Below are 71,804 nucleotides of genomic sequence, written 5' to 3'. Positions count from 1 at the left end.
CCTGTAAAAAAGTTGTTTTGAAAGATAAATTCATAGTTGAAGTGAAAAAATGAACAAGAAACCAACAAAGGAATGAAAATATTAAAACAATATTGAGGCATATAGTCGCAAAATAATGAACAAACATAGAAACTATTTGTTATTATCTTTAATTGATGAATATATATATATATTACAAATTGAACCCATTAAAATGGTTTAATTTAGTCTTATTGAGTTTCGGTTATTAGATATAGACTTTATAAGTGTAAAACTTATAGTTCCATATCTATTAATTTTATGGGTCAATAATAGATATCCACTATATATAGGGTTGGTCTCCAAGGGTTTAGGGTTTTAATCTTGACTGAGCTTTTGGTTCCCCATTGACCCAAAGTTTTTCGGCATCGTCACCCTTAAGTCTCTTAGAAGATCTTCCTTTTCTTTTCGCTACATCTTATTCCACAAGGATTATTATGTTAATCAGGTTCTTTGTCATATTTGTTTATGCTTTATATTATTATGTCATATTTTTGTTGAAACTAGATTTTCTAGTGCTTGTATTTTCTATATGCGAGTTCTTTATGTTTTTAGAATTCATGCGGCTTAGGTCTTACAAGAACTATCAATTGGTATCAGAGTCTTGGTTTTGTTTCATCGATTTCATGGTTTAAAGTTAAAATTTTTATTAATTTTTTGGGTTTTATGCTGGATTAGGTTTTACTGGTATAAATTGTATTTGATCGTCAAAATCTTTTATATAGAAAATCTAAGAAAAGATTGATCTTCCATATAGTGATGATTTAATTGATTGATTTAGTTTACTAATCGAATACCCATCTTAAAATATCGAGCAAAATAGATGTGAATTGATTAAGATTTTTTTTAATCGATTCTTGTTGTTAAGCTGATTAAGTCATTTATGTTTGAATAAAGTTCTAGGATTTTCTTGAGTCTATCTACATAATGTGTTATTAAATTGAATTAATATGTCGGCTCAAAGGAAAACACCTTAGGTAGGTTTAGTGTATTTTATGTTGATAGACGTATATCTATGCTAAAAGTAATCAGTCCAAAGGAAGGTTGTTTTTATGCCAAATATATGCATAAGGTAGCTTACAACTATAGAACAAAATATTATTTTGTTCAGATCATGCACAAAATATGTCGGCCCAAGGAAGACATATTATATGGCCGATTAAGGTTGTTATGAGATATGGACTAAAATATAACTCATATAAAGTATTATATTATGCGCACAATGGGTCGGCCCAAAAGAAGATACATTGTGTGGCCAATATAAAGTTTGAGTTATATTAGAGAGTGATAACTAACAAATAATATATCGACCCAAAGGAAAACATATTATGTTGTACTTGGTATCTCATAAAGAGTCCATTTATATGCATTTAAAATTTTATTTTATTTGTATAATTTTATATTACTTATATGTTCTTGGCTTTAATTAAATCATGAGATTAAATAAATTTCTCTCTTTAAATTTCAGTGCAATATGTAACTACCAGTATTAATAACATCTTAACATTAACTGGTTCAAATTTTGCTGAATGAAAAGAATACGTGACTGTAGTCTTAGGCTGCATGGACTTAGACTATGCATTAAGGAATTATCATCCCGTACCTCTGACCAGTGCTAGCACTATAGAGAAGAGGGCTGAATTTTAGTTATGGGAGAAATCAAATCGCATGTGTCTGAGTATCATGAAGCTTTCCATACCGGCACCAATAAAGGGCTCAATAACAGAGGGAGGAGATGATAGGAGTTTCCTGGACCAATTAGCAAACCAATTCATCTCAAATGAAAAGATCAAGACTACTACACTTCTTACGAAGTTGGTAACCATGTGGTACAATGATAAAGGAAACATAAGGGAGTATATTATGGAGATGTCCAATATAGTGACAAGTCTAAAAGTACTAAAACTCGATATGCTTGAGGGTATGTTAGTGCATTTTGTCTTGATGTCTCTGTCAGCACGGTTCACTCCTTTTCAGATATCGTATAATACTCAAAAGGAAAAGTGGACATTGAATGAGCTCGTTGCTCAATGTATGCAAGAGGAAGGGAGACTAATAATGGAGACATCTGAGAGTGCTCACTTAGCATCTGGTTCTCAAAGTGCGAGCAAGAAATGAAAGAGGATCAATAACAAAGGAAAAGGAAAACAAATTGTAGATTCTGGAGGTAATGGCCATAAGGAAGACAAGAAGTAGGATAAGGAATCCACTTGTTTCTTTTCCAAGAAGAAAGATTATATAAAGAAAGACTACCTCAAATACGCTAACTGGCGTGTAAAGAAAGGTAAACTTCTCAACTTTATTAGTTCAGAAGTCAATCTAGCTATTGTACCCACTAACACTTGGTGGATAGATATCAATGCTACTACTCACATAAGTGTCACTATGCAGGGTTGTCTTAGGAGTCGACTTCCGCTTGATGGTGAAAGATAAATCTATACAGGAAATGGAAAGAAAGCTAAAGTTGAGTCGATTGGTGTTTTTAGGCTTTGTTTAGGAACCAATATTTTTCTGGATTTAGAAAATATATTTATTATACCATCTTTTCGATGGAATTTAATTTCAATTTCTTGTTTGGACAAATCAGGTTATTCTTGTTCATTTAGAAATGAAATTTTCAATATTTTCTTTAATTCAGTGTTGGTTGGTAATAGTTCCTTGGTTGATAAATTTTATATATTAAACACCTTTTCTCCTACGGTTGACAACGTAATAATACATAGTATATATATGAAACACAAATTGACAGACAAAAATTCTTCCATGTTGTGGCATTGGTGTTTAGGACATATATCCAAACAACGCCTAGAAAAGTTAATGTCATATAAAATTCTTGATTCCCTTGACATGTCAGGCTTTGATATTTGCATAAAGTGTGTTAAAGGGAAGACCACTAACAAAAAGAACAAGGGGTTAGCCGTTGTAGTGACATTTTGGAGCTAATACATACGGACATTTGTGGACTATTCCTTGAGGCTCTTGGAATGGACACACATATTTTATTAATTTCATAGACGACTATTCAGGATTTGGCTATCTATACCTTATTCATGAGAAATCGTAAACTTTAGACATGTTCAAAATTTTCAAAGCCAAAGTTGAATTTCAACTAAGTAAAAAAAATTAAAGTCGTCTGATCTAACTGTGGAGGTGAATATTACGGTCATTATGATGAATCAGGTGAACAACGTCTAGGACCTTTTACGAACTACCTTCCTGAGTGTGGGATTGTACCTCAATATACCATGCTTGGTATACCTAGTCAAAATGGTGTAGCTGAGCGTCGCAATCGAACCTTAAAAGATATGGTAAGAAGTATGATGACTTTCACTTCTCTACTAGAGTTTTTGTGGGGTGAAACACTTAAAACTGCAATTTACCTACTCAATAGAGTACCTAGTAAGACAGTAACTAAAATCTCATTCGAGATGTGGATGGGTAGAAAGCATAGCATTAGACATTTACACATTTGGGGTTGCCCAACTGAAGCTAGGTCTTACAAGCCTAATGAAAGAAAACTGGACTCAAGAACAGTTGACTACAATTTTATAAATTATTTTGAGAAATCAAGAGGGTATAAATTTTATAATCTCTCTAATAGATCCTTCTTCAAAACAAGAAATGTCAAGTTCATTGAGGACGGTAGAAGTGATAAGGTAAGGGAAATATATTTTGAGAAATGCAGTGACAATCCTCTTGTGGTCACTACTAGTATGATCAATAGTGGCGTGGTTACCATACCACATATATGGGCATTACACATTCAGTGAACCTAGTAAATCAAGATATTTTCATAACATCTCCAATGCACTTGGAGGAGTCTGCCACTGAAATTGAAGTATTGTCTCATATTGATGAGCAAGTACCTCAGCCACCTCAAACACAAATGTCTTTAAGACGATCCACAAGGGAATGAAGAACTACGAATTCTTGTGATTATATTCATCTCTAAGAGTATGACTTTGACATAAAGTTAGAAGGTGATCCTACATCTTTCCAAGAAGTCAAACAATGCTTTAACCTTGAAAAGTAGATTAACGCCATGCAAGAATAGTTGAAGTCTATGACAGACAATGACGTTTGGGAACTTGTCGAATTACCTGAAGGAAAGAAGTCCATTGATTATAAATGGATATTTAAACCAAGAGGGATTCAAGGGGCAATGTTGAAAAATATAAGGATCGTCTTGTTGCCAAGGGATTCACTCAGAAAGAAGATATTGATTACAAGGAGACTTTCTCACCTATGTCGATGAAAGATTCCCTTAGGGTAGTCATGACACTTGTAACTCATTATGATTTAGAGCTACATCAAATGTACGTAAAGACTGCATTCCTCAATGAAGACATAATGGAGTCTATAAATATGGTGCAACCAGAGAACTTTGAGTCTAAGGACTCAAAGCACCTAGTATGTAGATTAAAGAAGTTCATTTATAGTTTAAAGTAGGCGTCCCATCAGTGGTACCAAAAATTTAATCAAGTGTTTACCTCATTTGGATTTAAAGAGAACCCCGTTGATCAATGCATATATATCAAGTTCAATGGGAGCAAGTTGTTGGATCGATAAGAGCTAGAGAGGGGGGGAGTGAATAGCGCTCGTGCTATTTCGTTCAATTTAAAACGTATCGAGTAGATAAACGCAGCGGAAAGGAAAAGAACAAACGCTAACACAAGTTGGTTACTTGGTTCGGAGCCTATGACGACTCCTATTCCAAGGCCCGCGATCGTTGATCGCTTCCGGTGGGCAACAACTATAATATCGAAAGTTTGGTACAATAAAGAATTTACAATTAAGTGTACTAAAAATAAATTATACCGACAACAAAATTAGTAAAATTAACGCTCAGGGTCGTCGGGGTGTTGCTATAGCACTTCTGGGCGTCTCTTGAGCAGTAGGATGTAGAAAGGTTGCTTTGAAATCGAATGATTAACTTGTTGCTCGAGAGCTTCTTTTATACAGTGCTGGAGGCGCCTCCAACACCATCCAAAGCGCCTCCAATAAGCCGAGTCAGCCGCGTGGATCAGCGCTAAAAGCTTCTTCTCTTATCCTGCTTGAGGCGCCTCCATGGCCACTCCAAGCCCTGGTCCAAGGCGCCTCAAGCTTTGTGTGAGGCGCCTCCAAGCCTGCTGCGTAGCTACCTTCAGTCTTGCACTTGAGGCGCCTCCAAGCTCCATGGAGGCGCCTCGGGCACTGTTCATCCGAGGCTTAAGGTTGCTTCTTTGTTCCTGCAAAATATGTTTGTCCCAAATACATACCCTGCAAAATAAAGTTAGCACATAATAGTTATAAATAAGATATTGACAGTCTCTGGACTGTCCGGGTCTGACTTCGGATTTCCTACCTGAAATCCTAGGTCAACCCGATGTCTACTATTCCCTCTGCGGGGAACACGTCCTGACCTACTCCACTCATGAGATTTACTTGTTGTCAGCACGATCCTCCATATCAACTGGACTTTTGCTTGGCGCTCGATGCTTCCGGACTTTCTGTTGGACGCCCGCTCCCCGACCTATCCAGTCTTCCACTTAGTTCGCGACACCAGGACTTTCCACCTAGGGTTACCACCCCTAGAACTTTTGCCTGAAGCCCTCGACCCGCCAAGACTTTCCGCATAGGGTTACCACACCCTATGACCTAGGGTTACCACCCCCTAGGATTTTTCACCTGCCTAACCGCATCTAGAACTTTTGCCTAAGTACACTTAGGACTTTCCTGCAAGCTCATTCAAACTGTTAGATCACAAACCAACTTAACTTTGAACCCTTTGCCATTATCAAAACATGGGTTCGATCGTCGGATGCTTTCCGCACCAACAATCTCCCCCTTTTTAATTATGACAACTGAAATTTAAAGTTAAGTAAAAATAGACATAAGTGAACAGATGCATAAGTAACAATTTTTAAAGTTTTAGTATAAGCAAGCATAAGTAAAAAATTTTAGACGCAAACAAAGCTTAAGCTAAAACTTTAAAGTGTAAGGCTCCCCCTTAATTAGAGCTTTCTTTTGAATTTTATGCTACTCTCCCCCTTTGCCATATATTAAAATACAAGGAGAGTAAAGAGAAAAACCATAGTACTTAGGTATATTTGAAAAGATTTTGAAAAAAAAATGTTTAGTCATACCTTGAAAAATACTTAGCTTTTTAGAAGAAATGTTCTTGTAAGACTTTTAGCTAAGTCATAAATTATTTCAACCTTGAGAAATAACTTAGCTAATTTTGTGATATCAAAACATTAAGTTAAATTTGAAAAAGCTTTTTGCTTTTGAAAAATATTTAGTTAAATTTAGAAGTATTTAAACACAATTACTTAGAAGAAATTTTCTTTGTAAAACATTTAGTTAAGTAAATGTTAAGGATTCAGAGAAGATCTTTTAAGATAGCTTTAAAGGATTAAGTTTGAAAAGTAACTTTAACTAAGGAAGGTTATTTTGAAAAGTAACTTAGCAAAATTTGAAAAATCCTTTTTGAGAAAAGTTAGTTAGATTCGAAAGACTTTATATTTGAAATAGATTTTTTTCTCAAAATTGGCTAAGTTTGAAGGCATTTGCAAAAATTTGAAAACGGCTATAGAAGTCACTTAGCTAAAATTTTAATAAGCCTTTTGAAAAATTGCTTTGAAAAAGTTATTAGAAAATATAGCTAAAGTTGAAAAGTACTTAGCTTGATTTTGAACTGGAAAATATTAAAATTTTAAAAGGTTCTTAAGAAAAGATAAATTTTGAAAGATATTTAGTTTGAAAGACTTAGTTAAATTTTAGCTGTAAAGAGGGAGGAGCTTAACTTGTAAACATTTGAATTAAGGTCATTCATTCAAATTCTAGTAGTCCTAAAGTCCAAGCATGAGTAATTAATCATTTAATCCCCTGGGACGAATGTCTAACCATTAGCTACTAACTGCTTGCCTAGAGGGTAACAGTTTTCGCTTGGTTAGTCAAGTTAAGTTGAAAATCCAGTTAGATTTGACTAAGTCAGGATCACTTAACTTGATTAATGTGTTTTTGGTATTTAACGCCCAGACTTACTGCGATGCATAAGCATACTGAAGTCTAGACTGTAACCTATGCATCTCACGCCGTTCTAAGTTTATTTCAAACACAAGCAAGTTAAGCCTAGTGTGCTTGTGAGATGCTCTAGCTAAAATCTAGGGGAACATGATTTCTAGGGTAAATGCCTAGGCTAAGTCTATAATTTTGAAAGTCTAATAAAATTGGGATTTTGAAATCAACATTTTTCTTAGAATTTTGAAAAATAAAAAAAAATTGAATAAATTTTATTCTACTAAGCACATTCCTATTTGTCTTCTAAGTGCACTGAACTCGAGTTCAGGTAAGGATTTTATGAATATGTTGGCTAGGTTTAATTTGGACTCAACATAGTTAAGTACAATATCTCCCCTAGCTACGTGATCCCTTACAAAGTGATGTTTTACATCTATGTGTTTAGTCCTTGAATGGTAAATTGAGTTTTTGGTTAAATTGATTGAACTTATGTTGTCAATTGAGATTTTAGTATTTTGATATTCTAATTGGTAGTCTTTCAGAATATGCATCATCCATAATAATTGAGATGCACATTCCCCTAAAGCTATATATTCAGCTTCAGTGGTAGATAGGGTAACACAGTGTTGCTTTCTACTTGACCAACTTACTAAGTACTGACTTACAATTTGGCAGCTACCACTTGTGTTTTTTCTATCTAGTTTGCACCCGACATAGTCTGAATCAGAATAGTCATATAGGTCAAAGGTGCAAGTTCTAGGGTACCAGAGTCCTACATTTAGGGTGCCCTTAATGTACCTAAGTATTCTTTTAACATATGTTAGGTGTGATTTTTTTGTACAAGATTGGTATCTTGCGTACATACCTACTGCAAATAATATATCGGGTTGACTTGTAATTAAGTAGAGTAAGCTACCTATTAGACTTCTATAGTACTTTGGGTCTACTGGTTTTCCTTCCGGGTCAGAATCAATGTTGATATTAGTTGGCATTCGGGTATTTATAATTTTTGAATTTTCCATGCCAAATTTTTTAATAAGTTCCTTAGCATATTTAGTTTGATAAATGTAGATTCCATCTCTGGTTTGTTTAATTTGTAAGCCTAAGAAAAAATTAAGTTCCCCCACTAAACTCATTTCAAATTCATTTTTCATTAATTTAACAAATTCTTTTAAAAGTTTAGTGTTGGTTGAGCTAAAAATTATATCATCAACATAGATTTGGGCTATAAAAATATCTTTTTCTAAGGTTTTGGCAAACAGGGTCTGATCTATTTGACCTTGGTTAAAGCCCTTGGATATTAGGTAATTAGATAACCGTTCATATCATGTCCTAGGTTCTTGTTTTAGTCCATATAAGGTTTTTTCAGTTTAAATACATGGTTTGGGTTGTCTAGGTCCTCAAATCCTAGCGGTTGGCTTACATATATCTCTTTTTTTAATAAACTCATATAAGAAGGTTGACTTGACATCCATTTGGTATAACCTAAATCCTTTATGTGCTGCATAGGCCAGCAACATCATAATGGATTTGAGTCTAGCTACTGGTGCATAGGTTTCGTCATAATCTAACCCTTCAACCTGGCTGAACCCTTTGGCTACTAGTCTGACCTTATTTCTTACTATATCACCCTGATCATCCAATTTGTTCCTAAATACCTATTTGGTGTCAATTATGGACTTATCTATGGGTTTAGGTAAAAGTTCCCAGACTTGGTTTCTATCAAATTGGGTTAACTCTTCCTGTATAGCAATGATCCAGTCTGGGTCAGGAAGGACTTCTTCTATAGTCTTCGGCTCAATCTTAGAAATAAGGGCAATCTGACTCAGGTTTCTATAGGAAGATCTAGTTCTAACTCCTAGGTTTGGGTCACCCAGAATTTGGTCAGGTGGGTGAGAAGTACTTATTCTTGTTGGTCTTATACTTGGGTCAGTAATTAGTTCCTCTGGTTTACTAGTGTTAGGTTGAATCTCATCATCTTCTATAATTCTTGGGATAATATCAATATTTTCATTTATATTAGGTAGGTTATTCTCTTCATCAAAGATTACATTAGTTGTTTCTTCAACTTTTAGGGTATTTTGGTTATAAACTCTATAGGCCCTACTAGTTGAGGAGTACCCTAAGAATATTCCTTGGACTGATTTGGGTGTAAATTTTTCTAAGTAATCTTTAGTGTTTAAAATGTGAACTTTACATCCGAATACTTTTAAATAGTTCAAGTTGGGAATTTTATTATAGTATATTTCATAGGGAGTTTTATTGCATAATTTGTTAATTAGAATTCTATTTTGAATGTAGTTTGCTGTATTTATTGCTTCGGCTCAGAATTGATGATTTAAGTTATACTCATTTAACATGATTCTAACAGCCTCTTGTAGGGTTCTATTTTTCCGTTCCGCTAGACCGTTCTATTGGGGGGGTTCTAAGGCATGAAAATTCATGTTTGTATCCATTGATTTTACAAAATTGGGTAAACCTATGATTTTCAAATTCACCCCCATGATCACTTCTTATTCTTTTAATTTTGATATTTTTTCATTTTCTGTTAACTTGCAAAAATTATTAAAGGCTTCAAAGGTTTCATCTTTTATTTTTAGAAACTTTACCCAAGTGAACCTAAAGTAATCATCAATTATGACTAAGCAGTACTGGTTCTTGCTTAATGACTTGGCTCCATGTGAATCAAATGGATCTAAATGTAGGAGCTCAAGTAAGGAGTCAGTTCTATCTAGATTGGTTGACTTGTGGGTTGATTTGGTTTGTTTGCCTTGTTGGCAAGCTTGGCAAATTGTATTTTCTAACTTCCTTAATTTGGGTAGCCCTCTAACTAAGCCATTTCGACTCATTTTTTAAATGAGTTTGACATGAGTGTGACCCAGTTTTCTATGCTATAGGTTGGTTTCCTCTTGTTGTGTCAAGAGGCACTTTGTTGAGGATATGGGCAGGTCAATTGTGTAGATGTTATTTTTCCTAAGCCCCTTAAGTATGATTTCGGGGTTATGAATATTTTTAACTAAGCACCCAGAATTATCAAAAGTAACTAAGTAGCCATTATCACACAATTGACTTATACTCAGTAAATTAAAGTTAAAATTTTCAACTAATAAAATGTTTCAAATAACGAAATCGGAACTAAGTTCGATATTACCCTTTCCGATTACCTTAAGTTTACCATTGTTACCGAATGCAACTGATCATAGGTTCTTGCATTTGAGCTTAGTGAACTTCAACCTGTCTCCAGTCATATGTTTGGAACATCCACTATCCAACATCCATTGATCTAATTCCTACACATAAAGTATTTGAATTGGATTTTTTTTTGATGGATCAAAAGATAGTTTGATTGAAATAAGCTTCCTAATTTTCCATCTCACTCAATGTAGGTTAACACTCAGTTATTCCTGTGGGTGATTGTGAGATAGTTGAGTTTGTTTTAAGTTAAGTACATTTTGAAGAATAATTAAGGTAATTAATTTTGAGAAATTTTAAGTTAAAAAATCCTTTAAGTAAATTAATTTTAATTGAATTAAACTTAATTTTAATTTAATTTAATTTAATTGAATTAAATTTAATTTTAATTTAATTTAACTTAATTGAATTTAACTTTAAATTCTAATTTAATTTAATTGAATTTAACTAGATTTTTAAATAAGTTTTTAAAAGTTTTTTTTTAAATAAGTTTTTAAAAGTTTTTTAAATAAGTTTTTAATAGATTTAAATAAGAATTTTTAAATAAGTTTTTAAAAGTTTTTTTAAAATAAAAGTTTTTTTAAAAAGAATTTTAAATAAGTTTTTAAAACTAAGTTTTTGGTTTAATTATAGAAGTTTGTTTAACTTTGTGTTAGATTCAGGTTTAGTTTTGGGCTCAATAAATAAGTATTTTTTGGATAAACTTCTGAGCTATGGTGAGTCACTTGGACACCATTAGAGTAACCATGCATTCGAGGTTTTCCAAATAGTCCTATCCACTGAACTTAATACAAAATCTTGGTCTAACTGGTTAGGATCCATAAAGGTAGCTTCGGTTAGTTCCACTTAGCTAAATGCACCAGGTCGAAGCCATATCTTCCTAGACATGCATAGATTAAGCTTCCCTTAATATACTATCATCCAAAATTTCACCAGTACCATAGGTCAAGTTAAAATTGTTCCCTTTCTAATTAGTTCTAATTACCCTGCCGGGTAGCTTGGTTTGGATTACCCTGCCGGGTAGGTTAGTTTTGGAGGTGCCAACTATTCTAGAGCCTCTACCTATATTATTAATAATTTTATATTTTTATTTAATTTATAGATTAGATTTAAGTTTCTACTTTTAATTTAATTATATTTTAATTATGTTCTTTTAATGATTTATCTGTTTATTAATAAAGTTTTTCTTTTGGCTCCCCATGGATCATAGCCTCGATATGGTCTATCAAGGTAATGAACTTGATCCTTGGGAACCCAATATTGACCAAGTCCAACTTGATTAACTAAGTTGGACTTGGGTACCCATGCTTGGGTTGTCTTACTATTTGGTCTGTTGACTAAGGTTAGATAGGATTGATATTTCTTTTTGGTCTTAAAACCTAATCCAGATTTGTTATAAACAGCTCTTTGTGTCCCAAGAATTAGGTCAAGATTCTTGGAGCCCAAAGAAAACCGTTCCAATGTCTTCTTCAAATCCTTGACCTGAGTTTTCAGACTAGAATTTTCTTCCTCAAGCTTTTGGACTTGAGTTGAATTTCCAGTCTGAACTGGGTCAGGCAAGGGTTTGGAGTTAGTCACTTCTTTAAGGGCTACTACCTCCTTTAGAAGTGACTTGACCGAATATTGGATTTTGCTAATTTGTGTAATAAATAACTAACCAAATTGTTTAGACACGGAATACTTACAGTGGGGTCAGGCGCTTCGGAAACAGATACGGATCCGTGGCTTCTTTCCGATTCAGCTTCCGATTCGCTCTCACTCTCGCTCTCGGACACATTGATCTGGTCCCGGGCCATCAGTGCAAGGAGACTCGTCTAATCGAGTTCGTCGTCATCGTCTGAGTCAGGTTCTTCATCCGATTTTGGTTCGGTTCTATGCCTTGGTCTTGGTTCGCGTGTTCTACTTGTACCTGCAACCAAAGCAATGCCCTTCTCGGTTGGTTGTGCATTAGTCTGCTCATGTAATTCAAACTCAGAGAATAACTCATCTAATTTTATAGAAGATAAATCCTTGGAGACTTTGTAGGCATCTACCATTGATGCCCACAATGTACTCCTCGGAAACGCGTTGAGAGCGTACCTTATTATATCTTTGTTCTCGACCTTTTGCCCGATCGCGTGGAGGGAGTTGAGAATATCTTGAATACGTGCGTAGAGTTGACTTGCTGTCTCTCCTTCCTGTATTTTGAGATTATATAATTTATTAAACAATAAATCTCTCTTGCTTACCTTGGTGTCGGAGGTGCCCTCGTGCAGTTCGATCAGTTTCTCTCATAGCTCTTTTGAGGTTGAAAACGGACCAACTCTGTTGAGCTCCTCCTTGGTCAGTCCACACTGGAGGGTGCAGCTCGCTCTAGCATTGGCTTCCACCTTCTTGATTAGAGTTGGTTCCCAGTTCTCGCAGGGTGTAGGCTTGCCGTCTCTGTCGGTTGGCGGTTGGAATCCAGTCTTGACGATCATCCACATCTCGAACTGGATCTTTAGGAAATTTTCCATTCGTCCCTTCCAGTACCCAAAATCTTCTCTGGTGAAGAGCGGGGGACAAATGGTGATGTATCCTTCTTGCTGGGCCATTTAGTTAATATGCAAGTACAGAATAGAACGAGATGTCCCAAGACTATGTCTTGGATTAGTAGTGCGGGAATAAAGTTAAAATAACGAGCTCAAGTGGTGTTGCATCAATTTCGAGCAAAAATCGATTCGTAAAAAGAATTAGAATGTAGCTATTAAGCTAATTCTAATTGACTCCGTAAAACTAAAAATAATCACAAAAAAATGCTTGATTGGTGGTTGCACCAAATCGAAGCGACCCCGTTCTGATACTAATTGTTGGATCGAGAAGCGCTAGAGGGGGGGTGAATAGCGCTCGTGGCTATTTTGTTCGATTTAAAATGTATCGAGTAGATAAACGCAACGGAAAGGAAAAGAACAAACGCTAACACAAGTTGGTTACTTGGTTCGGAGCCTGTGGCGACTCCTACTCCAAGGCCCGCGATCGTTGATCGCTTCCGGTGGGCAACAACTATAATATCGAAAGTTTGGTACAATAAAGAATTTACAATTAAGTGTACTAAAAATAAATTATACCGACAACAAAATTAGCAAAATTAACGTTCCGGGTCGTCGGGGTGTTGCTATAGCACTTCTGGGTGTCTCTTGAGCAGTAGGATGTAGAAAGGTTGCTTTGAAATCGAATGATTAACTTGCTGCTTGAGAGCTTCTTTTATACAGTGCTAGAGGCGCCTCCAACACCATCCAAGGCGCCTCCAATAAGCCGAGTCAGCCGCGTGGATCAGCGATAAAAGCTTCTTATCTTATCATGCTTGAGGCGCCTCCATGGCCACTCCAAGGCGCCTCCAAGCCCTGGTCCAAGGCGCCTCAAGCTCCGTCTGAGGCGCCTCCAAGCCTGTTGCATAGCTACCTTCAGTCTTGCACTTGAGGCGCCTCCAAGCTCCATGGAGGCGCCTCGGGCACTGTTCATCCGAGGCTTAAGGTTGCTTCTTTGTTCCTGCAAAATGTGTTTGTCCCGAACACATACCCTGCAAAATAAAGTTAGTACATAATAGTTATAAATAAGATATTGACAGTCTCTGGACTGTCCGGGTCTGACTTCGGATTTCCTACCGAAAATCCTAGGTCGACCCGACGCCTACTGTTCCCTCTGTGGGGAACGCGTCCTCACCTACTCCACTCATGAGATTTACCTGATGCCAGCACGATCCTCCAGATTAACTGGACTTTTGCTTGGCGCTCGATGCTTCCGGACTTTCTGCTGGACGCCTGCTCCCCGACCCGTCCAGTCTTCCACCTGGTTCGCGATACCAGGACTTTCCACCTAGGGTTACCACCCCCTAGGACTTTTGCCTGAAGCCCTCGACCCGCCAAGACTTTCCGCATAGGGTTACCACCCCCTAGGGTTTTCCACCTGCCTAACCGCAGCTAGGACTTTTGCCTAAGTACACTTAGGACTTTCCTGCAAGCTCATTCAAACTGTTAGATCACAAACCAACTTAACTTTGAACCCTTTGCCATTATCAAAACATGGGTTCGATCGTCGGATGTTTCCCGCACCAACACAAGTTTATTATAATTGTTTTGTATGTGAACGATATATTGCTTGCGAGCAATAATAAGGGTATGTTGCATTAAACTAAATCATTCTATTTGGTAACTTTGAAATGAAAGATTTTGGTGAAACATCATTTGTTTTAGGTATACAGATCTATCATGATCGTTCAAGAGGCATTCTCGAACTTTCACAACAGACTTATATTGAAAAGGTGCTTATAAGGTATGATATGTAGAATTGTACATCTAGTGACACACCTGTGTCAAGAGGTGACAAGTTCAGCTTGCAGCAATGTCCACGGCTTAAACTTGAAATAAAGAGATGGAACAATTCTCATATTCATTAGCAGTGGGAAGTCTCATGTATGCACAAGTTTGTACTCAACCAAATATAGCATTTATAGTGGGAATGTTAGGCAAATATGTAAGTAACCTAGGACCATCGCACTGGAAAGAGGTAAAAAGAGTGATGCGTTATTTGCAAAGAACTAAAGGTCATATGCTCACGTATCGGAGATCAGATCATCTGGAGGTGATTGGATATTCAAACTCCGATTTTGCTGGATGCTTTGATAGCATGAGGTCCACTTCGAGCTATATTTTCATGCTTACTGAATTACCTATATCTTGGAAGAGCGTCAAGCAAACGCTAATAGCCACTTCTACTATGGAGGCAAAGTTGGTAGCATGCTACGAAACATCTAATCATATGGAACTTCATCACAACATTATAGATCGTTGATGGTATTAACAGACCACTGAGGATCTACTGTGATAATAAAGTCACAGAACTTTATGCCAAAAACAACCGCAGTTCGTCGAAATTCAAGCACATCGACATCAAGTTTCTAGCTATTAAAGAAAGAGTTCAGAGTAGTCAGATTATGGTAAAGCACATCAGCATAGATTCCATGTTGGTTGATCCACTCACCATAGACTTGGTGCCTAAGGTGTTTCATGCACATGTTGTGGATATGGGAGTCCTTCTTATGGAAGAAGAACTCATCTAGTGAGAGTCTGTATTTATTTTATTGCTTTATATTTGATAATAAAGATAAATATTTTATTTTGAATATTGTACGTATTTAAAGTTCAAAATATTAATGGAAATTTATATATTTGTTTGACACTCTGACTTGGACATCATCATTAACTATTGATGTTTAGCATTTGGTGTTTGTAAATATGATACAGATTACTTTTGTAATTATAAAGTTGATCATGATTTGCTATTGCAGTTTAACATAAAGTATTTCACAAATATGATCTGACCATTTTTGAAGTCATCTTAGGACCAGTTGAAAATTGATATACACTGATCGCATTTCATGTAATTTTCACTCTGCACATCTACATCTTGATCTATGTCATTAATGATATTGGTATTGTGATTACTATTGGGGCTTATTACGATTATATACAGTAGCTATGACCTCTTTAATCTTATACCGATGAAGTTAATGGACCAGATTATTTATAGGGGTATTCTATACCCATAAAGTTTGAGATCAACTAAAGTTTTATTTGTATTTCATATACAACTCACAAATAGACCAAGTGGAAGATTGTTTGTTATTATCTTTAATTGGTGGGCTTAATTGTAAGTTGTGCATATGAGTACAAATCAAACTCATTAAAGTGATCTAACTTCGGCTTATTGGGTTTCGATTATTGGGTGTAGACCTTGCATGTGTAGAACATATAGTCTCGCATCTATTATCATCTATGGGTTGATAATAGATATTCACTATATATAGGATTGATCCTCAAGGGTTTAGGATTTTAATTTTGACAGAACTTTTGGTTCCACATTAACCTAAAGTTTTTTTGACACCATCGCCCCTAAGCCTCTTGAAAGATTTTTCTTTTCGCTATATATTCTTCTACAGTAAACACAAGAATAACTTTCTAATCAGATTTTTTATCATATTTATTTATGTTTTATGTTATTATGTCATGTTCTTTTTTTAAACTAGATGAGTTCTTTGTATTTTTAAAATTTATGCTGCTTAGATTTTAAAGAACTATCACAAACATCATCTTGAAAATTCATTGAATGATGGCTGGCGATCCAAATCTAAGTGCCATGACGAATGAATCCTACACTCTCCTGGACTCATCTGCTGTCAGTATCCACTAAGCACCAGATTCTCAGCCAAATCATAAGCATATCCATCTCCTAAGATCAGTTGGGTGTAGATAAAGGAAAACAACTTCGAAAACCACTTAACCACATTACGAGTAGACAATCAGCCGAGAGGACTGGGTCAAGGTAAGGAATGCGCACCCGTCGAAGTGAAATACTGAAACACCTCCGATTTATTATTTTATTAACAAAATATCACTTTCCATGAGTAATTTAAATAGTGATTTACACGGATAAAATAACTATTTTAGTCTTAACCAAGACCTTTGGGTTATAAATTAAAATAATTATGGCATTTTAATATCGACAAAAACTTAGGTTCATTTTCAAATAAGAATTAATGTATAGGAGTATTTTGATAACTTTCTTATATTTTACTTATTGCATTTTAAAATACACTATTTAAATTTTGTTTATTCTAAAATTTAAATTTCGTGTATAAAATTACTTTGAATTTATTGTCATTTTTATTATTTTCATGGAAACATATTAACATTTTTTTAAAAGATATTTGAATATGGAGAAAGATGAATTAAAAATGAAAATATATTATAAAAGAAAGATAAAACTAACTATTTTGATCGACTATTTTGTGCATATAATTATTACTAATTATTATTATTGAAAGAGAAAGCCATATTATTTCTTTGTTTTGAAAATATTTTTCTTTTGCAGTTTGCCCTGGTTTAAGTTTTTAATTTTCTAAATATATTATCTAAAACTTGAAATATATCATTTAAATAAGTTAATTAATACCAATTCACTTAGATATTTGAGTTGTGTTATAACATAAACAAAGTTTAATTTTCTAATATTTTTAAGTATGATATAAAATTGTCTATCTATAAGATTTTTCCTTCTGATTTTAGTTTCATAAATTAATTAATAGCCCTCTTTTAAATTATTTTATTTGGTAAAAATGCTAATGCTTCGTCTCAATTACTATTCAATTATAATTAACAAATATGATCTAATATCAATTTTTTTTGTTGGTGAAGTCAATGAACTTACATTGCTTATACCATCCAATAAGCTAATATTAATTATCTAATATTATTAAATATATTGTTATTTCATCACGGTTCGAAACCATGATTTCCAGACTACTTAAAACAACTGTTCAAGAGACCAAAACAAGATAATTAACTTAACTTAAACTGTGATTACAAAATTAATTAAGACATCTGTTAGTGTTTGGACTCTTTTACAAAAATTTAAGTTAATTAAGGCACGATTAATTGGTCAAATATTTTTAAATTTATTTATTATTTTTTTAGAAGGAGAATGGGCCAATTCAACGCGGTGGTGGCGGCTACATAAGGTAAGATGGTCCCACGTATGACAATTTTATTAATGAATTAAAGATATTTATTTTAAAAATAATAAATTGAAATAAATTAAAATTTTATTATTTTATCATTTCTATCAAAATCAGGTTGGTGGGTTTTGTATAAAAAAAATCGATATATAAAAAATACACTTTAGTTTTAACTATTGCTCTGCGGCTATAATGCATATGGAAACGATTGCTCTGGGGCTATAGTGCATATGGAAGGAGTAAGTATCTTAAATTAATTTTAATATGATTAATTAAATTTTATTATATTTTTTATCCTTATGTCTAAATGTATAGGAATGTAGAAATACAAGAAGTTGAGTGGAAAATGCGACGGACGAGAAGGATTGCACGGGAATTGAGTCGACGAGCTCAGTGCATCCGAGAAACAAGAAGCTGTAGAAGAATACACCGGTGGAGCAAGAAGGATCCGCGCAACGCTTCCGAGGGACAAGAAGCCAGAGTGGAAGACTGCTCGAAGATAAGACCGGAGTTGGGTTCGTGTGAACTCAACTCTAGATGGCTGGAGAACAAGCAACCGGAGCCAAAGTCGGATAAAGTCAATGTTGAGTTGATCTTGTCCAGGTGCTGGACCAAGTCCAAGCGCCTAGAGTTCGTCCAAGCACCCGGACCCTCTGCACTGCTTGTTGGTCTCTTGCGGCCGGTTAAAGTGGGGTGAATAGCCTGAAATAAAAAAATAAACACCTTTATCGATTTATAGCTTTATCAATATAAACACTTGTAAAAAAAAGAGATAGCAAGTAAATTAATAAGAGAAAGAGGCATAGAGATTTTACTTGGTTTGTAATCAGAAGATTGATAATATAAGACGTTGAAAGCTCACTAAAGTCTCCTTCAGGCGAAGAAGCCTCTTACATAATTTAAAGCACTGAATTATAAAGCTAAACTGAAGGTAGAACGTTTACAAGTGTTATATTTAACTACTGGGATTAGGACTGTATTTATAGCCCTGATCGAGGCGTCTAGAAGGGTTCCAAGCGCCGGGACATGGATAAAACTTTATCCATGTCGCAACGGATCGTGTCGCAACGAATTTGGATAAAATCTCTGGTCCGGGCACCCGGACCGCTTTCGCATAGAGGCGCATCGCCAAAGCGCCCCGGCTGGACCAAGCCAGTTCGGGCACCCGAACTCCAGTCAACCTGAAGTTGACTTTTCATTCGAGTCTTCCTCTCCAGTTCCACTTGCTTGGGTGATTTCACCCATCCGGAATAGGATTCACCCGAATCCATTTTCCGACCTTCTCGAGCAATCTTCCGCTCTGGCTTCTCGTCCCTCGGGAACATCACACGCCTCCTTCTCGTCCACCAGCGTACTCTTCCGTACTGCCTCATCCCTCAAACGCACCGAGCCCGTCAACTCTCTCCCGTGCCATCCTTCTCGCTAGCTGAGTCTTTCGCTCGACCTCCTGTACTCCTAAGTTTCTATACACTCAAACACAGGGCATCAAACCACAATAAGACCTAACTTGACTTGATTGATCACATCAAAACTACCACAGGGTACTTACAATCTCCCCCTTTTTGATGTGAGCAACCCCAAGTTATGTTAGGGTAAACCAAAACCAATTAACAAAAAAAATAGCAAGCACATGATTTTCAAAAAAAAATATACCCTCCCCTAGAGTTAATCTTTAATTCTCTCCCTTTAATCATATTAAAAATAGGGGTATGTCAAGAAAATAACTTGAAAAAAGTTTAAAATAGAATCTAAGGGATAAAAATAAGGTGATTATCATCCAAAAAAAATCATTAAGTTTAATTTTTTGAAAATTTGAATTATTATAATTTATAAATCATTTTTGAAAAAGATAATTTTGAAAATATTTTTAATCATAGAAAAATTCTAAAAAAAAATTATTGCGGTAAAACAAACATAATCAAGGCTTTGAAAAAAAATTTCACTAAATTATCAAACTGATTTAAACAGAAATAAAACATTTTCTACCCAAAGATATATTTTTGAAAAAAAAATAAAATAGTTTTTAAGTTCAAAAACTCTTGAAAAGTTTTTTGAGTATGTATTATTGCAAGTATCTTTGTAGAGAAAATAAAATTTTCAAAAATTAATTTTTAAAAAAATTTTAATATTAAAAGATTACATTTGGATAAATAATTCATAGAAAATTCATTCAAAAATTTTAAAAATATTTTCTTAGATAGAGAGCATGGTAAATTTTAACAAAAAAATAATTTTTTGCAAGAATAACCCTATGAAATAATTTTAAATTAAAAAAATATGATTTTAAAAAAACATAGAAAAAAATAATACAATGGTAAAAAAATTTGAAATTTTTTCTATAGATGAGTAGTGAAATCTTCTTTCTCGAAAAAATTTGGATAAATTTAATTTCTAACCAAAACTATACAAAACAATTACTTGATAATTCTAAGCAAGTAATTAAATCAATTAAAAGTATGACATGCATAAAAATTCAATTAAGGCAAGATTTTAAAATCCAATATAGGTTCCTTCCAACTAATTTAATTAAAAATTTTCTAGGGATATATTTTGGTGATAATTTTCTAACTTGACCTTGATGATATTGTAAGTACCAGTTTAGTCCTTTATAGTTCTTAAAATTTAAAGTAGAAAATTTTGAACATGTAGGAGTTTTCAAATTTTGTGTTTGTTCTTTTAAATTCTCATTTTCTATTTTTTTTTGTCGAAATCTTCTAATCGACAAGATGTTACTAAGGTTAGTTTTAGTTCCTAATTTTTTTCTTTAAGTTTTCTATTTTCAATTTCTAATTTACAAGAATTTTTTGACAATATTTTTATAAACTTAAATAATTGGTCAGGAGGTAGAGACCATATCTGACTTATCTTGTCGATTTTTAATGCTCCCCTTGTAGAGTTGCTTTCCTCTGACGTTGCTCCCCCTTCATCAATGCTTTCGATGCTCATTTCGGAAGAGCTTGTTTCATCTTCTTTTTCTTGGTGACTTGCCATCAACGCAAGTCTAGCATAAGCTTTGAATTCTGATTCTAATGAAGTTTCGTCCCATGTCGCCTTTAGGTTTTTGTGCCTTTTCTGGGTTGGTCTCTTATCCTTGCTCTTGTCCTTGTCATTGTCCTTGCTCTTCAATTTTGGACAGTTATCTTTCACGTGCCCTTCTTCATTGCAGTAATAGCATCTTACCTTTCTTTTCCTTCTTTTACCTTGCACTTGACTGAAGTTATTGTTTTAAAGAACTTTTTGAACTTTCTTACCATGAATGCTGCTTCCTCATCATCAAGGGATGTTTCAAACTCTAGTTCATCAATTTGTGTCTTTAAAGTAATGTTGTGCTTGAGCTCCTTCAAATCTGCACATCTAGTTTCATGAACTTCAAGTGTAGAAAATAATTCTTCTAATGTACTTACTTCTAAATTCTTAGAGATGTAATATGCATCTACTAAGGTTGACCATTCGGGAGTTCTAGGAAATACGTTAAGCGTGTACCTTAGTGAATCTCAATTGGTTACCTGTTCTCCAAGATTTGTGAGTCCGGTGATGAGTTCCTTGATCCTTGAGTGGAGGTGTGCGACTGTTTTGCCTTCTTCGAATCGGAGGTTGCTGATTTGGTTCCGGAGCAGGTCCCGTCTCACGAGTTTTGCCTCCAAGGTCCCTTCGTGTAGTTCCAAGAATTTCTCCCAGAGCTCCTTTGCTGACTCATAGGCTCCGATCTGGTTGACTTCTTGTGGCGGTAAAATGCTCAGCAAATGGAACTCTGCCTTGTCGTTTTCCATGAAGTCGGCTTGCTCCTTCTTCGTCCATTGATATTCTTCTTTGTCCTTCAGTGTTGCAAAATCATATTTCATAATAATTAATAATTCAAAATCTGTTTAAAAAAAATACCTCCATCTTCTTTTTCCAGTTCTCGAATTTCGGTGGATAGATACTCGGTCTGGCCATCTCTTATGCTTCGGAAGGCGGTTAGTCCTCTTAAAGCGGTTGGGCTCTGATACCACTTATTGGTCCCTTGCGGCCGGCTAGAGGGGAGTAAATAGTCTAAAATCAAAAAATGAATACTTTTCTCGACTTATAGCTTTATCAACATAAACACTTGTACAAAAAAAGAGATAGCAAACAAATTAACAAGAGAAAGATGCTCAAAGATTTTATTGGTTTGCAATTAGAAGATTGCTAATCCAAGACGTTGAAAGTCCACTAAAGTCTCCTTCAGGTGGAGAAACCTCTTATAGAAGTTAAAGCACTGGATTACAAAGATAAACTGAAGGTAGAACGTTTACAAGTATTTTGTTTAGCTACTGGGATCAAGGCTGTATTTATAACCCTTATTGGGGGGCCTGCAAGGGTTCTAGGCACCAGAACGTGGATAAAACTTTATCCACGTCACAACGGATCACATCGTAATGGATCAGGATAAAATCTCTAGGCGCATAGGGGTGCGTCGCCAAGGCACCCCAGTTGGACCAAGCAGGTCCGGGTGCCTAGACTCCAATCAACCTAAAGTTGACTTTTTGTTTAGGTCTTCTGTTCCGGCTCCGCTCACTTGGGTAATTTTGACCATCCGAAATAGAGCTCACCCGAACTCATTTTTCGACCATCTCGAGCAACCTTCCGTTACGGCTTCTCGTCCCTCAGAAACGTTGTGTTCCTCCTTCTCGTCCGTCATCATAATCTTCTGCAACGCCTCGTCCCTTGGATGCACCGAGCTCGTCAACTCTCTCCTGTATAATCTTCTAGCTAGCTGCATCTTTCGCTCGACCTCCTGTGCTCCTAAGTTTCTATACACTCAGACACAGGACATCAAACCACAACAGGATCTAACTTGACTTGGTTGATCACATCAAAACTACTACGGGTACTTGCACTACATGGGCGCCTCAGCAATCTATTGTTGCGGATGATGTCATATATCCACGTCAGCAACACTCTAGGCGCTCGGACCGAGTCCATGCACCCGGGCGAGGAGAAACTTTTATCCTTAGACTGTTGCATAGCCATTGTGAGCAGATGAGATGCACCACTGGGGGCGCCTGGAGTCACCATGTCAGAAATGGTTATTTTCGACCAGTGGGCTATAAATAGAGTCTCGGTCTCCTTCATTCAAAACAGGACTCAACAACACTTTCTGTACTATAATTTCATTTCCACACTATACTTTCTTTTCTGTTCTTCAATGCGTGTACGAGGCTTCTCCACCTCTGTGGATTCGCTCGTAGAAGAAGATAGTAGTGAGTTTTTATTGTTTTGGAGTAGCAATCTTCTGATTATAAACTAAGTAAACCCGATCGTCTAGTATATTTCCTTTTTATTTCATTCTAATTTAATTAAGTGCTTGTCTAACTTAAGTCGAAAGTTTTTTAGACGGATATTTTTGTAATTTTAGGCAATTCACTCCCTCTTGTCGGTCGCACGGGACTAACAATTGGTATTAGAGTATAAGGTTGCTTCAGAAGGATTGACTACCGTCTAAAGCACAAGAAATGACCGAAGATAGCATCCATCCACCGAAGTTCAAGGGAGATTTTGGATTTAGAAAAAAAAGATGGAGGTATTTTTAAAAATAAATTTTGCAATACTATTAACTATTAAATATGGTTTTGTAAAACTCAAAGATCAATATGGAGAAGTGAAGAAAGAACAACTCTGGAATAAGAAAGAACAGAGTGACTCCGTGGCAAACGAAAAGACAGAATTTCATCCGCTCAATGTTCTTCCACCTCAAGAGGTCAACTACATCGGAAGCTACACCTCAGCCAAAGAACTTTAGAAGAAATTCCTGGAGTTACATAAAGGTACCTCGGAAGCAAATCTAGTGAGAAGGGGCATCCTCAGAAATCAACTAACAAACCTTCTGATGAACAAGGGAGAGAAGGTGGTATAATTCCAAGCGAAGATCAAGGAACTAGTTAAAGGATAAAAAAGAATTTAGATATCTCCACAATTGTATGATATTGTCCACTTTGAGCCAAACTCTCATGATTTTTCTCTTGGGATCTACCCAAAATGCCTCATTCTAATAGAGATATCTTTTTTTTTCTTATAAATTTATGATCTTTCCTATGTGTTTTCAATGTGGGACTATGTTTGCAACATTGCAACCCTAATAATCCCCCCCCCCCCCCCCGTGCCGCCCCTCAAATAAAGGACCACATGGTCCCCCTCAAGAATCGAGTCACTCTTGACCTGCTCAGGACCTCCCCTCGAGAATTGGGTCACTCTTGACCTACTCAGGGTCTCCCCTCAAGCATCAAGTCCCACATAGTTCTATCTTGGATCATGCCTTTGGCATGTGCTTCTTCCGGCGGTTAGTCCGGTGAAGAACAACCTCACTCTGATATCAATTGAAGGATTGAAAAGAATTTAGATATCTCCATAATGGTATGATATTGTTCACTTTAGGCCTAAGCTCTCATGGTGTTGCTCTTGAGCTTTACCCAAATGGTCTCATTCCAATGGAGATATATTTTTTCTTATAAACCCATGATCTTTCCCATGTGTTTTCAATGTGGGACTATATTTGTAACCTTGTAACCCCAACACTAATCACCCAACTCAACAACCTCGGAGAAAAGGTAACAAATCGGGGCACAATCTAGTACGTACTCAACGCCTTCCTGAGAATAATGGAGTGGTCAACCTTAGTAGATGTTTATTGCATCTCAGAGGACTTTGAGGTAAGTACCTTAGAAGATTTTTTTTAACTTTTGAATTACATGAATCTAGATGTACAGGAATGACAAAAGAAGCAGAGATAAGCCATAACTTAGCATTGAGAGCTAACAAGAAAGATGAACTCGAGCCAGACTCATCCCTTGACAAAATCAACAAGTATATATGGTAAGAAAGTTTTTAAAAAATAAATATAATAAATTTAAAGAGATGCAAACTAAGAAAAATCCAAGGAGCAAATGAAAGGTTCGATGCTATAATTGTCAGAAAGAATGACACATCAATGATGATTGTCCAGAGCTCAAGAAGAAGAAAGACAAAGGGCCAAGGCAAACCAAGCACAAGAATCTCAAGAGTACTAGGGATAAAAGCTCTTCAGAATCCGAGATAGAAGTTTACGTTGGACTACCGATGATGAGTCAAGAAGAATCAAGTAACTCAGAAGCAAGTATCGATAAAAGGGGAGCCACATCAGAAGATAGCAAAGATGAAGGGGGAGAATTGAGCGTCAAATCGGATATGGTAAGTAAAGTATGTTTTCTATCTCCTGATCAACTGTATTCAGGTATAAAATCTATATCTAAGGCTCTATGTAAACTTAAAATAAAAAAATTAGAAAAGGAAACTTTAGAATTAAGAGTAATCTTAACAAAATCTTGTCAATGAGAAGATTTTGACAAATTAAAAATTGAAAATAAAAATTTAAAGGATCAAATAGAAAAACTGATCATTTATACACACACATTCAAAATTCAAAGTATCAAGGGCTAAATTGGTATTTTAAATATCACAAGGGTTAAATTAGAAATGTAATAAAAAATTTCTGATTAATCCAGTAGGTAAGAATTTATTGAGTCCTTATATCATATTTAGGTTAAATATTTATGCATGTTTTAATTTTAATTTACTTTAATATTTTCTTTTCTTTACTTGCTTAAAATTATCTAATTTTTCAAATAAATTGTCTCATATCCTTTTTATTTAAAATTAATTAGATTTTAATTTTTACATGAAAAGTAATTTATTATAGAAAAAATTTGAGACTATTAAATAAATTTTTATAAATTTTTTAATGAAAATTATATTTTAATATTAAAAAAAGGTTTCATCAGTTATTTTTATAAAAAAAATTTATGATAAAATATTAAGTTTTTTTCCAAAGAATTTTTTTAATATTTTTTTGTCTATTAATTGATATATTTTAAATTATTACTAAAAATAATATTCTTATATTTAAAAATTATTTAGACATTATCTTTCAAAATTTTAATTCGTTCGGTATAAACATTAGATATTCTATATTCATAAAAATTACTATAATTTTTTAGATATCAGATCTTTTTTAAGCATTTAATTATTAAAATTAGTATCTCTCATTTGATTAAATAATTATCAAAATAAATATTTATTTATCCTCAAATTTTTTATTTTGACCTTTCTGTTGACCATCAATTTTTTTAAAAATATATTTCAAAACTTAAAAATTATTTTTAAATTAGTTTTAACAAAACTAATTGTTTAACTTTTGGAATTTGTATAGTCACAAAATAATTTTTGAAAAAAAAAAATTTTACTTAAAACAAATGTTGTGATCGAAAGAATGACCATATCATTATATAATGATATATTATTATTCACTTTAAGTCTAGGTCTTTATGACTTTGCTCTTGGACTCTCCCCAAAAGGCTTCATACCAAGGAGATATTATGCATCCTTTTAACCTCATGATTTTTACCAAATATTTCTAATGTGGGACTTTGATTGAACCCCAACAATTCTCTTTTCAAACGAAGGACCACAATTACTCTTATGGTCTGGGCCTCTCCGCGAGCATCTAGTCACCTTGACTTACTTTGGGTCTCCCCGCAAGCATCCGCACCCGGTCAGCTTGACCTACTCTGGGCCTCCCCGCGAGCATTCGGTCAACTTGACCTACTCCGGGCCTCCCCGCAAGCATTCGGTCACCTTAACCTGCTTCGGGCATCCCTGCGAGCATCTGGTCACTCTGACCTACTCGCCTTCCCGCAAGCATCCAATCATCCTGACCTGCTCCAGACCTCCCCGTGAGCATCTGGTCACTCTGACCTGCTCCAGGTCTCCCCGCGAGTATCTAGTCACCCTGACCCGCTTCGGGGCCTTTCCCACAAGCATTCGGTCATCCTGATCTGTTCCGGACCTCCCTGTAAGCAGTTGGATTTGGTCAATCTTGACATGTTTGGGCCTATCCGTGAGCATCCGGTCACCCTGACCTGCTTCAGGCCTCCCTGCGAGTATCCAGTCACTCTGACCTACTTCAGGCCTCCCCACAAGCATCTGGTCACCTTGACCTACTCCGGGTTCCCCGTGAACATCCGGTCAACCCCGGGCCTACCCTTAACTTCGTTCAAGGCCTCTCCACATTGTATCTAGTTTGTACCATGACTCTGATATCATTTGTTGTGACCGAAAGGATGCCCATATATCTCCACAATGACATGATATTGCCCACTTTGGGTCTAGGCCCTCATGACTTTACTCTTGGGCTCTCCCCAAAAGGCCTCATGTCAATGGAAATATTATGCATCCTTTTAACCCTATGATCTTTATCAAATCTTTCCAATGTGGGACTTTAATTGAACCCCAACAACAAATATCCTATTTCTAATAATGGCCAAATTATTGAATTATTGTAATAATTGCTTATTTTATGTTTTGATTAACTCTAATTTAACTTGGGTTGATGCACATAAAAAAGGGAAGATTGTAAGTACCCTGAGTTGGTTATGATATAGTCAACTAAGTCAAATGAGATCTTATTGTATTTTTTTTATCTTTATGTCTAAGTGTGTAGGAACTTAGCAACACAAGAAGTCGAGCGAAAAATACGACGAACGAGAATGATGGCATGAGAATCTAGTTGATGGACTCAGTACATCCAAGGGACGAGAAGCTGCAGAAGAGTACACCGGTTGAGCGAGAAGGACATGCGCAGTGCTTCTGAGGAATGAGAAGCCGGAGCGGGAGAATGCTCTAGGATAAGGTCGGAGTTGAATTCAGGTGAGCTCAAATTTGGATGGCTGGAGAATCACCTAAGCAACCAAAGCCAAAGTCAGACAAAGTCAACGATGAGTTGACCTTGTCCAAGCGCCTGGACTAAGTCCAAGTGGCCGAACTACGGGCGCTCGGAGTGGGTCAGGGCGCCTCGGTGAGTCATTGCGCTATGGATGACATCATATATCCACGTCAACAACACTCCAGACGCCCGAGCTAGGATAAAGTTTTATCCTCATATCGTTGCATAGCCGCAACAAGCAGATGAGATGCACCGCTGGGGGCGCCTGGACCAGGTCCAGGTGCCCAAAGTCACCACGTCAGCAAACAGTTATTATCGACTAGTGGAATATAAATAGAACCCCGGTCTTCTTCATTTAGAACAAAACTCAACAACAGTTTATGTACTTTCATTCCACACTTTGTACTTTCTTTTTTGTCTTCAACACATGTACGAGTCTTCTCTACCTCCGAGGGTTCGCTCATAGAAGAAGATAATGGTGAACTTTTATTGTCTTGGAGTAGCAATCTTCTAATTTCAAATTAAGTAAATCCGGTCGTCTTGTACTCTCTTGTTATTTGATTCTAATTTAATTAAATATTTGTCTAACTTAAATCGAAAAATTTGTAGAAGGATATTTTTATAATTTTAGGTAATTCATCTCCTATTATCGGATCGTACAGGACTAACAGAAGGGTATTAAGTTGTTTCTCATATATTCATAATTTAATCCTTAATTATGATATATATATCCTTCAAATGAAATGTATAATCATAAAATATTAAATTTTTGACTGTTCACTACAAATACTTTTTAATTTAGTAATTTTTATAGAGTCAAATGAATCACCTCAAATTCCATCTTACCTTATCAATTTTTTTTATACTATTTCTGAGTCAAATGTTCTAATTTAAATATAATTTATTTAATATTAAAAGTTAAGAAATACACAGTATTTATTTAATTTCTACAGGACAACAATGACATTTATTTTTCGTGTTAACCTGGATGGGCTGACGGACAGACTGTGTGAGTAAATCGTCTTTTCCTGCCACCAACATTTATTTATTTATTTATTTTTTTAAAACATATCCTTCCTTCAGTGGACGTCTTTATTTTAATTTCTTATTAATTTTTTATAGAATTCTTAAATAAAATAACAACTAAAAGCAGTAGAAGTTAAGAAGAAAAATAGAATTTCAGCATCTAATAAATCGACATAATATCTAATCAACAGAGTGAAATATGAACGAAATTATATTAATTAATGACTGACTTCATTTAATTCTTGTTTTACTCCTAAAATACCCCTCTTTCATAAGGTTCCAGCGTGTAACACAACGCCTTTCTGGGAAAGACTGAGGGTATTTTGGGTATTTCAAGTTTTTGGAGACTCAGTTTGCTTGGGCATCAAAGGCAGGATTACTATAAAAGCCAAACGCTTCGGCCAAGGAAGAGAAGCGATCTCCGTATCCACGGCATTGCTTTAGGTGTACGGCAAATGGCGGTTGCGTCAAGGATGATGAGGTGGCTTCAATGGGGGTCAGCGAAGAACAAGAAGTACGAGGTCCGATTGGTGGTGCATCGGATCGAGGGGCTGCCGAAGAAATCGGCGGTCGCGGCAGTGGAGGTGAAGTGGAGGGGGCCGAAGACGGTGCTAAAATCGCTGCGGCGCGACCGGGTGAGGCGGAGCTGGACGCGGGAGGAGGAGGTCCGGGAAGGGGGCGTCGTGGTGTGGGACGAGGAATTCCTCATCGCCTGTACCCTCACCGCCCTCAAGGGCGACGCCGCCGCCTTCCTCCCTTGGGAAATCGCCTTCACCGTCTACTCCGTGAGTTGGATTGCCCTAAAAATTTTCCTTTTTCCTTTTCTTTGTTTCTATTTTCTTCGTTATTCCCAAAGTTTTCGATTCTATAAACCTATTGCTTTTAAGTAATATCATTCGGACATCATCCAGGCTTTGAACAATTAGTTTGAATCAAATTTTAGATTCCTCCTAGTCTTCTCAGAGTGCTTCAAAATGTTTTTCGCTCTATCTTTACCTGCGCAGATTTACTTCACAGTCTTAATTATTAATTGGGAGGTTTCTTTCCACTTTTTACTTAACGTTAGAAGAATAAAAAAAAACCCCTTAAAATGTAGTCTTCCATTGCTCTTGTGGATTGTGTGCATATCTTTGTTTACTGACGAGAACTTGAATGTAAAATTTTTGATATTATGTTTGGAATAGCTGATTTTTCGCATTTGTTGAGAATAACACAATGAGAGTTTCTAAAGTATGAAATTGTAAAGTTTATTCAATGATTAAATTCTTCTTGTTTCTGAAAATAATAGATCTTCCTTTTGTTTTAGTTTCAGAGCATGTTCATAAGAATATCTGATGTGTGATATAGTAGTTTAAATCTGAATAACATAATAAATTAAAGTTTCTTCTATCTATGGTCATGGCACCAAACTTAAAGTTTGCAGTTGACTTTTTGCTATTTTATTTGCAAATGACTTTGCAAGTTACACATTTCTGGAATGACATTATTTCTTATATCATGTCTCTGCAATATGAATATTGCGCCCTTGCTGTGCTGCGTTTCATTTTTTGTTGCTATCTGTCAACAAATTATTCCTCAGTTTGATGAATTTCTCTCTTCGAGTTAAGCTATGCCACGTTCGAGATTTTATAGAAAGTTTAGATCCAAATAACCTTTTTAATGTCCACTCTTAGGGTTTAAATGAAGGTACTAAGAATAAGAACACGGTGATTGGAGAGGCTTCTTTGAACCTTGCAGAGTTTGCTTTGACTACTGAAGGGAAGGAGATTGAGACTGCTGTTCCTTTGTCTCCTGCAAGTGTTGCTTCTGAGTTTCAGCCAACATTAAAAGTATGTACGCCCTCATTGATTTTATCGTGATTTTAGTAATAATCAGACCTTTGACATAAATCTTTTAAGTCAATTGTTGGTTAAGACAATCTAGTTTTTCTTCTCTTAATAAGCTGCATGTTTTACCTTTCGTCATCATTTCTGTTCCATGTTATACTGATAATGTGACATTCTTTTGCCACAGTTGACATGTTGCTTACTAGAGTTAAGGAATGTCTATGAATCAGCAGAGGTTGTGCAGAATCATGTAGTTCCTGTTCTATCTTCACCTCCTATCTCTGATGCTTTCCGTTCTGAAAATAATAAATTTCCTCCTAGTAAACCTGGATATAGAAAAATTGGTATACTAAAAGCTCTAGTTTTGTGTCGAAAACCCAAGAAGACAGTGTGTCAGATTGGTTACATCAGTGATGAGAATTCTTCTCATAGGAACATTTCCACACGGATAAAGTGCTCTTCTGGCATAGAGTCACTCAATGATGACCATGAAGATGTAAAATCTATTACGGGGGATTCCAGTGAAAGGAAATCCTTCAACTATGGAACTTTAGCATATGCAAACTGTATGACGGAATTATTTACTACGGGAATGATGACAAAGGACAATGAGGGGTTGATTTATTATAGTCAGCAGAACTCAGGTACCGGTCAATCACATATTGAAGAGAAAAAGATGTTTGTGTCTGAACAACTTATTTCCAACACATCAAAGAGAACTATCCTTTCATGGAGCCTTAGCTTCAGATATACAAAGAATAAAGAGGAGCCTCTTTTAAAGAAATCAAATGCAGCAGAGGGTGGTGATGACATTGATTTTGTTCGGCGTCAACTAAGCTCTATTGAAAGATCAACATCTCTACAGGTATATTCTGGTTATTCACTAGTTCTTGTGATGGAATTGTGATTCTTCATAGTTATATTTAGTTGCATTCTTGGTAGGCATGCATTAAGCAGGTGTTGAAACTTATTTTTCCATTTATATAATTCCTGTTTTTCATTTATTTTTTTGTTTTTGTTATATTTGATCCGGTGATGATGTGGGTGCCACCAAAGGCGAGTCAAAGTAAGGAAGACCGACTGACGTGAAAGATAAAGTTAAGTGGGGTATCCTAGTCTGCCGAGCGAACCATGCCGTGTTGAGCGGACCAGGTATGGCCGAACGGGCAAGTTGCGGTCGAGTTGATGGTGATAGATGTGTGGACAAGTAAGCTGGGTTCTACCCTGACCGGGTAAAATGACCCTCCGGTAACAAAGAGAAATAAGCAGCAGTTGGCCTCACCGACCGGGCTTTGCGTCCGGTCTGTGCTGGATAATCGCGGACAATCAGGAAACAAGGAAAATGACAAGTCGACAAGTCCTGAGGACACCGCCGAGCGGAGCCAGCCTAGCTGAACGGATCCCGATCGACTGCGCATAACCCCATCAAGTATCTTGTCATATCCTTTTGTGAGTTTGTGTCGCTGACAGCAAGGCATGTCTAGGCAATCATACGTTAGAAGCTTCCAGACTGTCACATAAGATGATTGCATGACTGCTTAAGGTATGATGTCCTGTCTCTTCCTAGGACACCTAGGAAGATGTGCCTACGCCTTGAGATGCATGCATGAGCACCATGTTGACATTATAAAAGGGGGTTCCTAGCTATAGGAAAAGGTATGCGCAACTTTGTCTTCTACATCTACTTGCTACAATTAGGGGTGTAAATGAACCAAGCTGCTCATGAGATATTCAAAGCTCGATTCGATAAAAGCTTGTTTAATTAGGCTCGTTAAGATAAATAAACCAAGCTCAAATTTCACAATACTCGGTTCGTTAGCTCGTGAAGATGTTTGTTAGTAAGTTTATGAATCAATTTTTAATTGAAAAAAATAATAGCTTTGATATTGAATTTATAGAATTTACACTCTACTTATGGAAAATAGACAAATATATTAAATTTATTTATTAGAATAAAATTATAAATTTAATAAGAATATTATAATTTTCTCTAAATATATAATTTAGTTTTTAATGAATATTTAAATTTATAATTTATATTTATTAAACTCATTTAGGCTCGATAAAAATTCGAATAAGCTCGTGAGCCATGAATATATTCGTTAAATAAAGTTCGAGCTAGACTCGATTATAAACTAGTCAAACTCAAACATTCAAGAGTTTGGCTCGGCTCGGCTCGGCTCGATTACACCCTTAGTTATAATTCCCATTTCTTAAGATCATCGGACACTGACTTGAGCATCGGAGGGTCAACGACGGGAACTCCTTCCCGGCTTGGTACTGACGTTTGTTATCTTACAGAGCTACGTGAAGTCTTCGCCACGTCAACTGTATAGCCACATCCCAGCTTGTCATCTTAGCTGGTTTTGGACAGCATCAATATTGAAGGCAAAAATCGATATCTTTTGCCCTGTTTGCTTATATTGACATCCTCGGTTAGTACAACCATTCATATATCTTAATTCATGAATATTACATTTCCTTCACTGTATTCTGGATATATTTGCTTGCCTACTCTGCTCTGTCTATGAGCACCATTTTAATCATATAATAGCTTTCAAATAACTTCAAATGTTATTGCAGGACTGTAATGGCAATTCATCGGAGAACTGCTCACCAGCACATGACTTTGGTGATGACAACTTTGTAGTAGGGAGATGGGAACTGAAAGATATAATAAGCCGTGACGGTCAGTCGAAGCTCCAAACCCGAGTCTTCTTTGCTTCGATCGACCAGAGGAGTGAACAAGCATCCGGTGAGGCTGCTTGTGCTGTTCTTGTTACCATCATCGCCGACTGGTTTTATGCTAACCCCCATGTGATGCCTATCAAATCTCAATTAGACCAACTTATCCGGGAAGGCTCTTCTAATTGGAGGGACCTTTGTGAGAATTGTTCATACAAGGACCGATTCCATGATAGACACTTTGACATTGAAACTGTCCTCGAGGCCAAGATTCGACATCTTTCTCTTGTCCCTGCAAAGTCCTTTGTGGGATTCTTCCATCCTGATGCTGAAGCAGCTGATGATGGTGAAGAATTCAACTTTCTAAAGGAGGCTAAGTCTTTTGACGAGATCTGGGATGAAATCAGCCATGCTGAATTGGAGACCTCAGCCGCCGACGATCCTCATTTGTACATTATCAGTTGGAATGACCATTTTTTCATCCTCAAGGTCGAGCACGATGCTTATTACATAATAGACACACTTGGGGAAAGACTTCATGAAGGGTGCAGCAAGGCTTACATCCTCAAGTTTGATGAAACCACAACAATTAGCAAACAGAGAATGAAAGCCACACAGGAAGAACCCGATATTGTGACCTCCAATTCTGAGGATGAGCTCATATGCCATGGAAAGGAATCCTGCAAAGAATACATCAAGAGCTTCCTGGCAGCCATACCAATCAGGCAACTCCAAGCTGATCTAAGGACCAGATCGACTACCTCCACGCTAATCCATCAGCGCCTCCAGATCGACTTCATTACACTCAAGAGCTTCAAGGAGAGACCGGTGGAGCCTGTATGAGAACTAACCGAGAAGTTTCTGTTCTTTGTTCTCCAGTGCTGCAGAGTCTGAGATTGAACCTCAGGGAGAAGAGAGGCAACAGCATCATCTGAGTTGTCATTGGCCTCCAGAACCAGACCAAGCATTTTTTTGTTAGAACAGCAATCCTACGAAAGTGTAAAATGATTAGAACAAGGATATCTTCCCTTTCCCCATGTTCTTGGAGCAAGTGTAAAATGATTGCAGATTGGAGTATTGAAAGTGATCTCTTACAAAATAGAATAAAGTTGTGCACAATAAATTCTTCTCTTGGACCCAGTAATGCCCTTTCTGTTTCCCATTTGCAATAAAAGTTCATTGCTCCAAGTTTAAATAAATGAGAATTTTAACTTTAATTGAGATTTCTGAGTACATGTAGTTGTGATTTGAATTTATCAAATAGATGAGTCAGGAAGAAATATTTTATATTTTTTAAATTAGTTGGACGAAATCTGAATCATATATAAAAACTAATGAAAAAAGTCAACGGGACGGATCAGTGATTCTAACAGTACAGGAATGAAAAAAAAAAAAGTCTGACAAAAAAAAACAAAAAACGGTTCAAATAATTTATTGATCCGGCCGCCGTGCCATCGCCAGCGGAACGACCTCGGCGAGCGGCGTTGGCATCGGGCTCGGCGCCGGCGACGCCCGGCAGACGGGGCACGTCGACCGCGCCCGCAACCACGGATCCACGCAGTCGACGTGGAACAGGTGTCCACACTCCGGCAGCAGCCGGACCACGTCGGCGTCGCGATAGTCCGCCAGGCAAATCGAGCAGCATGACGCCGTCGTCCTCGTCGCCGACGTGGCTCTCATCGCCTCCGCGTGCGTCACCTTCGGGTAACTCCCCAGCGTCTCCTCGTCGAGCCCTGCCGCCTCCACGTCCGGAACGGCCGCCTCCTCCGGCCGCCGCCGCCGGCGCGACTGCGGCGCCGTGTCCCCGCCGTCATGGGAGGTCCGCAGGCAGAAGAACGACATGAGGGTGATGGTGCCGACGAGGACCAAGATGCCGGCGAAGATGCCAACGCCGAAGCCGAAGCCGGTTATCCGCGCCTGCGAACCGCCGGGAAAGTAGTACGGATCCGAGCTCGTGCCGTTGCCTCCGCTGCTCATGATCGCTATCGCTCGATTTACTTCTTCTTGATCTAAAGAACTATTGAACTCAATCGAAAGGCCGTTTTCTCGATCTATCAATGTCAACGGGTAGTAACCCGGCCTTATCGATCAAGAATCATCTCAAAGTCAACGGTTCTTCGAACCAAATTGCGGCATGCGAGTTGACTTTGCGAATGTAGTCAAATTTGTGAGCTGTGATTTGGATTACGAAAAGACAACAAATTACCAAAAGTAACATTAAGTTAGCTATTCATTATTTTATTTTGTTTTGATAATATAAGTTTTTAAATTGGCCGTAATTCTGAAGATAATTAAGTTAGCTATTCATGTGGTAAAGATGAACGCCCTCATATAGGTGTTAAAGAGAGAAAAATCATAATTCTGAGCGGCCTTTTAGATAAGAGGAACTTATTCCTAATAGCATAGCTAGGAATTTTAACCAGTACAAATTCAATAAATTAAAAAAATAATATAATACAAAATCTTTAGTCATTGATTCTAATTGATCCGTTGATCCTAGAATTTATCTATGACTCAAAATTAAAAAAAAAATAATACAATACAAAAATATTTAGTCATTGATTATTATTGAAATAGTGATCCGTTGATTCCTGAAACTTAAAGCCGATGAATCATTTATAATCTCACTTTAACATAATATTTAACATTGTATATATGAGATCTTTATTTTGATTTAAATAATCATCCTAACTAACAAACTAATAAAATAAAATTTACACTTTACACCTTTCCTTCAATTAATAAAATATGAAAGAAGAAAAGAGCAATTTATTTCTCTTGTTGTTATGATTGGACAAAAGGAAAAAAGAACTACTTATAAAGGGTTGCTTGCTAGAAAAAAATAAAAGGAAGATAGTTACTTTTGAGGAAAATAGAGAAGAGAAGATAAAGAGGAAGAATAAAAAGAGGAGAACTTTATCTTTTTCGTTAGCAACATTGACTAGTGTCGGTGAGCTCGACAACAACACAAAGAGAGCAAGGTAAGGTAAAACAGAGTTATTCTTGCGGTATCAAAAAAACCCCAAGAAAATACAAGAAGAAGAAAAAGATATGAGAGTTGCTCTTGTTGCTAACAGAGGATAGATGCTATGTTTCTTGCTTGCTAGAGAAAAAAGGAGAAAAAAAGAGAACTTTTGTACTTGAAAAGAGGAGAGGAAAAAACTATAGGTTTACTACCGTTGTAGAAGAGAAGGAGAAGAATAAAGGGAAAATAAAAATAAAAGAGAGCGATGGAAGAAGGCACGATAGTGGTGTATGGCAAGGTGTGGGTTGTAGCGTGAGTAGGGAGAAAAGGGAGAGAAAAAGGAAAGAAAATGTTTTCAAAAATACCCTAATTCATTTTAAATCGAGAGAACTTGTTTAAATCTTAAATTTGATTTGATCATAACTTTATCAAATCAACTCTAAATCAATCCCGGTTTGAACCAACATAATTCTTTTCTCCGTGCCTAACTGTTTGATTTAGTTCAAAACTAGATCCAATTTTAATTTAGCTCTCTCACTTTGTGTTCTATAATTAGGTCATTCATTTATTATTATAGATTTTATTTTTAAAATTTAATACTTAACATTCTAAGTCATGATATTTTCTCATAAAAGTGGTACAATGGATAGTTTTGTTAGGACACTCGGGGAGTTAGAGGTGGGTGATTAACTCCAATTGCTTCGTTGATGATGATTTGCAGTAGAAAAACTTGAAGTAATGCTAATACCCTTGATTTTACTTCGTATCCACCTCCTTGAGATGACTAGTTTAAGAGTCCACTATCATTACTCACAGTACACTACAGGGGCGGATCCAGAGATAATTTTTAACGAGGGCTAACAAAATTTATTTTACAACAATAAATATATTTAATAATAAAAAAATTAATTAGACATCATAAAAGGATAAAAATACTAAATTAATAAATTACAAAATTACTATTAAACTATTGCTTATTAAAGTATTGGTTAACAGTTGGTGACATATTAGGTGGTCATTGGATACAAAAATTGAGGTAATTGCATCTTGATTTTTTATCTTTTGAAAACACTGTAATATTTCAATTGTTGAAAAGATATCCTTTTTAATGAATACGACTAGACTGTCATTCATTCACTCATCTTCCATTGTTACGGGGAGAGAAGAGAGACGAAAAATGGAAACGAATCCAACTAACTAGTTTTATTTTGTTTTCTAATAGGTAGTGAAATAAGGAGCACAAATAATATATTATAATACCACCGTCTTAGGTCAGTAAGATATCCTACGTGATCCGAACACGGATCAAATGAGTTGTTGCACACTCAAGTACTGATCATTTGATAAATTTGATGCTATACTAAATTTGATAAACAAATATTAATTATATTAATTTAATAAACCCTAAACTAAATAGATGCTATATAAAAGCCTAACATGTAACTTGATGAGTTGAAACTAGTCTAGATGTGTGACACATTGCCATTTAATGAAACTAGATGAACATTTGACACATTGTGTGTGGAATTTATAATTTCCTTAATGAGGAATTAGGGGTAACGTAAGTTTTAATTCTAATGCGCTGCCACTAACCAAACGAACTCGATGGGGCGGAAGCTGCTTTTCCTCTTCCTTCCTTTGCTGTTTTTTAGTGTCTCGCCGCTACTCTTCTCTTTCGAATCCTACTTCGACGCCTGCGACCCCTGATCCCTTCTAGATCTACCCAGATCGACTCACCGTCCTCATCAACAGCTACTCCGAAGCCCGTCTTCCTCTCCTCAACACTCTCACAGCCTACTACGTCGCCACCTGCTAATCGATGTCGGCCTCATCCTTTGGGGTGACCCCTTCACACCCGCTGCCACCCTGACATCCCTCTCCTCTCAAGGCGGTGGATCCGCCTTCGTCTAACTCCGATAGATCTTGGCGAGGGCTTTAGCCCACTCCAACCCTCGCCTAGATCCGCCCCTGGACTACATTATGAAAACCTCCTTTTAGGAGACGGAGAAATCTTATACAAGCAAATACAAGAAATATAACAAGAAATGTAAAAAAGAATACGGAAATAAATAAACAATGAATGACTTTTGCTCTTGATCTCTTGTTACTATATATTGCCACTTGATACTTGAAAAATACAGCAATACTTGTCTCCAAGAAGTTTCAAGAATTGGCGAAGAGAGTGAAGAAGAAGAATATATTAATTTGAATCTTTGAACGCCTTTATATCCCGCAGATTAGGGTTCCCAATCGATTGGTCTTACCCCCAATTGATTGTCACGTCAGATCCAAGCAAATCTAGTCGTCCAAACGTCACAATGATTTTTTTTTCTTTTTCTCTCAACAGATTAGCCAATCGATTACTAGGTTTCTTAATCGATCACCCATTCGATTCATAAGTCCTATGTTCACTCGCGACCTTCTCCCAAATGATCACCTGATCGATTTAGAATCTCATTGTTTGTCACAAGCTTCTCCCAATCGATTGGACACTTTCCTAATCAATTAAGCATAGAAAAACAAAGTACTTCACGAAAAACCTTACTTTAATCAATTACCCAATCGATTGAAGAGGGTTGAATCGATTTAGCGTCTCTCTATTCTCGCGAGAACAAACCCCAATCAACGTCTCTCTATTCTCACTTGATCGATTAAACTCCTCACGAGGAAGCCACTGTGCTCCGTGAAAAAAAAAACTCCTCTTGATCGATTAGCTCATCGATCAAGTGTTCTCCCAATCGATTACCTAATCGATTAAGACATTTATTGTTTCGCGAAGAAAAACTCCCAATCGATCACCTAATTGATTGGTCTAACCCTTGATCGATTGCATAATCAATTCAGAACCTTTCTGTTTCACGAAGAAAGGCTTTCAATTTACCACCTGATCGATTGACTTTGGCCCAATCAATTACCCAATCGATTGTCAAATCCTAACTTGGTTAACCCAAGTCTAGGTTTCCCTTGCTTAACTTCCGATCAACTATGATCTGTTGGAACTTCCCACCAAGTGTCTGGTCGACCTTTGACTCACTTGGACTTTCTATCGTATGTTAGCTTCTCATTGGACTTCCGATCACGAAGTGCGATCCTCCTTGACCCACTTAATTTTTCTCTTGCCTAACCGCAATTACGAATTTCCTCTTGTCAGTGTGCGGTCCTTCTTGACCCATTTAGACTTTCCTTTGCCAACTTGCGGTGCAGTCCTCCTCGACGCACTTGGATTTCCCTTTGCCAACATGCGGCGCGGTCCTCTTTGACCCATTTGGTTTTCCCTTTGCCAACGTGCGGTTCTCCTTGATCCACTTGGATTTTCCTTTGCCAACGTGCAGTTAGGACTTCCCTTTGCTAACGTGCGGTACTCCTTGACTCGCTTGGACTTTCCCTTACCTAACCATTAAGTTAGAATTTTACCTTGCCTAACTTTCGAGTTAAGATTTTGTTTTGTTTAACCTCCAATTAGGACTTTGTCTTCCCTAACCTCGGGTTAGGATTTTACTCTTATCTAACCCTTGACCTAACCCTCGACTCTGTTAAATATCCAATTTTTCACGACCTATTTGACTTTCCTCTCACATATCGTCATGTATCCAGCCAATCTTAATCTACTTGATCTCTTTCAGATATTTTCCAAATATATTATCTAAACATCAAACCTCAAACTCGAATCTACTCGATCTTAATCAAAATTGATCAGTCTTAACTCAGGATAATTATACTAATAATCTTCCAACAAGTTTAAGTTGAGGGCATTTTAAAGACGTCGTCAATTCCTATTTTTCGATAATAAACGGTGATGAATTAGCTGCTAAAGTGACCATAAAATATAATATTATTTTTTTTAATGTCAAGGATGGTCGCACCTCGGTCTTACTTAGGGGCAGGAATCCTCTGATCCAGGATCTCTGGATCAGTCCTGATCCCCTATTCATTCATTGGTTGGATGAGTTGGATCTCACCTGTTTAATAGGTGGGGTCCAATCCACCCAATCAATGAATAAATAAGACATCTTCTGATCTAGAATAAACAAGTAGAGTCCAATCCACCTAATCAATAAATAAATAAGACCTTATTTTATTTAAAAAATTTAAACCAGAGGATCTGACCTTCCTACTTAACTTCACCCTTCTTATTTCTTAAGGAAATGAATATAATGTGATTTGAATCTTACTCTGTGATACAAGTTTACAATCCTAGCACCACCTAGATTATGATCGTGGAGCTAAGTTAGCTATTCATGCTTTGACAGCAAAAACAAACGCTGACTTTTCTTTTGTTGTTCACTTGTGTAATGCGTTGGCTCTTGCAGTTTTGCTTCAATTTAAAATAGGAAATTAAATTAGATGGTGTTTTAACTAGGAAAAAGATTAAATGAGTATTTTAAATTATGCAAATCATAAAAAAGACGTTCCCTATTAAAAAAATATCAAAAAGACGGTTTTATTTTAATCAAAATTATCTTATATAAAATATCAAAATATTCTTTATTAATTTGGTTAAAATCATTTAAATATCATCAAAATTATTTTAAATGGATCAAAATTACTTTAAAATAGTTATAGAATTTATTAAGTAGCTACTGTATAGCGGTAAAAGCTACTAACTAGCTGGTATGCAGAATATAATTATAGCTAAATTATAAATTTTAAATTTCAAAATTTTAAATTTTAAATTTTAAAATCGAGACACTGTGATATGAAAATATTATTTACCAATTAGTTAAAATTATTTAAATTTCATCAAAATTATTTTAAATTAATCAAAATCATTTTAGGAAGCTACTAAAATAAATCTTAAACTATAAATTCTAAATTTAAAATTTTGAATCCTAAATTCTAAAACTTGAACATTATATATCAAAATATTTTTTATCAATTTCATCAAAATTATTTAAATTGAATTAAAATCACTATAAATTGATCAAAATTATTTTAAAACAATTTAAAAAGATACTATAAGCTATTGTTCAATTATAAAAAAACTACTAAGTCATTGCTATATTATAAAGTATTCTATAAGTTATTAAGTGTTGTAATATGTAGTCATAACTACTATATTAATGTTTAAAGTACAAATATTTCTCGAAAAATTGATGATTTACTAAATTTAAGACACCTGTTTAATTTTTACCCTTTTTATTTTGTTTAATTTTCCAACCACATTCGTTTCGTTAAGTTTTCATCCACTTAAACATAAACACTTTTGGTTTGTTTTTAATTTGATAGTTTGTTAGTGAATCAAATTTTTAAAAGTATATACATCTTTTAAAAAAAACCAAACAAATAAACTTCTGAGAGCAAAATAAAAAATTCCCTAGAAAATATTAAACAATACTTTAAAAAAAACTGCAATCCAGCATCTGTAAAAGTGTATATAGGGCATAAGAAGATATCCAAACCCAATCAATTTATCGCGTGTATAAAATAATAGCCGAGTTGCTGTACAATGAAAATAAAAATAAGACCTATTTCAAAACTAAAAAAGTAAATGTTTTACAAAATCTCAGTACTTAAATTCATTGAAAAAGTCCATCAATTCATGTTTTTGGCTGACCTCTGAACGACCCCTGTTGCCAAAAATGGAGCTATCCAAAACCGAGAATGGTGGGTGCCAATTGTAACAAAGGCTCCAGCGCATTCGGTGCAAACTTCCTGGCGAAGAGGTAACACATTGTTGAAAGTTGATCATTGTATGAACAGTTTTTGCCTGCGATAACTTTCATTAAAAATGCTTCTGTTATGTCTTTCCTGCCAAAGGTTGCTGGGTGAGCACCCCCTCTAGACCAGTCAACCCAAGTGAGACTCCTGTTCGCAAGAAAATTAGGCGATTGGATGTAAAGCATGGTTGGGAAGTAGTGTTCGTCGACGTAGCAATGTGGCCTGCAGTATTTCTCAAACTTCGGGTAATACATGGTGTCCTTAATTATGTAGATGGCCAGTTTGCGGTTCACTTCAAACCATTGAGAACCCTTGCGCCATTGTTCGATGCTCACCTCGGGAGCCATTTCAGGATTGTACCTTCCCCTCCCATATGGACCTGGATCATCAGTCACCCCGATAAAGTTGTATCTTGAACGCATCAAGTATTGGTAGGTTATGTTGAAATCATATAACGGAATGCATGACTCGGACAATAGAAGGAACCATTCATTTGAAATATCAAGTAGAGCATTTGCGAGGAGCCGTCTCTCAGCATCACACATGCTCATCTGCCCCCATTCAGACACCTATTCATGAGATATTTTGTCAATATCACTGTAAAAAGAATGTGACTAGAAGCTAGGAAGATACATAAAGCTTAAACCACGCAATCTAACATAACTAAGTTCAAATTGATGATGTTGTTATTCCAAGTTATTTTCAATTTCATTCAGCAATCTCATCACAAATGTTTTATAATTGCAATTCATCTGTATTATTTTTGGAAGACAAAATCCTAACAATCTTCCATCAGTTCATTTGTCGATTACCCTACAATAGGTCAATCTTTAAACAAATGATGGAAGAAAGAGAATATTGTTATGCACACTAAAATTGGCAATTCATACAAGAAAATATGTTACTATTATAAGAAATTAAATTATATCCAATATAATAGATATTAGACTGAAACCATTATAAAAGAGCAAAGAAATAATGAACATGCATATTATACATGTATAAGGTCGAGGAAAGTGAAATCTCAAAGTCATTGATGGCATTGAAGAAGAAATTTTTGTCAAGTGAAAGTGCAAAGTCAATAGTAGGCAAGGTGGGCTTGGCAACTAATAGATATTAGACTGAAACCATTATAAAAGAGCAAAGAAATAATGAACATGCATATTATACATGTATAAGGTCGAGGAAAGTGAAATCTCAAAGTCATTGATGGCATTGAAGAAGAAATTTTTGTCAAGTGAAAGTGCAAAGTCAATAGTAGGCAAGGTGGGCTTGGCAACTAATAGATATTAGACTGAAACCATTATAAAAGAGCAAAGAAATAATGAACATGCATATTATACATGTATAAGGTCGAGGAAAGTGAAATCTCAAAGTCATTGATGGCATTGAAGAAGAAATTTTTGTCAAGTGAAAGTGCAAAGTCAATAGTAGGCAAGGTGGGCTTGGCACCTAATAGTGACTGAGAAGAGAAATTTGTCCCCTCCATGCACATAGTGGTAAGGAAGTTGAAATTAATAGTGATTTAGACATTATATCATATCATAAGTTATCTTTTATTTGATAACAATAATTATTCTATGCGAAAAAGATTTATTAATCTAAGAGTATGAATGCAAAAGAAATATGTTGTTTGACTAAAATGGCAAATCAATCATCTGTTTGAGATTCTTATCAACCAGATAAAGCATTCTATGTTATAAGATTCAAAGATAATTAGTATATAGCTCGATTGAACTATGAAGTTTAGCAATATGTAACCTTTCAAACAATGATTCGTTTTACAAAACAAGAATATGAAAAACATACTAAAGAAACATTTAAAAGGAATCTACCATTTAGTCATTCCTTCATCTGATTCAGGGTGCTCAGAAGTGAGTCGGGCGCCCCGAGTTCACTCAGTCACCCACGGAGTCGCGCACGGATGGGTGTTGTCTATATATATATATATATATATAAGCTCTCCCTTCAGTTGTTGAAATGACTTGTTCAGATAAGAGAATTAACCCAGTAATTTGTCAAATGAACCCATTAGCCCAAAATATTTAATCTCAAATTAAGAGCAGCACACTCATTTAAGTATGCATCCCTTTTCAATACATCATTATACTTCCAATTGTCATGATTCGCTTGAATGAGAGAACTAACCTATTGATTTATCAATGAAACCATTGACGCAAAATACTTAATCTTAAGTTAATAGAAGCTCACTCATCTAGACTTACAAAGCTTCTTCATTGATGCAATATTTGCCATTTGAAACTAATTTGTGGTGTCATGATTGTGTTGTTGTCCTTCTATCTCCAACATATAACTCTTGAATGCACTTTTGCCTAATAGACCTTTAGAAGATGTCTACTGTGCAGTATCTACTTTCATCAAGTTTATAAAGAAGAAGAAGAAGAAGAAAAAGATATAGATTCAGAAATATGAAACAAGCTAAGCTTTGAAGTAATCATCTCAGAACACATTATGATTAATATGCGTTGTAGATTAAAAAAAAAATGAATTGAACGTTGTTAATGTAGACATAGTCAAATGTATAAAAAAAAGTCATGAAAGTTCATCTTTGAGGAGCAAAGAAAATTATTGTATCCCTTTTAACTGTACAGTGAATTTGGGAATTCAGATTAGGAATTAAATTCACTGAATTTTATCCCATTATTTTGGATCATCTAAAATGTAGAGGAAGCATTCTGCTATTTGTTCATAAATGAAAATGATACCAAAAAGATGTAATTTTTATTAGATAGTGGATAGAATACCTTACTAGGGATCTGCCTCTGGTAAAAGACAGAAGTGGAGGTGAAGTTGGCTTCGTAAGACGGAAGGGAATGAACGTAGATCGAGTAACGGCCTTCATTTCCTCTGAAAAACTTTTCCCAGAGAGGAGACAGCGGCAGCGGTCCCTTCGTCAAGAACATGAACGCAACTTTGGGAATCCTCTTGAAGGGGTACTTACTAACCTGAGGCGCCCAGGACGCGCGCCAAAGCAGCTCCTCGTCGCTCATCGAATGCATCAGGTTGACGGGCGGCCGGATCCAGCGGTCGAGGCCAAGCGATTCCTCGAAGCAGGGGGGACCGCCAGCGCTGCTGGCGGCCGCGGGCAGGGAGCCGATCTGCCAAGTTACGTAGATGCCGAGTGCTGAGAAGCCGACGACGCCGAGGGCGAGGAGAGGGAGGAAGACCCGGAGAAGGAGCGAGGGAAAGGCACGCGGCTGCGCCGCCCTCGACGCCGGTGCCGAGTCCTTGAGATCCTCCAACGAGGGAACCCTCGGCGGCATTGTCGTTAGATCATAACAGGGAGGCCGAAGAGGAAAAGGATCTCGCCATGCACCAAATCGAAGGGCAGAACCCTAATTGAGAAGGAAAGATCTGAATCGGGTCGAAAAAGGATTAGGTGAGTGGTTCATTAAGGGTGGGAGAGTGCGACAGACGGAACTGAACTGAACTGCACTGAATTAGACTAAACAACTGAAAAAAAAAACAAATAAAATAGAGTGAATATTTATCCTATTAAAAAGTAAAGTAAAATAAAATAAAATAAAAAATAATTTGTTTACTTGAAGGTGTGTCATTTGATCAAGACCAAGTATAATAATTTGTTAATTTGTTTACTCCATATGCGACTTTATTTACTTTTTTTTTTTTAAGGAAATGAAGGTATCGATTCATTTTGAGATGATTCATTCAGTCCATGCATATTTTTTTACTTACTACAAAGTAAATTAAAAAAATGTATATATTTTACTATTAAGTTAAATTAGATACTACATGTAACGAATTTTAATAAATTATTTATTAAAAAAAATTCATCCGTTCAATAAATAGAATAGAGACTCAATTTTTAAATATTTAAAAATTAAAAATATTTTATCACTACATCACACGTAAGGTAAATGATCTAGTATATTTGAAAATATATGATGTATTGTATGAGAAACTTAAATTATTGCATGATAGTCCGTCCTACACTGTGATTTACTTACGATCACATAACTAAGGGCATTTGCAATGCCAAGATTTTAACCGGTTTGTAAAATTTAAAAACTCAACAAAAAAAAATTTTAATCGCTGTGTGAAAGTGAAATTTAAGGTTTTTAGTTAAGAGTCGTTGTGAAAAATTAAATTTATTTTTTTCTTTTGGAGATGAAGCGAATGATCATAAAATAATATTATATGTTTGTCCCTTTTAAAATAATTTTTAAAAAAATTATGGCATCTGTGAATTATTTTCCAGAGAAGTTAATTTTATAAATTATTTAATTATAATGTTTGATTTCATGATCCGTAGTAATTTTTTAAGTAAAGATAAATTTTTAATAAAATGATTAGTAAATTATTCTTTTGAAAATAAAGTTAAAATAATCTATAAATCATTATAATTAAATTGAAATTTATGAGTTAATTAAATATTAAATAAAAATTATAAATTAACATAAATTAAAAATAAAAAATTAATTAATAGATTAATTAAAAATTATAAATAAATTAAATTAAAAATCATAATTAATTAAAATATTAAAAATAAAAATTATATAGAGACTAATAAATAAAGATATATGATTTATAAAATAGGTCCAGTATAAAAAAATTATCTAGAAATTATTGGTGATGTGATAAATTATGTGGCATTTTAAAAATTATAAAAAAAATCCTGGGATAGAAATTAACCATTAGATGCCCTATGTTGTCGATCAACAAAAAGATCATATCGAATCCACACCGTCCACGTCACTTCCTTATCCCACAAGTGGTCTAAATCGCTGGTCAAAGATTCTGATCTTTGAGGGAAATATTAAATTTCATAATCAAGACATCTCCTTAAGACATTTCATAAAAATATTATTTTTTATAACGGTAAACAATAAATGTTTGTTTGGTCGAAATAAATAAATTCGGTTTTAAGGGTGAAGATGGAATTTAGAAGATTTGGGCGATGCTCATCGGAAAAAGCTGGAGTGGAGTTTACGGCGACGGGCACAAGACGGTATACACGTGCGGTCTCTGACCGAGACGTCACGCAACCGGCTACTTCCGGTCGTCCCCTCCCGGCCTCCCCTTTCTCTTTTCTGTTCTGCGCTGAAGAAGCCGGAAAGGGAAGCTGGAGAGAGAGAGCGCATCGCCTCTCTTTTCAAAATCGTTCCTTTTTTAAATGCAGATTTCGTTATTCAATAGTTGAATCTCATCGCTCTCCGTGAATCTTATCTCCTTCGTAGTTTACCAGGTTGCATTAGATCTCTTTGCTTCGCCTGCGAGCTGGGAGGCGAGGCACTCTATGAACCCTAAAAAGCTGGCAATTTGCTGGCTTTTTCGTCTTGTTTGAGTTGTTTGGACCAGATTTCCGTCTCTTTCACTCCCTTTTGCTCTTCCTTTTTTTTCCCTCCTGATTTGCGTCTTTGCTCGCTGATGATTTCACCTTTTTCTGAGCGCCGAGCAAGTCCCTGTGCGAATTAGGGCTTTGGGAGAGAGGAAGAAGAGCCCTTTGGGAGAGAACGTGTTCGATTATAAGTTTATCATATTGGCGATGATTACAGGTTGCTTTTTGGCCGGCGTTTCCGAAGCGGAGGTTATCGGAGCTCTCAAGTCCTCCGCTTCCAACAGTTCCTGCTTTCGTCTTGCTTTGGGATGCAAAATTTGGTGATTGCGGTTATCAGCGATGCCACAGTACCAGCATCACGCTTCCTGGAGGACGGCGGGCGGCGGGCAGATCATAGATCTGGAGACCGCCGTCAAAGACGGAATTTTGGGTGGCTCTGGCGCCGGCGGAGGCACCTTGGAAGCCGCTTCCGAGAAGTTTGACCTGCTGAAGATGATCGAGGAGCTCGATTCCGCCGTGGCGGTGGAGGAGATGCCCTCGGTGTTCATCTGCCCGATCTCCCTCGAGCCCATGGTGGATCCCGTCACTCTCATCACCGGCCAGACCTACGAGCGCGCTAACATCCTCAAGTGGTTCTCCACGGGGCACCTCACCTGTCCAACGACGATGCAGGAACTCTGGGACGACGGCGTCACTCCTAACCGGACCCTCCACCACCTCATCAACGCCTGGTTCTCCCAGCGTTACCTCCAGATGAAGAAGCGAGCAGAGGACGTGCAGGGCCGTGCCGCCGATCTCGTCCAAACCCTAAAGAACGCCAAGGGGCAAGCAAGAGTCCAAGCCCTCAAGGACCTGCGCAAAACCATCGCCGCCCACCCATCCGTCGACAAGTCCGTGGTAGATGCCGGCGGGGCGACGCTCCTTTCCTCTCTCCTCGGCCCCTTCACCTCCCACGCCGTCGGCTCCGAGGTGATCGCCATTCTGGTCAATCTCACTTTAGATTCAGTGGCCTTCACCAATTTGATGCAGCCGGCAAAGATCTCCCACATGGTGGACCTTCTCAGCGAAGGCACAATCGATACCAAGATCAATTCCGCGAGGCTCCTCGGAATGCTGATGTGCGAGAAGAGTTTCCGGCCGGAGGTGGTGTCGAGCATGAGCCTCTTGGTGGCATTGCTGAGATTGGTGAAGGACAAGCGGCATCAGAACGGAGTCGCTGCCGGACTCAGCTTGCTCAAGGCCATCTCCTCCTCTCACGAGCAAGTCCGCAGCTTGATGGTGCGCGTCGGGGCGGTGCCGCAGCTGGTGGAGCTATTGTCGAACCCGAAACGGGAGCCGAAGTCGGTAGAACCTGCATTGCAGATCTTGAATGATCTTTCAAGCACACCGGTCGGATTGTCTGCATTGAAGGATTGCCCTCAGGCCATTCCCACGGCAGTGAGGATCTTGATGAATGCCTCTCAAGCTTGTACTCAACATGCATTGTCTATATTACAGTCCGTCTGCCGACTAGCCCCCGACGAGTGCAGTTTCCTCGCCGTCGAGGCCGGGCTGGCCGCGAAGCTACTGCTCGTGATCCAAAGCGGTTGCAATCCGGAGACGAAACAACAGGCTGCCGAGCTACTGAAGCTATGCAGTCACAATTATCCCACAACTGTGTTCATTTCCAAGTGCAATCTAACGAGAACATTCCAATAGCTACCCGAATCATAAATTTATCGTTAACAATCCGCGATCGAAGATGTGAGCATTTGCAAGTTTGGATCAGGATATTGGATCCTCATGACTCAAGAAGGCTCCTGCTTCTTGTGCATAGTTCTATCTATATACATGGAACTCCCATTCTTGATAAAAGAAGAGATCTTCATGTTTAATAAGCTGGTGAGCTTATGAATCTCCTCGCTGTGGTGTTTGAAACTGCAAAGATTCACATTCCTTTCAGAACTGTTAGTTTCAAGTTGATTTCGATTCTCACTTTTATAAATCATTAAAATAGGAACTCCAGTGCTGTAAGGCATAGAAAGCGGAGGCTAGAGACATACTGAACAAGCCTATTCTTAGCATTGATTATCCACAAAGTGGTGATGGAATGAGTGACCTAATTGCACCACAAAATGCTTCTGCTTTTTTGGTTTCGACTTTAACTTTTTAGGTGCGTGAGGACGTGATGACCATTGACCGGTGACCAAGATGGGCGATCGACATCCCAAATTGCTTTCAGGGAATCGAAAGTGACAGGAGATGGGCCATGAAGACATGACACACACTGGGAGACACTCGAGGTCTCGAGCAAGCAAGTCATGACCCTTTTTATTGGCTTCCTTTCTTTGCACTCAACGAGTAGCCGTTGACGCTGGCAGTGAGAGGTGCGGGCCTCCCTGATTCTGCCTCTCTGTGCATGCCACTTCAAGAAGGGAAGACTAGCAAGGTGAGCAGCAGCAGCAGTACAGCTTTGAGATAAGATATCAGCTCCCACAGAGAGGTTGCTTTGCTTGTGAGGAAAAGGAAATATAGTGTGGCTCTTAAGTTATCAGCCTCCCTTATTGCCTCGTGCGAAAGGAGCGTTCCATCGAATTTCTTGGAGGGTTCCTTTCCCATTTGATTGCGTGAACAAATGTTTAGGAGCTTGAGTTAGTGCGCGCTTGACTTAAGATCTGTGCGTGCACACGGAATGTCACACTTTTCTTGCACGGTCAAACATGAATAAGACCTTCATATTGGTTCGGTGCTGATAAAGACGGCTCGTGCATGGATCATTAATCACCACAGATCATTAATCACTTTTGCTAGCTGATCTTGATTTTTTTTGTCCCGGGACACGATAATAAGGGATAAGACCACTGCCATGCAATTCAAATTATTTGTAATATTGGGCTCTTATTTGTACTTTTAAGATTTATTTAATTATCAGTGAGAAATTTTGGTGGGACACCTGTGTAATTAATAGATTTGAAAAGTTGAATAATTGAATTAATAAAAAAAAATTGATCACTACGTTTTGTGCAGAAAACATGTGTTTTTATGTAACACATTACTTCGACATTGATGGCTCATTAACATCATCATTATTGTAATAACACACCATTATTTTCCGTTAAAACGAAGAAGAGATGCCAAATATTGCCCTTGATTTGTTGAGCATGCTCATTTACTTCCCGAATTACTGACCACTGAAAATTTAGACACACTGAGACAAACAATATCATTAACATTAAATGCACCCTTTATTTTTTTTTTAGTGCTTAGTAATGGAAGATTTTTTGAAGAGGTTTGTGAAATATTTTTTTTTTTTTTTAAAAACAACTCTAATCCTATGATGTTTTGAGGTTTTTATTTTAAGAATCATAATCTTGCAAAATTGGGAATGTGGATGGGGTATAGAGATAGTAAATAAAAAATATAATAAATAAAAATTATGATTTACTACTGTACAACTCATAAAAAAAATTATTGGAAGATTTTTTTATAATAAAGAGAATAATATGGGCGATCGTGAAAAAACTCCCTAAGATTTCTTCACAAAATTCAAATCTTAGCAGGTAATTTGAGGTGGCTTGAAATTTTTATATTTTAAAATTTATTTAATTGGTTCATTGACCAGTTTGATATTTAAAGTTTATTAAATTATTTTTAAAGATTTATTTATTTATTTAAATAAATATATTTCCTTAAAAAAAATCACAACTTCTATTTCTAGAACTCATCAGCTGTACATTTTCAAAGATTTGGCATGAAATTTCTAGGATGTTTTAAATTTTCAATAAAGTTACTTCCCTACTAAAAGGTCATTACATTAAGATCTGATCAATAAACACAAAACATACTTTAGATTTTATGCTGAAATCAAAGCAAATCCTCTTCTTCGAACTTGATAAACCTAGCCAACGAACTTTAAAAACAAAATAAAAGTGAGAAAGAAAAGAAGAACTTAACAATCTGGGCAGAAATATAAGAAGCAAAAGCTTATGATTCAATATATCTGCAAACAATTATTTGGTTCTATCAAAGGTTTGATTCAATACAATAAGAGTTTCGAGTAGTGTTCTATACTGTCACTTTTACCCTCGACGAGGAACACAGAAGTGGATCAGAAGAAGAGAAGGACAGAGCAGAAGAAATGTAACATGAACTCAAAAAACAGCATTATTTATTAATATTCTAATGAAAAAAAACATATATTAAAAAGAGGAGAAGAAGAAGGAGGAGAAGAAGAAGGAGAAGAAACTTTGGTAGCAATAACAGCTTAAACTTGAGATTTAATATTCATCAAATAAAGAAGAATAAAAAAAGAACTTCAAAAACAGAGCTTGTCATCCATATCAATGCTTCTTGCCCTTCCCTTGAGTATAAATGTAGTCAGTGTGAGCCTCCAGTGTTCTCCTCATTAGGCACTCATCCTCCCCAACCTGTTCACAGCCTTCCTCTATCTCTTCTGATTCCCCAACCTATCAAAATTTCCAACATCAAATTTATAAATTATCAAAGCATAACCTTTTTCTTTTCAGTAACAATATTGAAAAAAAATGAAGAAGCTAGAGAAAAAAGGTAAATAATAAAACTTACTTGCTGCTGGGCATTTGCGGGATCAGCTGGTTCATGCCTTGCTGCTTCAGCAAGAGAGGCGAAGAGGAGAAGAGCAATGAGGAGGAGGAGGGCGGTTGACTTGGACATTGTCTGATAGAGCGAGTTAATGATGGAGTTGTTTTGGTTGGAAGAGGGAGGAGGTGGCTTTATATAGAGGCAAATAGAATGAACTCGAATTAAATTGCATTTAAAAAAAAAAAACTAGCTAGTTTTGCAGTGTGTACAAGGTTGATTGCCGACTAGGTTATTTGTTCTATTGCTTTTGCCCTTTCTGTTGTTCATACTCTTAACAGAGAAACAAAACAGGAATCTTCTACCTTCTTTCTGAAAATAAAAATATTAATATTTTCTGTAAGAAAAAAAAGAGAGACTGGATATTAGCTGTTATAATACTTAAAAGTTATTAAATAGCTACTATAATGTTGTTCTTTATTTTGAATGTTAATGTAGCAATTATAATTAGTTGGAATAATATATAGAAATTATTATATAGTTGTTACAATGTGTAACATCTAATATATTATTATGTTGTTGTTGTTATAATAACTATTTAGTTGTTTCTATTATTGTTTAAAAGTGATTTTGATGAAATTTAATTAATTTTGATTAGAGTATTTTGATATAATAGTACTTAAAGTTTAGAATTGAAGATTCAAAATTTTAAGATTTAGAATTTACCTAAATATTATAGCGGTTATTCGCTAACTTTTATAGCATAAAAAATCATCAACTTCATACTTAATCAAACAGAATCATAAATTTACTTTAAACATATAATAATTAATTACTGAATAATTTTTATATGTTATATTAGCAACTGAATAATTTCTACATAACGTTACTAAAATATGAGATATTTTTGAAATAAAATCAAAAAGTGTCTTTTTTAAATTATTATTTTTTAACGAGACGTCCTGTAAATATGTAATTTTAAATAAAAACACGGAAGGGAAAAAGGCAACAAGTTGACTTGGTTGAAGGAAAGATTTACATAGATTTTGTTTACACGAAGCATTTGGCAAGGGAGTTGTGTTGGTTGGATCCAGCTTGATGATTTAAAGTGCTTCACCTTTTTCCGCAATTAGAGTTACTTTCTCTTGGGAAGATTGAAAGCTACAAAAGGAAGGATTCGAAGAATGAAGACTTTGAGCAAGTTTATTCCATTATTTGAAAGTGACTTATAGATAAATACTGATTTTTTATTTTCAAATTAAATCTCCTAAAATAGTAAATATCAATTGACAATGATATGGCGCTAACAAACACGGATTTGAAGGTCAAAGAATTCAAAATTCTACGCGGTATTCAAAGTAAAAAAAATCATCAAATGAGTGGATATTAATTTGTCTAATTTTCATTGTGTTCTTATTAGTTTACATTTTTGGATAATGACTCGATATTAGGTTGTTTACTTTTCATTGAGTTCTTATTAATTAGTTTTCTCCGCAACTCAAAATAATAACCATCGAACCTTTTTCCATGTTAAAGTCTTGTTACTAGTACTATATAGATCACCCTAAGTCATTGAACGTTATTCCTTATTATAATTTAATTTATATTTAAATAAATTTTATTATATATTATTATTATTAATTCGTTTTCCTTTGTTATTTCTTTTTCAATTAATTAATGTGTATATTTATTAATATCTTAAACCATCTAATGATGGCACAAATAAACACAAAGCTGATCAGTTTAACCTCTCAACATGAAGATGATGGTGGCTCAATCCATTACTTCTTAAAAACCGGAGAAGAAGAAACTTGATTCTCCTGATCAACTATGGTATGATGTATCCTGGTGGCTACTGCAAAAGCCAAAAGCATGAAAAAGAAAGGAAAACCAGTACCAAAACTGACATGTACAGATTCCCTCACTAGCCTACTCTCCCTATCAGTTTTCTTTCACTTAACTATTCGAACACTTTTACTTCTTCTTCTTCTTCTTCTTCCTCCTCCTCCTCATTCTTGTTTCTTCCACTTGGAAGATGAGAGGCCCTGGAAGACCCCTCTCTGAGCTGTTGCAAGAGCAGCAGGAGCCATTTGTGTTGGACGTTTACCTGGCTGAGAGAGGCCACTACTGCTCGGAGAGGCTTCTTCTCCTTGCATCCAATAAGTCTTCCTCTTGCACCTTTTGCTGCCATGGTAATGCATCAAAGAAGCTGCAGTTCTTTACCAGCCACGGCTTCATCAAGTGTTGGAAGAATGCCTTCACCTCGTGTCACAAAACTCCTAACAACCATCATCATCATCATCATCATCACAGCAATTACAGTGTTGATCACTGTAAGCTAGCTGTTGAGCTCTTCTTTTTCTTTTTCTATTTCTATTCTAAAGATTCTGTCTGCGTGATCAGGTAGTAAGTAATATTTCAGTTTCTTGTTTCAGATGATGCGGAGGTTGTTCTTAGCTTGCCAAGGAAATTTCTCAGCATCTTTAATGAGATTCTTGAGGCTGCTTACACCCCTGCATTTCATCAGCTCATCGGATCTAAAAGAAGAGCTGTAACCGAGAAAAACATTCATGAGAAGATACTCTTAGTGGAGAGGCAGCAGAGACATTTAACGTGCAACAAAAGGCATTTGGTGATCTCTTCAGAGTTTTCATGTCTCAGTAATTTGGAGTGGAGTGGACTGCAATCTGATCTGGTTGGAGAGGTTGGAGTGGAGATAGGAGCTGCACTTTTGGAAGACATCAAAGAGGAAACAATCTTAGACATGATAGGTCCTTATCACTTCAGAACTTTGACGAGTTCATCGCCATTGTTGTAGTAAATTTGAGTTGTCTTGTTCATTGTTATTCAGCTCAGGAAGTATACTGCCTGTCTCATGTAAAAGTCGTAGCAGCTGGCACTGCATCGAGAGTAGAAGGACCGCAACAACTTCCAAAAAAACTTTTCATATTTTGATCACCCAAGTGATCATATTAATTTTCTCTTCCAACATTGAAGACATAAAGAAACAAAAGTGTGGCCAGATTCAGGAAGAAGACAAAGTGAAGACTGTAAGCATCTTGATACAGCTTCCTTTCTATCTCGGTCCAACAGTTCAGTTTCAATTCACGAGTGTACTGTCTTTTTTTGGGTTTCAGTTGGCGCCAATTGTCCAATTTATGCCGATTAATATTGGAATATTGGTCCATAGAATTTTTCACCAATCTATCCGTCTAACATTTTTAATTAAGTCAATCTTTCATTAAGAAAATTTTATTAATTAATTTATCAAAATTGAAACGCAATCCTTAGATATATAAAAAATGAAAAAAGTATCTTGCCGCTGCACCATTGTACCCTAAGGCTTCGCATTGCTCATTTGCTATGTTATTGAGTTGTAGGATAAAAAAAAAATGTTTTATGTGACTTTTACTAATACATATTCTACTTTTATCGAATCATACACCTCTTTTTAAAAATACTCTTTCTCTGGACATGTGTTTAGTATAATGGTCTTGATTGGGGTCGAATTGATAAGTTTAAACTCATCGATGAGTTTTAGCTAAAACTTATTAATGATCTTAAACATATCTGAATCAATCCAAACCAAAATAATATACTCATAGGAGTCTCCTAAGTTTTATCATGCTCTCAAACTTCAAAGCCTAAATAATATGTTGTGGATTTATAAAATTTAGACAACTTAGTATAATTGATACAACTTGGTATTACATTTAGATCTATCATATTTACTCAACAACAATATCAATGTACCCCCGGACAATGGTATAGTGGGAGGATACTTTCTCAGTTTCCCAGACATTTAATGATCGAATCCCAACTTCAGCGTATTAGCGGATGAATTTTACTAATAGACGATTGACCTAAGTATGTTGGGCTCACGACGAGTGCTTCCCAATGTACCCTAATGGTTAGTGGAAAACTTTCATGGGGCCGGAATGATCACCCCAAGATTAGTCGACATAAATTGGATATTTGGTGTCAATTAAAAAAAATAACATTAATATTTTCTTGGGACTCTTACCATGGTAAAAATTTTAAAATATGAACATTATACCATCATCAATGAGTAAGTTTTGACTAAAATTTACCGTAGTCATATAATGTCTAAATTTTAAAATTTTTGATATAGTCAAGAGAGTTCCAGGAACACATTGATGTGGATGTTGAGTGAATATGATATGTGATCCTATCTAAAAGCGAGAAAAATGTCTTGCTAACTAGGTGACTCTGATGTCGACTGCGAGAAGAGTCCAGGCAGTAGGAACCTGGTGCTACGAATAATCCTGTATGGAAAAAACAAGAACTGAGAAAAGAAAGCATTAGTAACCAGGCTAGGGAGGAGTCCCGGGCGCAGACACTCCGACGCTCAAGTCAGGCAAGTGGTGGAAGAAGAAAATGAAGAGCAAGGATGATGAATAGTGAACTCTGATGATGAAGTTTACCTGCGCCTGTAGGTGAAGGCCTCCTTATATAGTGTTACTTTTTCTCTATACACGAATATTAATGCATTACCAAAATATGACTGACTGTTCTGTCAATCTAACAACTTTCCTAAAATAGACCCATCATTTCTATACTTTCTAGGGTAGAAGTTTCCGACGTACAACTCGCGCGAGACATATCCCTTTGCTTCTCTGACAACGGTTATATAAGATGTCAAAAAGGAATATTAGGTCGTTGATCTGATGGACCATTAATATGTTTTGCCAGTAGGTCGATCGAGTCTCCTTTAACGCCCGCTTGGACCTTGTTCTCGAACAAGGTCGGGTCAGCTAAAGAGTGTTGACCATTTTAAGGATTCGACTTCTTTGAAGACTTGGCCTCCTAGAGGAGTCAACTCTTTTGAGGACTCAACTCTTTTGACGACTCGGCCCTCTTGAAGGCTCGACTCAGGATTCCATCATGCTTGGAGGACTCGGGATCGATCCAACAAAAGGTTTGATTGACTGGATTATTTTGCTAGTCCTTGCGACTATACCACTTGATTCTGAATTGAATTAGGACTCAGCTCGGGAATCCGTCGAGCAAGGAGCACTCGAGGATCTAATGGAACAAGAGGTCCGATCGATTGGAATATTCGGCCAAGCTGTATGCCCGTGTCAGCCCTGAGTGTTGACCCCTTCTTAACTTTGACCGTCACAGCCAGCTTCCTTGACTTCAACCCTCGCATTAGGGGCCCTATCTTATTCGTCATATATCATAAGTCTCCTTTTCAAGTCTAGTCGAAAGAGGCTGCAAGCTCGACTGACTATACATTTGTATCCTTCTATTTCTTGATCAGACTTTTGATGAATAGTCACTCGGCTCGAGCTGATGTTATTATCGCACTACCATACTCATACCTCAAAAATAGGGCACGCCATTCACAATTAATATTCAGTACGATTAACACATCTTTTGACCATAAGAATGATTATTGATTTCCATCCCTAATAAATGTGGGTTGCCTCTCTTTGCCATGTGGCGTGGTCGTGTGAAAAGAATGTTTGACATACCAGGCTACTATGGAGATTCGATATTATTATGATCCCTCTTTCTCCTGCATCTTACGATCGGATGGCTTTGATGGAGCGTTACTAGGGTTTTAAGGTTTTGAACATTCCCTTTGACCCTGTACCTATTCTTTGTTCTCTTCTGCGACTTCTCCTTCAACCTTTTTGGCTATTGTCTACGATTACTCAAGGCTTCCTCTCCCCATTGTAAGTTCATTTCTCACACCTCTCCTTCCTTCGTCTGTTTTTTCATAGACGGCGCCAAATTTGATTATGTTTGAAAGCGAGAAAGATGGCGCGTTGGCTAGGTGATTTCAATGTTGACTGTGAGAAGACTATGTATAGGAGGAACTTGGTACCGCGGACGATCCTGCATGGCAAAAACAAGAACTGGGAGAAGAAAACATTAGTAACCGGGATAGGGAGGGGTTCCTTGCGTAGGCACTCCAACGCAAGTCTGGCAAGTAGTGGAAGAAGAAAATGAAGAACATGGATGATGAACAGTGAACTCTAATGACGAAGCTTACCGGTGCCTATAGTATCGACTGTTTTGCCATTTTAACAACTTTCTTGAAATAGGCCCACCATTTTTGTACTTTGCAGGGTAGAAGCTTCAATCGTATGACTCGCATGGAGCATATCCCCTTGATTCTCTGATAACGGTTACACAAAATGTCAAAAAAATATTAGGTCGTTGATTTGATGGGTCATCAATATGTTTTACTGGTAGGTCGGCTGAGTTCCCTTTAACGTTTGCTCGGACCTTGTTCTCTAATGGGGTTGAGTTGACTAAAGAGTATTGACCATCTCGAGAACTCGGTTTTTTTGAGGACTTGGCCCCTTGGAGGACTCATCTCTTTCGAGGACTTAGCCCTTCTAAAGGCTCGACTTAGGATTTCATCGAACCTGGAGGACTTAGGATTTGATCTGGCAAAATGTCCAATCGGCCTAATTATTCTGCTGGTCCCTGCTGTTAGGACCTTCGGATGCGGCTAGAGAGGGGGGGGTGTGAATAGCCGACCCCAATTTTTCTTTTCTTCCTACGAATTATGTTAGCGCAGCGAAAATAAAATAATAGAAACGAGAACGAGAAGATCAAACCTTAGACGCAGCGATGTAACGAGGTTCGGAGATGATACTCCTACTCCTCGGTGTGTCCGTAAGGTGGACGAAGCCTATCAATCCGTCGGTGGATGAAACCCCGGATAACCGACTAATATGAACTCCTTCTGGGTGGAGAAACCTCACCACAAAGTCTTTGCAACAGTAAAACAGAGGAGTACAACAATAGAGGAAACAAACAAGAACAATAGAAATTGTAAACACACTTGCTTGCCTTCTCGTCGGAGTCCGTTGATGAAGCAGCAGCTTCACGGCTCCAGCAGCTAGAAAATCAGCACGAAGCTCATGCGAAGCTTCAGCAAAACCGAGAGCTCAGCAAAGCTCAAGAGGAAGAAGAAGAATTAGCATAAGCAGCTCTTCCAGTGTTGTCTTTCGTTCTTCACTGTAGAGGCCTTATATCATCTGGTATCTCCCTGCAACCTGCGAAGAAGAACAGACGAAAACAGACGAAGCAGAGATAGCCGTTGTGTCGCAACGGCTAGGCCTGGACCGATCAGGCACACTCCTGATCGGTCCAGGAGTGTTCTGATCGGTCTTGGGACCGATCAGGCCTTAGGCTGATCGGTCCCCAGACCGATCAGCCAACTCTCTGTGAGAGTTGGCCTCGTCTCTGATCAGTCTGTGGACCGATCAGGACTCAGGTGGATCGGTCCACAGACCGATCCCCCCTCTTTCTTCTCCCGATCTTCTTCGCTTCTGATCGGTCACCAGAGCGATCAGGTAATTCACATAAACACACTATTTGGTTACTGATCGGTCACCAGACCGATCCAGGTTTAGAGCTCCCAGCCCTAAACCCTACCTAGTCCGGAGAATGAGCTACCGAGCCCTCTCCGACATCATCCAGAGAACGAGCTACCGAGCCCTCTCTGACCTAGTCCGGAGAACGAGCTACCGAGCCCTCTCCGACTCCATCCGGTCCAGAGAACGAGCTACCGAGGCCTCTCCGACTCCATCCGGTCCAGAGAACGAGCTACCGAGCCCTCTCTGACCTAGTTCGGAGAACGAGCTGCCGAGCCCTCTCCGACTTCGCATGCCAAGCTTCCATACTTGGACTTTTCCCGTGCCAAGCTCCCTGCTTGGACTTTTCCGTGCCAAGTCTCCATACTTGGACTTTTCCGTGCCAAGTCTCCATACTTGGACTTTTCCATGCCAAGTCTCCATACTTGGACTTTTCCCGTGCCAAGTCTCCATACTTGGACTTTTCCATGCCAAGTCCCGTGCCAAGTCTCCATACTTGGACTTTTCCGTGCCAAGTCTCCATACTTGGACTTTTCCGTGCCAAGTCTCCATACTTGGACTTTTCCCGAATCAGGTCAATTCAAGTCGGGTCAACCAGGTCAACCTTGACCAAAGATTGCACCCATAATCTCCCAAGTTTGTATCCTTGTCAAACATCATAATACAACTTTTCTACTCTCGTCAAACATCAGAATAGAACTTTTCTATTCTCGTCAAACATCAAAATAGAACTTTTCTATTCTCGTCAAACATCAAAATACAACTCGAGTCAGGTCAACTCGAGTCAGGTCAACTCGAGTCAGGTCAACCAGGTCAACCTTGACCTAAGGTTGCACCAACAATCTCCCCCTTTTTGATGTTTGACAAAACCATGAACAAGTTAGGTTAACCCGAAAACCTAACTTAGGTTTCCCAATATTCTTCCTTGAACATTCTCCCCAAACTCTAATGTTCTTCCTTGAACATTCTTTGGACATTCTCCCATTCTCCCCCTTTTTGACACACATCAAAAAGAGTGAATCAAGGTCAAGAGTTTATTCCTAATGAAAGTCCCATACCTTTCATTGAAACCCTTAATTTCCCCCTTGATACTAAAGTCAACAATCAACTTAGTGATAATCTCATATCACTCAAGTCTTTAGAGTAAAAACTCCCCCTAAAAGTTAACTCCCCCTTTGACTAATAGGTAAAACTCCCTCTAAAGGTCAACTCCTCTTGACCATTGCACCAACAATGTCTTGGAGAGTTTCAAACCTTTAGAAATCCAAAACACAAACTGTGTTTTAACTTTCAGCTGAAATTTCAGACAACACAGTCGAAATTCAGCATTTTGGCACGCCCGATCGGTCACCAGACCGATCAGGAGCTCCCTGGATCGGTCCAGTGACCGATCCAGCATCCCCTGGACCGATCAGGGAACCTCCTGGTCGGTCACACATCTGATTTCTGAATTTCTTCCTCCCGAAATTCAGAAACTCCTACAAAATTACAGAAAATTTCAAAAATTATAAAATTTTGAGGATACATTCCTCATAACATATACTATCACGGAAAAAAAAGTTTTCTATGAAAATAACTTCCATTTTCAAATCTTGATACAAAGTTTAAAAACTTTGAAATAGTTCAAGTTTACCTCAACTTTGTATCAACTTGCTCAATGATGAATGCTATCACTAGAAAAGCTTCATCAAGGTTTTTCAAATCAATTTTGAAATGATTTTAAACCATTCAATTTAGGACCACAATCTTAGGGCTAAGTGTGTTGGTTGCTACTCTGAAAACCTAGAGGTTCCACTGTACAAAAATTTTGTACAAAGGTCTGAACCTTTTCTTAGCTACCATGTGTTCTTTTAAATTAAATTTTGGACCGCCTGCGGAACTTAACACGTTTGATCCAAAACTTAATCTATTTGTTCTTTTAGGTTTTGACTTGGATCTCCTGCGGAACTTAACATGTTCGACCCAAATCACCTTAAGTAATTAATTCCATTAAATATTAATTTCCATAATTGGTTCCCAGTACTGACGTGGCGAGGCACACGACCTTCTTGGATATGGGAGCAACCACCACCGACTAGACAAAACCTTTTATAGAAATCTAATATTTAATTTTCTAAAATAACTTTAGGTTAACCGAATAGAACAATCAAATCACAAGGAAAAGAAAATACAAAAGAACACAACATCGAAAAACATATTCGAAATTCTAGAACGTATGCCTCTTGTATTTGGTATTATTTCCATAAATAACTAGTATGATGCGGAAAGAAAAATTACTAGTTATACCTTGTAGAAAAACCTCTTGATCTTCTACCGTATTCCTCTTCTAACCTCGGACGTTGTGTGGGCAACGATCTTCCGAGATGAGAAAACACCAACCACCTTCTTCTCCTCTTAGCTAGGTTCGGCCAATAAAGAAGCTTTACCAAGGAAGAAAATCAAAACACCAACCAAGCTCCAAGAGATGCTAGCTTCCTCTTCTTCTTCTTCTTCTTCTCCAAGTAGTATCCGGCCACCACAAGAGCTCCAAGCCTTTGAGAGAGGTTCGGCCACCACAAGAGGAAGAGAGGGAGATGATGATGATGGCCGGCCACACCAAGGAACAAAAGAGGGAGAGAAAATAATAGAGGTTGTATCTCATGAAGGCACCCTCACCCCTTCTTTTATATTCCTTGGCCTAGGCAAATTAGGAAATTTAATTACAATAAAATTTCCTCAATTTCCTTGATACGATTTAATTGAGAAAAATAAAATAAAATTTCCCCAATTGAAATCTTATGGCCGGCCACATCAATGAAATCAAATTGGACAAGTTTCAATCAACAATTAAAACTTCCTAATTTGTTTCCGAAAATTTTAAAATTAAAATTTCTCTTCAAAATTCTCTTCATGGTTGATAAAAGGAAATTTCTATAATTTTAATTTTACAACATGTGAATAATTTTTAGAGAGAAAATAAAATATCTCACCAATCTACAAATAAGGAAAGAGATCTAATCTCTTTCTTTAATCTTTTTAGATCTTTTATAAGAGAGATATTTAAATTCTCTTTAATAAATTATTTCTTCCACATAATAAAAATTAAAATTAAAATTCCTTTTTAATTTAATTTGGCCGGCCCCCACTAGCTTGGGTTCAAGCTAGGGCCGGCCACCCAATTTTATACCTAGGTCGGCCCTAGCTTGGTTCCCAAGCTAGCTTGGCCGGCCCCCTATTGGTGGGTATAGAAGGTGGGTATAGTACTCTGTAAATAAGAGGCTACGATAGGGACCGAGAGGAGGAATTGGTTTTGGTCTCCCGATAAAATTAAGCATCCCGTGTTCGCCCCGAACACACAACTTAATTTTATCAATAATAATTCATTCCACTAGAGAACTATTATTGAACTACCACACCAATCCCAAATTATATTTTTGGGCTCCTGCTTATTATGAGTGTGTTAGTCTCCCTGTGTTTAAGATATCGAATGTCCACTAATTAAGTGAGTTACTGACAACTCATTTAATTAATATCTAAATCCAAGAGTAGTACCACTCAACCTTATTGTCATGTCGGACTAGGTCCACCTGCAGGGTTTAACATGACAATCCTTATGAGCTCCTCTTGAGGACATTATCAACCTAGTATCTCTAGGACACAGTTTTCTACTATAATCAACAACACACACTATAAGTGATACCATTTCCCAACTTATCGGGCTTATTGATTCATCGAACTAAATCTCACCCATTGATAAATTAAAGAAATAAATATCAAATATATATGCTTGTTATTATATTAGGATTAAGAGTACACACTTCCATAATAACCGAGGTCTTTGTTCCTTTATAAAGTCAGTATAAAAGAAACGACCTCAAATGGTCCTACTCAATACACTCTGAGTGTACTAGTGTAATTATATAGTCAAGATAAACTAATACCTAATTACACTACGACCTTCTAATGGTTTGTTCCTTTCCATTTTGGTCGTGAGCTACTGTTTATAATTTATAAGGTACTGATAACATCATCTTCTGTATGTGACACCACATACTATGTTATCTACAGTATAAATTAATTGAACAACTACAACTAAATGTAGACAATTTGACCAAATGTGATTTTTTATTCATAATGAATGTTTACAAAGCTTAGGCTTTCAGTATACACTCCAACAATCTCCCACTTATACTAATGACTAAGCTGCCATATCTTCTACCATACATCTGATTTCCATTCCCTCCACATGCCGATCGAAAGATTTCGCCGGAAGGGCCTTAGTGAAAGGATCTGCCAGGTTATCTGCTGATGCAATCTTGGCGATGACAACTTCTCCTCGCTTCACGATATCTCGTATCAGGTGGTACTTGCGCTCTATATGTTTACTTGCCTTATGAGCTCGTGGTTCCTTCGAGTTTGCACCACTATTATCACGATAAATTGTGATGATTTTGGGCAAACCAGAATCACATCTAAGTCCATTAGAAAGTTCTGAGCCATACTACTTTTTAGATGCTGCTACATACTTCGCTTCCATGGTTGAGTCCGATACACATTAACACTTCTCCATGAAATGGCTCCACCTCTAAAGTAAACACATAGCCCGATGTAGACTTACTTGTCCCTATCAGTCCGAATCTGTGTAACCCACAGGGAGTAAATCGTCTGCTTGGTAAACTAGCATATAATCTCTAGTCCTTCTCAGGTACTTTAATATATGTTTTACTGCAGTCCAATGTCCTTGTCCAGGGTTACTCTGATATCTGCTGACCATGCCCACGGTAAAACAAATATCAGGTCTCGTACATAGCATTGCATACATAAGGCTTCCTACAGCCGAGGCATAAGGAACTGCTTTCATGTCTTCTATCTCCTTTGAAGTCTTAGGAGACATCTCTTTAGATAGAGCTATTCCATGCCTGAAAGGTAAGAAACCTTTCTTGGAATCTTGCATGCTAAAACGAGCAAGGATTGTATCTATATATGAAGCTTGGGATAGACACAACATTCTTTTCTTGCGATCCCTTATTACTTTGATCCCAAGTATATGTGCACACTCTCCTAAGTCCTTCATATCAAATTGTTTGGACAACTATACCCTTACATCTGACAATACTTTAACATTGTTGCCAATGAACAAAATATCATCTACGTATAGTACAAGAAATACCACCACGTTTCCGTTACACTTCTTATATACACAAGACTCATCCGGACTTTGAATAAATCCATATGACTGGATTACTTCATTAAACCGGATGTTCCAAGATCTTGAAGCTTGCTTCAGTCCATAAATGGACCGATTGAGCTTACACACTAGATGCTCTTTGCCTTTTTCAATGAACCCTTCTGGTTGCTTCATATGGATGTTCTCTTCAAGACTTCCATTAAGGAAAGCTGTCTTGACATCCATTTGCCAAATCTCATAATCCATATGAGTAGCAATGGATAAGAGTATCCGGATGGACTTAAGCATGGCTACCGGTGAAAAGGTTTCCTCATAATCGATTCCCTCTTTCTGAGTGTACCCTTTTGCAACAAGCCTAGCTTTGAAGGTTTCTACCTTCCGTCTGTCCTCTTTTCCTTTTGTAGATCCACTTGCATCCAACGGCTTTTACACCATCGGTGGTTCTACAAGTTCCCGCACCTTATTAGAGTACATAGACTCTATTTGAATTCATTGCCTTTTGCCAAGACGCTGCATCTATATCTTGGAGTGCTTCATCATATGTTCGTGGATCGGTTCATGTTTACCCGGATCAAGTCCAAGACTCTCCCAAAACATGAATCTTTCAGTTGCCTTACAACCTCCCACTACGACGAGGCATCCGTGGTTGTGTATCATGTGTGACACGTGTTGCGGTCTCTTGTGGTACTTCATCTTGTCCTTGGTAATGAAGTAGACGTGTCCTCTAATTTCTTCTAAAACAACTTTGCTCGGGCTTGTGATCCATTATATAGTCTTCTTCTAAAACGGGCATTGGTGCTAACAATGACCTTCGGTCTTTAGACTATAAAATAAACCACCTTTCGTTCCTTTGGGATATCCTACAAACACGCGAACTTCTGTACGGGATTCTAACTTATCAGCATCTGGTTTCAGCACATATGCTGGACTACCCCAAATCCGAATATGTCTTAGACTGGGTTTTCGCCCATTCCACAATTCTATGAGAGTAGAAGAAACTGATTTAGAAGGTACTAAGTTCAGAACGTATACTGCTGTTTCCAGAGCATATCCCCAAAACGAATTTGGTAATTCTGAATAACTCATCATCAATCTAACCATCTCCATAAGAGTCCTGTTCCTTCGTTCTGCTACACCATTCTGACAATTGGGATTGAATCCCGGCCTCTGATAAGTAATTCCTAAACTCTCCTAAGAGATACTCGCCACCAAGATCTGACCGTAGTGTCTTGATACTTTTACCTAGTCATTTCTCCACATCAGCATTGTACTCTTTGAACTTATCAAAGCACTCGGACTTGCGGTGCATTAGGTAAATGTATCCATATCTTGAATAATCATCTATGAAAGAGACAAAATATTCAAAACCTCCTCTTGCCTGGACAGACATAGGACCACATAAATCAGAGTGAACCAACTCTAACGCTTCTTTGGCTCTATACCCCTTGGCCTTGAACGACCTCTTGGTCATTTTACCTTCCAAGCAGGATTCACAAGTTGAAAAATTTTCCAACTCTAATGAACTCAAAAGTCCATCGGCTATAAGTCTCTGAATCCTACTTAAGTTAATATGACCAAGCCTTAGATGCCAAAGATATGCTTGGTTCATTTCCGAAGGTTCTTTTCTCTTATTAGAATTAGAAGATGAGTTATAAATTTCCATGTTTTACTTTGTGGAAGAAATTGGATTTAAAGTATACAAATTGCCAACCAATGCATCAGAACAGATAATCACATTATTTCTTTTAATAACTACATCGTTACTGAAAGAAACAGAATATCCATCTAAAAACAGTTTAGAAACTGAAATTAAATTCTTTCTAAAACTGGGTACATAAAGACAATTTCTTAAAACCAAATTTCTATTTCTACTAAAAGATAAGTAGACGTCTCCCACTGCAACAGCTGCCACCTTAGTAGCATTGCCCATGTAGACGGTAATTTCTCCTTCAGATAGTCGTCGGGTTTCCTGGAACCCCTACAAGGAATTGCAGACATGATCAGTGGCTCCTATCTACACACCAGGTAGATAACACCGTTAAACATGTTTCAACAACTGAGCATGAGATATACCTTTGTTTTGGTTCCTACGAGGACAGCCCGCCTAGACCGCTTGCAGATGAAGCACTTGCCCTTCTTCTTCTTCACTTTACACTGAGATTTATTCACTTTCTTTCTTGAACCGAATTGTTTCTTCTTCTTCTTCCTCTCGGTTTAGAAGTAGAACCATTTCAGATAGTGAATTTGAGCATTGTGACTAAATAATCCTTCTGCTTCAGTAGTTCCGTTAATGAATAAATCCTCTTATTCATATTATAGTTCAGTGAACCGCTCAAAACTTCTAGGTAGCGTTGATGATCATATCGATCCGGGTTTCCCATCAATTTCTCCTCCAAGGATCCGTATCTCGCTCGGATAAGCCATCATCTTTAGGATATGATCCTCACAGGAGTACCCTCATGGTGGTGGTCATTATCTTTCTCATGGCTTCTTGCCTAGAAGCCCTATCCCGATGACTAAAGAGTTCCTTGAGATTGTTCATAATATCATAGGTTGTTGGTAAATTGATGTTGATGTTGCAATACATTTGACATTGAAGCCAAAATGTAACACCGCGCCATCTCATCTGCTTTTACCCATTTCCTATGATATTCAATCTCCTCTTGGGTAGATTCACCAGTAGGTGCTTCAATGCACTGCTCAGTCAGTACAAATTTATAGCTTTCAGCAGTAAGAACAATGTCTAGGTTTCTTTTCCAATCTATGTAATTAGGTCCAGTAAGTCTATTCTGTTGAAGTATGATGGACAGTGGGTTGAAAGTCATCCTAAGAATCACAAATAATTTTTGGTCAGAACTCTAAATTTAGAATAATATTGATTCCTCAAACAACACTATTTTAAATTAACTAACACCTCATAACACCGTGAATTTTGTATGCCACGTTAGTGTGGACGTATACAAATTCAACATTTGTAAAAGAAGGATTTTAACCCATTAATTTTATTATCTTGTCAACCTATCTTTTGACAAATAAAATTAATAGTTGGTATCATTTGGTCACACAAATAATAGTAGTGACTCCGATGGGGAAGATACTATTAGATGTGTCTAAGTGTATACCATTACTTGACACTAAGTCCATTAATAAGATTATGCCCCTTCCGTTGGGGAAGATCACACGCTCTTAATTAACTTCCTATAGTCATCCAAAAATGGAAGTCTGTTCTAGTGATCCGCAAACAAGCTCATCCGTTATGGAGGAAGGCACTCAGAGCCAACGCGCAAGCTTGTTTGCATCACTTACAAACCAGTAATGGAGACCATGGGATTTATTTAAAAATCCCTCTCCCACTTAGTTATTTATAAATGAGAAATTTTAACTATGCTAGCCTACTAAACTTGTAAACTAACATGCACACTGATAACCATGATTTTAGCTATATTATTTTGAATCATAATGCATGTTTTTATTGGTCTATTCATAGCTTAAACTCATATTTGCATTACATTTCATAATTGCATTTGATTTTGGACATAATTGTAAATTAGCCTATTTTCATGGTATTTGATGCTAATATTTTATTATTATTTTGTAGGCATCAAAAGGGTCATAGACCCGATCAGATCAGACTGCATTTGGGCTCAAATCAAGGGCTAATCAAGTCGATCAAGCCTGGGAGCATTATGGACCGTCCATTGAAGATCAAGTAGATCTGAGCCATCCGTTGAAGATCCGACTCATCCAACCTAATGAGGAGTAGATCTGGACCATAGATGAAGATCGGTACTGTTGGATCAGATTTTATGTTATTTTCCACCGTTGATCAAGATCCGATGATTATGGACCGTCCGATCAGATCTGAGGAGTTTAAAAGGTTTCGCGTGAGAAGCTACAGTCGAGCTCGGTTTCTCGCGATTTTTCTACAGTGCACCGTCTTCTTCGCGCGACGGCCGCAGCTCCCCATCCTCTTCCAGATCTACTTTTCAGTGAGCTTCATTGGCGTTGGAGTTTCCATTCATTGGCTTCCAAGTCTTGATCATCTGCTCACGCCGGCGACTTTCTCTCCGGAGCTCAGATCTGTTCGTGTGCTTCCTCTGTTTCAGCCATCATCAGAGGGATTCTTTGGTGAAAGTGGCTCGCTCTCAATCTGAGAGTATCGATCCAGAGAAAGTAGATTTCAGATCTGCAGAATTTCGATGCTTGCAGTTCATTTCTTCATCAGCTTTTCCAGGAAGTTTCTTCTTTGGTGCTGGAGGAGATTGAACTGAATTCAGTGGTTGAGAGCTCTTCCGTCAAGTCCGAAGTGAGGTTTCATTAAGGATCCTTGTGTGACGGCAAGGAGAGGCTTGTTAAAGAATAGATTTGATTAGAGATGGTTTAGATTTTGGATTATGCAGTTTATTGTTTTTGCATTTTAGTTTTCTTAAGATTTCGTTGTCGAATTTCTTGTTTCATGAAATCTGGACTGATAGTTATAGATTTGTTCCTTTAGATCTCATCTCTTCAATTAAATTCTGTACCTCTCGTTTCTCTAGCTGAGAATCTTGATTTTTGTTTTTGTAACTTTCCTTCCTGCAAATTCCAGTTTCGTATCAAGTTCCTGCACATGCAATTTCTGCAATTTTAATTCTGTTATATCTCTTTAGTTTCTGAATCATAGAATATGTTAGTTTTCCTTAGCTAGGATTCAATCATCGTTTAAGATCAGATTTATTAGCTGCATTTCAATTTTTAATTCGGATTTGAATAAAAGAAATAGACACTTCTATTTCATCAGAAGAAAATCTCAAAAGAAGAATAATGCTAGTCTAACTTCAAACATTCTACTATTAGTTTCCTTGTGAGATTCGACTTGGGACTTCATGCTACATGTTCTATCTTTAGTTTTGGAATGTTCCGATCTTTATTAATTTGATGTACAATGTGACACTTAGATTTTGTGAACACCAAATTTTGGCGCCGTTGCCGGGGAGGTAACTAGCAATGTGTGTTTATTTTGGATTTGATTGATTTTATTTTGTTAGCATGTTGATTGATTTGATTGCTTATTCTTTTTGTATTTTCATGTTGGATTATTCTTTAATTTTTAAATGCTTTTACTGTTCATGTTTTCATGAGATTGAAACTTTATGCTCTAGAATCTTCTAACATTGATTTGTAGTGTTGTAGTGAAGAACAGGAGATTTCTTTAGCATGGATCCATATTTTCAGAATTTTGGAGGTGGAATGGAGAATCAGTGCTTTCAACCTGAGTATCAATATTACCCAAACATGGATCAACAAAATAGGTATGAATCATTATCAAATGGTTTTAATGCTAATTGGGTGGATAATTCATGTTTCAGGTATGAAAGTGCACAAGGACAATTTATTGAGCCATATCCAACCTACCAGAGTTCATATGGGTTCCAAGAAGTTTCAACAAATTTTATGCCACAATCTTTTCAACAAAACGATCCTCAGATGGATGAATCAACATGGAAACTCAGGGAGATGATGCAACAAATGATCGAACATCAAGAGCAACAATTTTCAAGGATTCAGAACATACAAATTCAATTAGATCAAATTACATCATCTATTAATCAGCCGCAAGCACAAAACTCCAGTGGAGAGATGGAAAGTAGCGATTCTGTCAGGCCTGACCCTACTCCCATTGATTCGCATAATTTTTCTAGTATCTTTTGTGATGATTATGTGATTATGCAAATTTCTGATCCTAATGATATTGTTGTTGAAGATGTTGTTAGTGATTCAGGTTCTGAACATATTTTTGAAGATGATCTAAGTGTAGGGGATTGCTTACTGGAAGCATTACCTCAAGAATCACCAAGAGTTGAAGATGTAAGTGTAGGGACTTGTGCTATGGAGCCAAGCACCCAAGAATCACTACATGAGGATGTACATTCACCTAAACCATCACTTGAACAAGAGCTTGAGCCACAACATGATGAAGAAGAGGTAAAAATCACCACTCCAGGTACCGTTCAAAATGACAAGGTGAGTATTTCTTGTGATTTATCAGAAAATTTAATTGAGGTACCAATTGTTGATTTCATTAGTTGTGATTCAATTCTTGATAAATTTTATAACCACACTAATATTCTCCTATCTTCTTTTTACCTCACATGCGTGTGGGAGACGTTTTCTTTGATTGATGTTGTAGGAGAACATAAGCTTCCGGAGTGGATGCTTGAACTGAACCGCCTCCGTCCTCCAGAAAAAGCTTTGAAAGGAAAAATGAAGAATAAAAAGGAATTGAGTGGAACCAAAAGTACTCCACTACCGGCATGGATTATTCTTCTCAATCTTCTTCGACCGCCGGAATTTAAGGGGAGTTGGTTCTAATTTTACTTTCTTTTGCATTTTAATTCATGCTTTGTTAATAAATTCTTGCTTCATACGTTTCTTTAGTTTCATACTTAGCAATTGCATTTTACTTCCACACTTTGCTTCTACACTTTTGCATTTTGTTAGTATATAGCATTTCATTTGAATGAAAGTCTCCATGAATTTCTTAAGTAATGCTTTTAAGATGGTAAAAGTTGTTTTAAATTTGACCATCAATTTTAGGTCATATGACATGATTGAATGCTCTACTTACATGACATTGGTTAAATTGGTGGTGAATTTCAATTTGATTAATTGAGCTTGTTTGCATGAATATTACCTAGTGAGGTCCACTTTAAGCCTATACACGATTATATTCTTTTGTGTGGCATGTACTCATGACAATTGAAGCTCTAGAACTTGCTTTGCTTCTTTTCGAAATCACAATAGCATAAGTATGCATAGAAATTGAGGATTTTATCAATTTTTGCTCCATTATACTTTCCATTTCTTTCTCCACAATTTTCTTAAAATATTCTTGTCTAGCATTCAAACCCATTGATTATCCTTGCTTGTTAATATTTCATTGAGGGTTTTGGTTGATTATCTTGATGAGTTAGATTGCTTGATGATGGACAAAGTTTTAAGTGTGGGGGAAAAGTAGTTTGTGCTCAAGAATTTTGAAGAAGAAGGATGGTTTCATAAGTATTGAATTGTGATTTTTGAGAGTGATTTGGAAGTCTTGAACATGGATTTCAATTATGGTTCTACAATTGTCAACTAAGATGCAGAATTTGCAAGTGCCTTGGTCCAAAATTTTGAATTCTGATTTCGGGAAAGATTTTGGTTATTTAAGGGATGAATGATGATTAATTCTTTGCAAGGGAACTCTTCATTAATCAATTCCAATTTTAGGAAACAACCTTTTGATTATTTGAAGTTAAATGAAGAAAGCCTAAGCAAGAGATGTAAGAATTCAGTTCAAATCTTAGAATCAGAATTGTTTTTTGTGAGGATTATTTTGTGCTAGTTGGTGATATTGTGATTTGATTCAGAAAATAGCTGAATTCCCTATTGAAGTTGCTGCATCAATTGTAGTTTCGTAAGCTGCCAAATTCTGTTCAGTAATTGATGGCAGAAAAGGAATGAAGATTGAAACAAGAGAAGGAAAGGAAATGCTAAACCTGATAATAGAATCAATTTTCTAAGTATATAACTGGCAGTGAGGTGCTCTATACAGACCTAAACTCTTGTGACAAATGCAGCTTTAAAAAAAAAAAAAAAAAAAAAAAAGAAGCTGAGTTCTGATGAATCAAAAGCTGTAATAGCATTGAATTGCTAATGGAAATTGCATTGAGTTTGAAGGAGAAGATTAGAAGAAGACAGTGATAGTTCTAGAGTTGGGAAGTGAAACTCAATTCAAGAGTAAAATTCAAATTTTAACTAGAAGTACCAAGAATTGTTTCTGGATT

General features: G+C 36.9%; 6 protein-coding genes across 8 annotated transcripts; 3 read left to right on the top strand and 3 right to left on the bottom strand.

Annotated features, from left to right (window-relative positions):
• The first annotated feature begins 28,913 nt into the window (after positions 1-28,913).
• LOC122055864 lies at positions 28,914-34,150 on the top strand. Its single transcript, XM_042617530.1, has 4 exons — positions 28,914-29,269; positions 30,158-30,313; positions 30,498-31,175; positions 32,894-34,150. The coding sequence occupies exons 1-4, from the start codon at positions 28,940-28,942 to the stop codon at positions 33,836-33,838; spliced, it is 2,109 nt and encodes a 702-aa protein (XP_042473464.1). The 5' UTR covers positions 28,914-28,939; the 3' UTR covers positions 33,839-34,150.
• A 276-nt stretch (positions 34,151-34,426) lies between these two features.
• Positions 34,427-34,972, bottom strand: LOC122054674 (putative RING-H2 finger protein ATL71). Its single transcript, XM_042616114.1, has one exon. The coding sequence runs from the start codon at positions 34,970-34,972 to the stop codon at positions 34,427-34,429; it is 546 nt and encodes a 181-aa protein (XP_042472048.1).
• A 6,378-nt stretch (positions 34,973-41,350) lies between these two features.
• Positions 41,351-45,073, bottom strand: LOC122055863 (glycosyltransferase BC10-like). Of its 2 annotated transcripts, XM_042617529.1 has the most exons (3): positions 44,585-45,073; positions 44,384-44,494; positions 41,351-42,187 (listed from the first exon to the last, which is right to left on the bottom strand). In XM_042617529.1, exons 1-3 carry the CDS (start codon positions 44,900-44,902, stop codon positions 41,546-41,548), a joined length of 1,071 nt encoding a protein of 356 aa, XP_042473463.1. In that variant the 5' UTR covers positions 44,903-45,073; the 3' UTR covers positions 41,351-41,545. The 2 variants fall into 2 exon arrangements, with proteins under 2 accessions (XP_042473463.1, XP_042473462.1); XM_042617528.1 differs by having other exon boundaries at positions 44,384-45,071.
• Positions 45,074-46,587: 1,514 nt separating this feature from the next.
• LOC122055862 (U-box domain-containing protein 30-like) lies at positions 46,588-49,757 on the top strand. Its single transcript, XM_042617527.1, has 2 exons — positions 46,588-48,819; positions 48,935-49,757. The coding sequence occupies exon 1, from the start codon at positions 47,278-47,280 to the stop codon at positions 48,634-48,636; it is 1,359 nt and encodes a 452-aa protein (XP_042473461.1). The 5' UTR covers positions 46,588-47,277; the 3' UTR covers positions 48,637-48,819; positions 48,935-49,757.
• A 1,306-nt stretch (positions 49,758-51,063) lies between these two features.
• LOC121968069 (phytosulfokines-like) lies at positions 51,064-51,662 on the bottom strand. Its single transcript, XM_042518582.1, has 2 exons — positions 51,502-51,662; positions 51,064-51,383 (listed from the first exon to the last, which is right to left on the bottom strand). The coding sequence occupies exons 1-2, from the start codon at positions 51,607-51,609 to the stop codon at positions 51,258-51,260; spliced, it is 234 nt and encodes a 77-aa protein (XP_042374516.1). The 5' UTR covers positions 51,610-51,662; the 3' UTR covers positions 51,064-51,257.
• A 1,658-nt stretch (positions 51,663-53,320) lies between these two features.
• On the top strand, positions 53,321-54,578 carry LOC121968068. 2 transcript variants are annotated; one of them, XM_042518581.1, is made up of 3 exons: positions 53,321-53,807; positions 53,897-54,245; positions 54,326-54,578. In XM_042518581.1, the coding sequence occupies exons 1-3, from the start codon at positions 53,664-53,666 to the stop codon at positions 54,427-54,429; spliced, it is 597 nt and encodes a 198-aa protein (XP_042374515.1). In that variant the 5' UTR covers positions 53,321-53,663; the 3' UTR covers positions 54,430-54,578. The 2 variants fall into 2 exon arrangements, with proteins under 2 accessions (XP_042374515.1, XP_042374514.1); XM_042518580.1 differs by having other exon boundaries at positions 53,328-53,807; positions 53,910-54,245.
• The last annotated feature ends 17,226 nt before the right edge of the window (positions 54,579-71,804 follow it).

Source organism: Zingiber officinale, chromosome 3B, assembly GCF_018446385.1.
Source record: "Zingiber officinale cultivar Zhangliang chromosome 3B, Zo_v1.1, whole genome shotgun sequence".
NCBI classification, from domain to species: Eukaryota; Viridiplantae; Streptophyta; class Magnoliopsida; order Zingiberales; family Zingiberaceae; genus Zingiber; species Zingiber officinale.
The sequence above is the reverse complement of the archived record's forward strand: the minus strand, read 5'-3'. Positions and strand labels throughout refer to the sequence as shown.

Coding starts and splice junctions, on each gene's coding strand:
- LOC122055862 (XM_042617527.1), top strand. CDS start 47,278: ATGCCACAGTACCAGCATCACGCTTCCTGGAGGACGGCGGGCGGCGGG.
- LOC122055863 (XM_042617528.1), bottom strand. CDS start 44,902: ATGCCGCCGAGGGTTCCCTCGTTGGAGGATCTCAAGGACTCGGCACCG. Junction 42,188..44,383: donor AGAGGCAGATCCCTAGTAAG/GTATTCTATCCA, acceptor TCTCATGAATAG/GTGTCTGAATGGGGGCAGAT.
- LOC122055864 (XM_042617530.1), top strand. CDS start 28,940: ATGGCGGTTGCGTCAAGGATGATGAGGTGGCTTCAATGGGGGTCAGCG. Junction 29,270..30,157: donor TCGCCTTCACCGTCTACTCC/GTGAGTTGGATT, acceptor GTCCACTCTTAG/GGTTTAAATGAAGGTACTAA. Junction 30,314..30,497: donor AGTTTCAGCCAACATTAAAA/GTATGTACGCCC, acceptor CTTTTGCCACAG/TTGACATGTTGCTTACTAGA.
- LOC122054674 (XM_042616114.1), bottom strand. CDS start 34,972: ATGAGCAGCGGAGGCAACGGCACGAGCTCGGATCCGTACTACTTTCCC.
- LOC121968069 (XM_042518582.1), bottom strand. CDS start 51,609: ATGTCCAAGTCAACCGCCCTCCTCCTCCTCATTGCTCTTCTCCTCTTC. Junction 51,384..51,501: donor CCGCAAATGCCCAGCAGCAA/GTAAGTTTTATT, acceptor AAATTTTGATAG/GTTGGGGAATCAGAAGAGAT.
- LOC121968068 (XM_042518580.1), top strand. CDS start 53,510: ATGAGAGGCCCTGGAAGACCCCTCTCTGAGCTGTTGCAAGAGCAGCAG. Junction 53,808..53,909: donor CAATTACAGTGTTGATCACT/GTAAGCTAGCTG, acceptor TTCTTGTTTCAG/ATGATGCGGAGGTTGTTCTT. Junction 54,246..54,325: donor AACAATCTTAGACATGATAG/GTCCTTATCACT, acceptor ATTGTTATTCAG/CTCAGGAAGTATACTGCCTG.